Raw genomic sequence first — 52,500 nt, 5'->3', positions numbered from 1 at the left:
ACTGGTCACTTTTTACCAGATACCTATGTAATTATAATAGCCACAATGCCCTCTTAACTTCTCGAATTCTTCGCGCCTTTTGGATATGCTTGTCAGTACAAAGCCTTAAGATCCAAGTGCAAGAAATTGAAGTGGTTGTGATAGTCCGGTAGCGGGAAACGAACCCCTGTTACCATAATCACAAGTAGGTCACGTTGCCGACCTGACCACGAGAAGGATAAAAGTCTATTGCCTCTCATACATACATACCTGTACATACATTCTCTCTTCACCGAAGTAGGTTACGCAAAATTTTGTTTACCCTTACTATGAAAATTACCACCATGATTCTCTTGATTGTGCTCTAACTACATTTCCCCATTCATGAGAAGACTTTAACTTTATCTCAACATTCAAAACTCCACAGATTTTTCTCTGGTCATCATAAGCGAATCTACATTATATGATCAAATCATCTTATTGCGTAGTGTGTGGACAGCACCTTAACAAACTTCATCAGAAGCTTCTGGAATCCTGGATTCCTGCAGTTGATGTTTTAGGACTTTTACAGGATATGGCGCTTAAAGACTAGATCCTGGCACTATTCTTTATCCTTATTCATGCCATCAGTGTTTATAAATTTACTAGCAGCAGATGTTATCGTTAAAGATGAACCATCTACCTTTTTCGTACGTATAGTGATGTTCTTGTCGACCAGATCTCTTTCCCTAATATTCAGTCTTCGCACATCATCATATGGAAATCTCTCTCTCTCTCTCTCTCTCTCTCTCTCTCTCTCTCTCTCTCTCTCTCTCTCTCTCTCTCTCTCTCTCTCTCTCATATATAACTCATGCTTGGGCTTTCTTTATCTTGCTGATGCTAGACAGTACACACTGTTGTTCGGTGTTTTGAAAACAAACATTTCTGTTTTGAGAGCTGGAAATCCATTCCATAAGTACTGGAGAATCAGAATTAGAAAATGCCACAGCTATTGAAAGGTCGTGCCATGAATACTGCCAAATCTGTGTTGGAAGCTGCATACGATCTGCAGATTTTGCACCCTTTTCATTTCTGCGTACAGAGTACATTTTTAATATCAGAGAACGAGAGAGGTAACTTGAAAATGTAACTTTGTCAGAAAATACTTTGAATTTTAAAAAACTCTGTACTGATATTAGTGACTTACACAGTCATACCAGAAGTTAACAATTGCAACATACACATACAGAGAGAGAGAGAGAGAGAGAGAGAGAGAGAGAGAGAGAGAGAGAGAGAGAGAGAGAGAGAGATATCATAACTTGTTTTAATTCTTAAGATATTTTAAAGGAGTTGTAGATACCCACACCCAATCACACCTGGATGGTAATCCTCGTACCTGAATACATTATGAATGGTTTCACACCCCTGCGAATTGAGGCTTACCTCGTCGAGGCCATCCCGTTTTGATGGTTTCCCTTCTGACAAAGAAAGAATAATTCTCGTCAAGTTTTCTCTCTTCTATTTACTTTCTCTCAATTCACCCTAACTGCCACCCAAATTAGTCATCTAACAACTTGGTGCGTGATTCACTCTTTAGGGCAACAGCGGCACACTGGATTTTCATGGAACGTGCCCACCTGACCCTCCTTTCCCCGCTTTAGAATCGAACACGTGTCGTCCGTTTGTGGGCTAAATGGGCTATCTTCCAAGCGAGAGAGAGAGAGAGAGAGAGAGAGAGAGAGAGAGAGAGAGAGAGAGAGAGAGAGAGAGAGAGAGAGAGAGTGTTCTTGTTTTTATTACTAAAGAATTTAGTAATAAAAAAAGAGAGAGAGAGAGAGAGAGAGAGAGAGAGAGAGAGAGAGAGAGAGAGAGAGAGAGAGACATCAATACCTGGAAATTGTGTTTTTTGTTGACTTGAACGCAATTCTCAGAGTCCAATCCTTTGTAATTCACGTCGACCGATCCACAAGGTTTTGCTCACAGATCGGGATGAAAGCTCGTTCTTTGCGTGCAAATGGAAGGGATGAAAAAGAAGGCGAAAAACGAAAGCATTAAAAGGACTCGCAAAAATCTCTTTCAACCTTTGAAAGAGAGAGAAAGCAAATGCTGGTTCCACGGTGCTCTCTCTTTCCTACTGGATTTCATGTTTACACAAACATGCGTGTTTGTTTGCCTGCCGATGTTTTTGTTTTCTGCACAGGTTTAGCTTTAATCGTGGTGGAATCATCTCTGTAGAAAACAACTGTTTGTTTTTGCCTGTCAGTAAAACGGTTTTTATTTTAATATTTAGTTTTCATCTTTATAGAATGATTTGTGAAGTCTTGAAGCGCCTCTGTTATTTTTTGCTGAATTCTTCTTGGCTTGTTATGTAAACGCGTTTGTAAACAAGAGTAAAAGCTTAAAGGCGTCAGTGATGTTTCGTTTTTAAAGTGGGAGGACCTTGAACTGAAGGAAGCAATATTTGTGGGGTGACTGAAATTTAACCTTTTTGTTATTGTGTGGGTGTGTGTGGACTGCGTCAAATTTTAATATATTATAATCTTCTAGCTCTTCAAACTTTCATTTCTCGTCTTGTTGGGTAAATGAATGATGCTTGAATTGAATTTTTAAAGTTGTGGTATTGTGCTGTCCTGCGGCTAAGTAAATTTCCTTCATATTGCTATTTTAACTTACCTTTTTATCGTGATTATGAACATGATAAAGTCTCCTTGAAAAGACCAGTTTGTTAAACACTTTTCAGTAATTCTTCTTGGTTATCTACACGTGTAAGCATCATTTGTATAAAATTACTGTCTCCCGCCACAGTCAGTGCTTGAATTTTCGTTATGGAGCATTTTCACTTTTGTCTTGCTTGGTTTGTAGAAAGGCTAATCCATATGTAGAAGAGTACTCACAAGAACGCGAGAACGTCCACAGTCGCCAAGAGACCGAACGAGAGTTGAGTCGCTTGTCGCTGAAATAATGAGAATCTGGTATGTAAATCTGTGCATGGTTTATACGCCAGTGCTTGGATACTAATAACTGCTTGCGAATATATTCGGTCGATGCAAGGTTACAGTAGGTACCACTTTCACCCTTTCAGTCTGTGAGTCAAGGATGAAACCAGTGTGAAGATGACATCCATAACTGCTAGCCACTTCATACAACTACGAGGATTGTTCATCAGTAATATGATAACCTTCATGTACGCACACTGCACCACTCACCAGCGGCCGTCAGACTTTCTCGTTTTATTGTACATCAGCAAACCCGTGATTTTCTAGCCTCCCTCTTTTCCTCCTAACACCTAAATAGATAGATAAATAGGTCATTTTATAGACCACTAACCTTGGCACAGTGAGATTTACATTAAATATCATTTGGTCCGAAATACAGTAACTTCAAACACTGAGTATACAACAATAAGTGCAATTCTTTAGCAGTACTGATCCAATTTGAAAATCGTCAGGTTATTTAGTTAGTTTACATGCAAGGCTTTGGGCAGGTCCGGGTGACACTCTTCACAGACGCCAATTAACAACTTTTATGCACTTCTTTCCTCTGGTAGTAAACTGGAGTGACATTAAAGGCAAAGGTATACGGTATTTTCGACGGGATGGCACTCAACCGCGAAATGAACTGAACGCCGATTGGCCGAAGAGGCTGGTCCCGATGTTACCAGTTAACAGCAGAGGAAATGTTTGTTAGCGCACTCAGCGGAACAAGTTCATCGCGTGATTTTCTGGCCGGATCTCAAAGGCTGGGAAGCCGTGATCGCTTGGGACCGCGGAGGATAATTACTCAATTAGAGGTTGGCAAAAGTTGAGGTTTCGAGTTGCACGCTTCTGATCTCTCCCAAGTGCGAAATGATGTAATGGCTGTGAGACGCGACTCTTGGGAGAGCAATTATTAAACAAACCGACCTAGCTTTCTCTCTCTCTCTCTCTCTCTCTCTCTCTCTCTCAGACTTCAGCGACCTCTTTAGCTCTGGAAAGAGACTGATTAACACTTGGAATAACAGAACAAGACTGGTCTAAATATAGCCAACTTTTTCTGGAACTGGAGATTTTGTCCAGGGCTTAATTCCAGAATCTAGATGTGTATCTCAGTGTTCAGGATATTATAATAATAATAATAATAATAATAATAATAATAATAATAATAATAATAATAATAATAATAATAATAATAATAATAATAATATTTTAAGGCGTGAGAGGGGTCGAAGTGTTTAATATACTCCAAGGTAATATCGGTTCTCCCCATTATTTATTTGCATGTTTCTCTATGTAAGGGAGGATGCTTCGTTATTCACAGTAACTGACGGAAAAGGGAAATCGTATAACGTGTAACCCCGTTCCCAGTCCATTTCTCTGTCAGATTTTGGCCTTTACGTAGTATTCGGCGGATGTAATATTCAACACGGTGATGCCAATTTTCCCCTCACAGAGGGAAAAGAGAAAAGGGTAGAAGTGAGAGAAGACTGTGGGAATTATCATTGCTATATGGTCATTGTCACTGCTGATGATGATGATGTTGCTGTCATTATCAGGTAAAATAACAGAGAGAACCATTTTGCATTAGGTATTTTTTACCTTTTTCATCTGTTCACTTTTATCACCTCCCACACAGATATCCACTTCCTGGATTAGACTTGGCCCAAATTTCCCTTCTCATTTGACCGAGCCTTATGAATCTAGAAGTGTATATCAAAGCTTTTATCAAAATACTTGGCAGTAATAATGTGATAATAATAATGATAAAGACAAAACTCCTCTTTGAGATCTGGACTGTTGACCAGTGATTTGCCAGGCCAATACAACATCCACTCAGCCGTAGAGGGAACGGAATAAGGGGAACCAGTATGCTACTGCATATACTTCGGAATCATAGTGGGCCTACTGAAGCTATATCTGTGGCCTAAGTGCTCCCCGCCATACCAGAAGTGAGTACAAATGCAATTCCCCTCCTCGAGATCAGTGAGGTGAATTATGCGTTAGAAGCAGGTAACTTCGACTAGAAACAGATGATAAAGACAGTCTTCGTCTTTGAAGAGCAGAGTGATTATGTTGTTGGCCTGGCAAATCACAGGTCATGGTTTAAATATTCAAAGAGGAGGTTTGTCTTCAACCACTGTCCAGTGATTTACCAGGCCAGCAGTATATTTACTCAGCTCCCAATGATTTTTTTTTTGTCTAAAGTTTAAAAAATCTTTCGAATGCCTTATAACGATGGGGAGAGTAAGAGGCAGAGTCAAGATGTATTCTAATATACTGATAAAAAATCTCTGATAGGTCAAGAACTCTTGCGAGCGGAAAAGTAGAATTTGACATTAGAAGAAAACGGAGGGACGTCTATATACAGTCATATGTGTTTTCTCACACCTGAAAAATGTTTAGCAATTCTATATACAAATTAGGAAGAGATTTCAAATACATATGGTTAGAAAGCTTGTAATGCCTCACATAAATCAGTAATTACAGTTCTGACAAAGTCGAAAAGTGCCTTCTGAAAAATGCATAAAAGATCGCTTGAATCAGGAGCGCTGGATCCGTGTTTCCTGAGAGTCCCGGTGCCTCATGTAGATCTTTGTTTTGAAGCGAGGATCACCTGAGGGTCCCGGTGCCTCATGTAGATCTTTGTTTTGAAGCGAGGATCACCTGAGGGTCCCGGTGCCTCATGTAGATCTTTGTTTTGAAGCGAGGATCACCTGAGGGTCCCGGTGCCTCATGTAGATTTTTGTTTTGAAGCGAGGATGGCCTGAGGCTCCCGGCGACAGCTCTGGACCTCACAGCCTCTCCAGCTTTCATTATCACTTATGATTCTCCTACAAATAAAGGGTGGGGACTATACATTTTTTCCTCCATTAGTCCTTCTCTCTGTCTGTCAGTGTCTGTCACACTTACCTTGTTATCAGAAATACTCCTGCACACATAAGGTTTTTCAGTCTGACTTAGTGCAGAGGTAGACCATCATGCATAGAAGTTGAGGAAGAGGGATCGTCTATCTGATCCATGCATCTGTCAGTGAGCATTTTCCGTTCATATACATTGTGTGAGAACTTTGCCGAAAAATGAATTATGGCTTTAGTCTCTATGCATTCAGTACTCAACTTTAACTTTCGCAATATACTTTGAGATGTAAGAGATAGAGACTTCAGTTACACCAATGAAGCCCTTTTCCAGATGACAGCGAGATTAGTAGCTTTGCAATCCTGACCATGACCATGGGTGTCGTACTAGAAATAGTTGCTGTCTGGGGTATTTGTGTTTCACAAAGGTGCCTTTTGAAGACAATGCCTGAAGTATAGACCTCCTCGAGGGCGGTAATGGTGTCTTCTCCCCCTTTCATCATTTAGAACTGTCTAAGAGAGGATTGGATTGGGGGTCAGTATAAGCCGTTTATTGCTTTAGAAATTCCCCCAAATCAAAGAAACTAGAAAGTAGAGCATTCCCACATCCGCCTGGGATTTACCCTGTTACTTTGGGTAGGCTAAGGAAAAACAAAACAGTCATGGATCCATTAGATATTTACAAACACCTGAGTGTTCGTGATTGAGTAGGCAAGCTAGCAAAGACGGTTACTGAAGAATACTCAGTAGACTGCTATGTACTCGCAGTTTACAAAATTCTTTATTTCGTTAGTTTTTTCACAGTCACCCTTTACAGTCTTTTTAAAAGAAAGTTTTACTGTGCATGGATTGACACTGTGATTTTAAGGCTGTTGGTATCATAATTGCCATGGTTTATTACTGAAAGAAATCATCCCCTATAACACATGGCTGGCTTCACTTTAAAGGTGATGCTTTGCAGCGTGGTCCTGTCAGCGTGAAATGAATTCCAGGTTATTCCCTTCACGTTTTTCTGCTTGCTCAGAAGTTGGTTCGTTGGACTCACTGAGTAACATTTGTAAAACCAGAAGCCACTGCTGTATACAGTTCCGCAGTGCCGAGAATCTGTGGTGGAAGAAGAAGAGGATCGTAAGACTAAAATCGGGAAATACCAAATTTTTATGACTTGGGAAAATAAGTTGCATTACTGGCTGAAGTTAAGATGTAATTTGCATGAGCAAAGAAAAATTTAAGTTGTGAAAAACGAAAAATCAGGTTGGCCTGAGGTGTAGGAATGAAGAAAAAATATGGTGTATAAGAGTAAATGAAATGGAAATAAGGTTTATAAGAAGGAAAATATGAATTACTAAATGGCTATATCGAGCATTACTGCTCACAGTGTGTGCCCAACTCTTACATCTCTGCTGGATCGCTTGGTTGCATATGGATAATTTTCACAAATCACTAACTGTCACACCGAATCTTTTAGCCCAATCAAACGCACAGACATACAAACAAACACACACACACACATCCCAAGCTGGAGCCATCACCTTTAGTGGCAAGATAAATCCTCACTCACGCTGTGTACTGTAGGCATTACCTAAAATTCTTTGCAGCGTCCCTTCGGCCCCCAGCTGCAGCCCCCTTTTATTTCTTTTACTGTAACTCCGTTCATATTCGCTTTCTTCCATCTTACTTTCCACCCTCTCCTAACAATTGTTTCATAGTGCAACTGCGAGGTTTTCCTACTGTTAAACTTTTCAAACCTTTTTACTCTCAATTTCCCTTTCAGCGCTGAATGACCTCATAGGTGAAAGCGCTTGGCCTTTGGTCTAAATTTTAATATCCATTCCATTCCAAGATAAATCCCACTTACTGTATGGCCAACCCTTGTGCACCTTCTTAAAAGAACTCACTGAGCTTTCTTTGTCACAGCATGAAAAAGATCCTTACGATACACAAATATCATTTACAACATAAGTAGGAAAAGACTACATTAGATGGCATTTTTAAAAGAATGGATGACAGTCCAGTTCCAAAGAAATTATGGCATAAAGACCTCTTCTGGGCTAAATCGACCCTAGTCATATCTGTGGCAGTGGAAAACAAATGATTGAGAATCAAGTACCCAGAACTGAAGTCTCTGGAGACGGAGTGTAAGAGAGGTTCATTAAATTTGTGAAGAGCAGTAATGCTCAAGGGAACCATTATACTGAGGTCAAGGGAAATGGCATGGGGCTAGTAATGTAATCCCTGAAGACTTCCTGAGAAACTCGACTTCAGTACCATATAATATACAGTATAGGATGTATATATATATATATATATATATATATATATATATATATATATATTTATATATATATATATATATATATATATATATATATATTTATATATATATATATATATATATATATATATATATATTTATATATATATATATTATATATATATATATATATATATATATATATATATATATATATATATATATATATATATATATATATATTCTTACAGGTGTCGGCCAGGGAAAATGGTTACTAGCTTTTTGCTTAAACCCTAACGAACACTTGGGCCTACATTTGTCTGCAGTGCTTAAGAGGAAGTTGGAACTGCGCTATCACCTGTCTCATTAGCAATGCAAAGTGTCCTTCCCTCGGGCTACCATTTTCCCTCCACAGGAAAAATGTTTTTCGTGAGTGTGTATAGGCCTAGGTATGTTACAAGTGTTGCCTTGACAAAATCTAAAGGTATCCCTGCCAGAGGGAAGCATAGTGGATATTATATTCGAATAGAATTCTTTAAGATCTCTCCTGTGGTGGTCATTTCTACATTCTGGGTTAGTGCAAAGTAATGCGTCTGCTGGGTGAACTATTGACAGCAACCTATTTTTTGTGGTCATCCTAAAGGATCTGATTTTCTGGTGGTTTTTAGAATCCCAGTTAATATGTAAAGTAATCCCTCAATTATCTGGATTGCCATTATCCAAAACTTGACATTATCTGACACACCCGGACCAGCGATCAAGGCCCCAAGGATATATATCAATTTTTAAAAATTTGAAAAAACTGCCCTCCCATGGTTTGAAATTTTGTTCAGCCTCAAGAAAATGTTGGTAACACTGCCTACACTTAGGCTGACTGGGAAAGGGTTTTGGGGGTCGGGGAGGCCTTGAGAGGTTTCCATGGTGGTGGGGAAGTGGTTGGTCGGATGGCTTGGTGCCATCAGAGAGGAGGGGCAGTAAGGCAGGGAAGAGGAAGGCTCAGAGCTGTTGTTTTGGAAGGTGGGTGGAGCTGGTGAGCAGTTTCTGTGGCTGGGAGGGAGAGGGAATGCAGTTTTAGATGGTGAAGAGCTAGGTAGACCTGACTTGATACAGGTTATTTGGTTTCGTGTTTTTATGTTTATGATAACAGTAATTCGCATTTTATTTAAAGACGTACAACATTAATTGAGGTATCTTTACATCAAAGTCTAAGTACAGTAACACGCACACACTCCATTTTTTATTTATATTTTATGCTACAGAGTTCTTGTTTATATCTTCCTGCATTTTCTCATTTTTTGTTCTTTCATGCCAAAATATAAATGCAATCATGTCAATAGGGTATAAGAGAGAGAAAGGAATAAAAAGGAAAGTGGCAACCCGTGTACACACTAATTCTGTAGCCTGGGTAAACTTGCTACAGCCTGTTGATTTTGTGTTGCCTATGTATGAAATTCTGATTTGAAATATTTTTATGATGATTAGAGATGAAACATCAACAGTAATAAAATATTTTCTTGTGTACTGTTATAATATGTTTGATAATCATACTTAGAGTCAACTAAACTTGTAATGAAAAATGATACAGTAAATCAGGCAAAGCAAAAAATAAATTAACATGTACCTACGTATGCATGCACTCATTTGATAGTTTCGTGAACTTCCTGGAGTTTGTGCAGTTTCGTGTTTTTATGTTTATGGCACAGTAATTGATATTTCATTAAATTATATTTACAGTACTAATACACAGGAGAGAGAGAGAGAGAGAGAGAGAGAGAGAGAGAGAGAGAGAGAAAAGGGGTCAGTAAGTGTAGCATTAAGACGAGAGAGAGAGAGAACTGGTCAGTAACCGTAACGTAAAGAGAGAGAGAGAGAGAGAGGGAGAGAGAGAAAAGGGGTCAGTAAGTGTAGCATTAAGACGAGAGAGAGAGAACTGGTCAGTAACCGTAACGTAAAGAGAGAGAGAGAGAGAGAGATTAGAGAAAAGGGGTCAATAAGAGCATTAAGAGAGAGAGAGAACTGGTCAGGTAACGTAAAGAGAGAGAGAGAGAGAGAGAGAGAGAGAGAGAGAGAGAGAGAGAGAGAGAGAGAAAATGGGTCAATAAGTGTAGCATTAAGACGAGAGAGAGAACTGGTCAGTAAACCAAAGTAGAGAGAGAAGAGAGAGAGAGAGAGAGAGAGAGAGAGAGAGAGAGAAATGGGATCAGTAAGTGTAGCATTAAGACGAGAGAGAGAGAACTGGTCAGTAACCGTAACGTAAAGAGAGAGAGAGAGAGAGAGAGAGAGAGAGAGAGAGAGAGAGAGAGAGAGAGAGAAAAGGGGTCAATAAGTGTAGCATTAAGACGAGAGAGAGAGAACTGGTCAGTAACCATAACGTAAAGAGAGAGAGAGAGAGAGAGAGAGAGAGAGAGAGAGAGAGAGAGAGAGGGAGAGAGAGAAAACGAGGTATGTTTATGTTAAAGCCTGTGAGAGAGGTGCAAAATAATGAGCAGGAAGACAAGTGCAGCTGGTTTACTGATTTTTTTTTTATTAAGCTGGCCTTATGCCAGCACGGGCTCTTGCTCATAGAGCAGCCCGTAAGTGGTTTATTGATGAAAGCGAGCTGCTTATAAAGCGGGATGCGGATGTCTGCATAGTTCGCAGAGACTGCTGGTACAAAGATTTACAAGTGACCTGAGGTCAAACTAATTTCTTACAAAAACAGGACAGGTTCATACAGGAAACATAGTGATCAATAATGTCTGACCCATAACATAAATAACTCGTTACTTGTACATGAAGCATGATTGTTTAGAAAGACAACATATACAGTTTACAATTATGATGATAAATATATATTCCGATCAACCTTAGGTCGATGTGAAGTCACCACAGAAAACGGGATGGTCTCTACAGAGAACGCGTTGAACGGGGACTTTACAAGCCTAATACAGTGACACACAGTTTTGCACTATTTTGTTTATATGTAAAGCTACAGTATTCTCGTTAGATTTTCGCTGTATTTTCTTATTTTTAAAATTTTTGTTTTAAAACCAACGGATAACAATTGCATGTATAGGGTACGTGCGTATGCACACACTCATTCCATGCCGTCGGTGAACTTGACATAGCCTGTTTGGTTTTGTCTTGCCTACATATGAAACTCTTGTTTTGAACATTTTTATGGTGATTAGAGATGAAATATCAACAGTGGTAAAATATTCTCTTGTTTACTGTTACAGTATGTGTGATAGTCAACTAAACTTGCAACAAAAAACGGTACAGTAAATCAAGCAAAGAAAAAAAAAAATGATAACACATATGTAAGTATGTACACACTCTCATTTGATGGCATCGTGAACTTCATGGAGTTTTATTTTCGTGTTTTAAAGGATATCTACAGTACTGAGAGAGAGAGAGAGAGAAGGGGGGAACTGAGATATGTTTACATCGGTAAACAAACGAATCTGGAAATAGCTGTTGTGTGATTTTGAGGGATTTTACTTCAACATAAAGTATGTTAGTTTACCTTTGTATATCCATTTTACATTTGTGTACAAAAATAAAAATAATAATCCCATTAATACATTAGTTTCTTTTATCAAGTAAAAACTACTTTCCTTATTCTTTTAGTAGTAGGCTCAATCTGCTGATTCTGAATGTAAACATTACAAATAGTGGGGCACTCTTTTTTATTTTATATAATACAAAGATAAGATGTGAGTATAATAATACAGTATAAATGGATTATGTAAGTAAAATAACAGTTTCATTACAATTACCTTTATCTTAAATACAGTCGTATTAGCCATTTTTTACTTTTGCAAATGGATGCCGTGAGTGTGTAAAGTCCCCGCTAAATGGGTTTTCTGTGAAGAACCTCCCATTTTCTACGGTGCCTTTTCGCCTGACCCTAGGTCAGGATAATCAGCCTTAATTTTACTATATGTAATTGTACATTCATTACCTATCCATTTTTGTCTTTGTATATTGTGTATGTGGCATAGTATCTCTGCATTTAATCTGCTGTTTTTATTGTCACGTTATCTGTATGTACCTGTCTTATTTTGCATATTGAATGGTTGATCTCGGGTCACTTGTATGTCTTTGTATGTCTTCGTAATGACGTCTGCACAAAGAACACCTGTGGCACATCCGGAAGGTCCTACAGCGCCTGCAGGAGAACGGCCTCGTTGTCAGGTTCGACAAGTTCACCTTCGGCGTCCAAAGAGTCGACTTCCTTGGCCATGAGATATCCCTGGGAGGCGTCCGCCCACTTGCATCGAAGGTTGAGGCCGTTATCCGGTTCCCCACCCCTACCTCCGTCAGGGGCGTACAAGAATTCCTTGGGATGGTCAACTACTACAGGAGGTTCATCCCTGGGGTCGCGCACACCATGGCCCCCATGACGGACATCCTGAAGGGCCATCCGAAGTCCTTAGTGTGGGGCCCCAACCAGCAGCGGGCCTTCTCCCTGACGAAGGCTGCCCTCGTCAAGGCAACAGCCTTGGCCCACCAGGACCCCAACGCCCCCCTCCAGCTAACAACGGACGCCAGCAACGTCGCCTGTGGGGCTGTCCTGGAGCAGGTCGTCAACGGAGCCCCTCAGCCCATCGCCTTCTTCAGCAGGAAGCTCAACCCCACCGAGTCCCGCTACAGCACCTTCGACAGGGAACTCTTCGTGGTGTACCAGGCGGTATGCCACTTCAAGTTCCTCCTGGAGGGTACGCCCTTCACAGTTTGGATGGGCCACCATATGCTGGTCCACGCCTTCACCAAGATGGGGAATGCATGGTCCTCCAGGCAGCAGCGGCACCTCGCGGCCATCACAGGAGTTCACCTGCACCATCAAATACCTCCCTGGCAGGAAGAACCCTGTAGCGGATGCCCTCTCGAGAATTAAACTCAACGCGGTGCAGCTCGGGATCGACTACGAGGACCTCACCCACGGAACAGGCCACCGACCCAGAGATTCCAGCTTACCGCACTGCCATCACGTCGCTGAAGTGGAAGGACGTGCCCCTCACCCCTGGAGGGCCAACACTGCTGAGCGACGTAAGCACTGGCCAGCCCTGCCCACTGGTGCCCGCCTCCCGCTGACGTCTGGTTTTCAACATCATCCATGGACTGTCCCACCCCTCCGGCAGGACGACAGCCAAGCTGCTGGCAGAGAAGTTCGTCTGGCACGACATACGGAAGGACGCAACGGCCTGGGCGAGGCTGTGCATTCAGTACCAGACCAGCAAAGTGGAGCGTCACACCGAGTCGGGGGTGGGCGACTTTCCTCAGCCAGGAGGATGGTTTGGGCACATCCACGTCGACGTTGTGGGTCCTCTTCCCCCATCAGGAGGAGCCAGATACCTTCTGACAGTCGTCAACCGCTCCACCATGTTGCCCGAGGCGACTCCCATGGAAGAAGCCACCCCCAGTGCATGTGCCAAGGCCTTCCTCTCCAGCTGGCTCAGCCGGTTCGGTGTCACGGACAACATAACTACGGACAGGGGCCCAGCTTTCCTGTCCGAGCTGTGGACCGCCCTGGCACGCCTGCTGGGGACCACTCACCACAGCACCACCGTCTATAACCCCGCAGCCAACAGATTGGTGGAAAGGTTTCACGGGTCCCTGAAGGCGTTCCTCATGGCTCGTTGCACCGCCGACAATTGGAAGTACCAGCTGCCCTGGGTCCTCCTCAGGTTGAGGACCGCCCCCAGAGCCAACGGCGACCCGTCTGCAGCATAAAAAGTCTACTGGGAGTCCCTCGTTGTCCAGGGCGAACTCATCACGCAGGACTGGGACAACCTAACAGCACAGAGGCTCCGCGACAGGGTCGAAAAGTTCGCCCCCCACCAGCGGACGTATACCAACAGGACGTCCCCCTTCATGCCTCCCAGTCTGTCCTCCACCACCTACGTCTTTGTCAGGAACGACGCCGTCTGCCCGCCCTTAACCAGGCCCTACAGGGGGCCTTTCCTCGTGCTGGAGAGAAACAAAAAGGCATTCTGGGTGGCCATCCACGGGAAGGACGACTGGGTGTCGATAGACCGCCTCAAGCCCGCAATCCTGGAGGAGGACATTGGTGGCACTCGCCAGAGCCCCCCACAGGAGACGTCGCCCCCTCAGTCCACCCTGCCCACAAGAAAGTTGTGTGGGCGCCCCTGGAAGGACCTGGGCCCAGGCAGGGGAACAACCAACCACTCCCACACGCAACACACCGGAGTCGAACGCACCCCTCAGCTTGACGTCAGGAAGCCGCGGCCCTCTCCGCCACCCCAGCAGATACTTACCTTGATCAGACATTACCTATGTCTTGAGGGGGGAGGGGAGTATTGTAAAGCCCCCGCTAAATGGGTTTTCTGTGAAGAACCTCCCGTTTTCTACGGTGCCTTTTCGCCTGACCCTAGATCAGGATAATCAGCCCTATTTTTACTATGTAATTGTACATTCATTACCTATCCATTTTTGTCTGCGTATATTGTGTATGTGGCAGAGTATCCTTGTATTTAATCTACTGTTTTTAGTGTCACATTGCCTGTATGTACCTGTCTTATTTTGCATATTGAATGATTGACCTCGGGTCACTTGTATGTCACTTGAATGTCTTTGTGTTTTCATACTGACGTCCGGACACAGCTTTATAAGTGGGATGCTTCCTCAATAAACTAGCAGTACTCATCTACCTGCTCTTTCTTTCGCACCCTCTCACAAGTGTACTTCTGGGCTAGCCTAGGTCTGTAGCTCACACATAACCACACATTTTTATCTCAAATATGGTAATACAACATGGTAACAACTGATGAAGAAGTTACTGTATAAAGATACTTAAAAGGTCATAAAACCATGGTAAGATGCAGGTAAGCGCAGGTAGGTTTGCCCACAGCCTACCTTGGTTTTATGACCTTTAATTTCTTTTTATACAGTAACTTCCTTATCAGTTGTTACCATGTTGTATTACCATATTTGAGATAAAAATGTGCAATTATGTGTGAACTATAGACCTAGGCTAGCCCACATGTACACTCACAGCATCCATTTGCAAAAGTCAAAAATGGCTGTTACGACTGTATTTAAGATCAAGATAATGGTAATGAAGCTGTTATTTTACCTACATAAACCATTTATACTGTGTCATTTACTAGGGAGAGAAAATGGAGATGCATGTATTTCAAAGTATATTTATGCAATATATTTTGTTACATATATGGGAAAAAATGGTAGATAATTGCCTTTGGCATAAAGTTATCAGTTTAAAGCATGATGGTTGTTGTTTATAAGCATGCTGAGTATTTACAGTTATGTGGTGTTACCAAGGTTAGGTGAGGAAGGGTACAGAATCGCCCTTGAATACCCCTAGAATTTTTTACTTGCCGTTATTTGGATTTTGCCCTTATCCGACGGACCCTTGGCTCTATTAATCCGGATAATTGAAGGATTACTGTCGATTATTAAAAAAAACAAGGAGAATTGTACAGTATTAGGGTAGTAATGCATTGCACCTGGGCTTGAACTTCTCATGTTCCAGTTGCACAACATCCTCAGACAGTCTGTTCCACAGTCCACTGTCTAATGGTGGGAGGAATAAAGGACCCCTGGAACTGGGAAGTTTGACGGCAAAGTGCATTCACTGCATACTGATGCTGCTCTCTGAAGGAAAAGTTTCACATTCAAAGTTCACAACATCAGCTGCTTTTTTACCAGCCAAGAAAGCTCATGAGTTGCATGTTGAACTCCCCTTCCCATCTATATATACACTGCGCCATGCACGATTCCATCACTATACTGTCATTCTCCATTTTCTCCGCAAGACCAAACCACCTTGAAACCTTCAGAAACTTCAACATGGGGAAGGTTTTAACTCACCATCAATATCGTTATCTCTGTCGGGAGTGGAGAAGAGCATGTTATCATGATTCTTGAGGGAGTCTCCAGCAGTCCCGGATACTGTTCCCAGTCGGAGGCTGTACTCGTGGTCTCTGTCGGCGACATGGAAGGAGCTGTACTCAGCGTACCTGGACTCCCCGTCCCAGTCGGTCATGTCCACCCGGAGCACTTGGGTTGCTCCATTCGTGAGGGCATGGAGCACGTCGTTACCTGTCGATAGAAGCTTGCTTATGATATACTTATATCTGTTTATTTATTTACCTTTTGTTTTTATGAATTTATATATATACCCGTTATTATATCTATGCTTTCAATATATGTTTCTTTCTTCAGGTTAGTTCATTTCTATACCTATTATTAATTATGCCTTAATATAGTACATTTCTATTTGGGCTCTGCTTTTCTACAGTATTTTATACAGATATGAGGTTTCTATCCAACTGAAGCCTGCTTTGAAACTGACGATCTCTTTTAGCTTGTACTACAATGTATGAGCACAATGATAATAATATGAATAATGATAATGTATTCTGGTATTGGGTATCATTGGACTTTGAACTGAGCATGTTATCAATTAAAATGGAATTAAATTTTTTTTTTGGTGATGGGTCTCATGGTAACTCGGTTCACCTCGAAATAAATACATTAATATATTTCTGGTGATAAATGAATATCTGCATTTATGTTTACGGGTAAAAAGCTGTATTTGGAAATAATATGAGCAAACCATAAAATGGTAGCTTTCGACTATAGGCACTGTGGATGCTGAGTCTTCTTCGTGCATCCCATTACAGGTCGAGGTGGCACTTGTCACAGAAATAACAGTTGGAGGACATTTGCCATATCTGAATCGCCTGATCAAATTATGCAGTAACTTAGCGAACGTGAGACAACAGCCAATACAAGACCGCCAGTTCACAGTTGATTTCTATTTGATGAGTTTTATGAGACGCTGTACAACATTACATAATAATTTTATTTTTACCTACATACATATTTCGTCCTTTCCTATGAAAACAATAAAATGAAGCAAGAACGTAAAGGAGTGGGAGTTAATCCACAAAGCATCTTTGAAGGCCTGGTTACTGGAGTAAGGCAAGGAGAAGCAAGGAAACATTTCCAAAGCTTAACAGACAAGGAAAAAATGAGTCTTTCCAGCTGTCTCTTAAGAGTGAGAAGTTTGTAGGAACCAAGGAGGACAAAATGAAAGAAAATTCTAAGTTGTTCATCATTAAAAATAGACAAATATTTCCAGTAAAACCTTGCCTATTGATTATTTAAAACAAAAGAGTGTAGGAACTTAGAAAAGCCTCACCTATCCAGTACTCTGTGTCTGGACTGCCAAATCCAATTCTGTAATCGCGCCATCCTCTGTTGAAGTTCACCTGGGTATCAAGAGGTCTTCGAAGAAGGACAACGGTCCATCCGCCATCGTCGACTTCTTTCTCGCCCATGTCACACCAGACATCGACCCCTTCGCCTGCAATTCCACATCTGGCATAAAAAAGCAAATTTTATTTTATATATACATATGTATAACTGAATCACGAAAATATGGAACGTGATGAATATATAAACAAAGATAAAATCCACGAAGGAAAGGGAAACACTAGAGTGCTACGAGACCTTTCGACTGTCTGTCGTCCTTTACTTAGTCGACTGCTAAGTAAAGGACGACAGACAGTCGAAAGGCCTCGCAGCACTCCAGTGTTTCCCTTTCCTTCGTGGACTTTTTCTTTATTTATTTTATTTATTTATACATACATACATACATACATATATATATGTATATGTATACACACACATACATACACACATACATACTTACAGAAGCTCCTCTACTTATGAACTTTCAAGTTACGAACTTTCAGAGATACGAACAACCTTGATTGTAAATTAAAATTTGTTCAGAGGCTCCGTCTGCCATCCTTAAGTTAATTGCCCGCCACGGTCTTTTACAGTCTTTGCCGCTGAACAGCGCTGTAGCTGATGCTAATACGCCAGTACTCCATCCTAGACTCTTGATCCTATACAAGTGGGTAAGACGTCATCTCTTGTGCTCCGATTAATTCTTGTGATTTTATCGTGAAATACAAAGTCCATCCTTTATCTATCATGGCTAATGGCAAGCGTAAAATAAGAGAAGATATTGGCGGTGGTAAAAGGCAGCAAGCTATCCCAATGGAAACAAAAGTGGCAATTATAAAGAAATTAGAAAGTGGTGAAAAATGGGTTCAGGTAGCTCGCCATTATATTATGAATATCTTGACTATAGGCACAATTTTTAACAACAAAGATATAATCATGGAACACGTGAAAAGTGCCGTGCCAATGCAGTCAACAATTATAAGTAAAGAGTAGGTGGAGGGATGCTAGAAGAAATGGAAAAACTTTTGGGTATCTGGATGGAACGCCGGAGACAAAGCCCTTCAAGCTGATTGAGGAAAAAGGCTAAAAGCTTTTCAGTTATTTGAAGGCTAAGGCTGGCAAAGGCGCTGCAGATAAAACATTTACTGCAATTCATGGACGGTTTCATTGCTTCAAAAAATGCGCCAATTTCCATCAAGTGTCCGTTACTTGTGAGGCAGCGAGCGCCGACAAAAGAGCAGCCGAAAAATGTTCCAAGATACTCAAGGAAATCATTGATAAGGAAGGTTATACCCCTCAGCAAATTTTTCATACTGACGAGAGAGGCCTTTTCTGGAAAAAATCTAGAAAAACGTACATCAGCGGTGAAGAGAAGAGAAAGCCAGGCTTTAAGGTGGCGAAGGATATTCTAACTTTACTCTTCTTCTTCTTTTAACATGCTTCTTTTATGGGGTGAGCACGATGCCTTCTTTGAAGGACTTTGATTTGGCTTTGGGGTAACCAGTGCATCGAGAGACTTGAAGTTAAAACCTCTTCTCGTGTGTTGCGCTGTATTTCTATCATAATTTACTCTATATTTAGGTTTTATGTATCATTCGTATTAGTAAACTACTGTACTTAAGGACTTTCCGAACGTCAAATTGTAATTACCAACAAATCAAGATGTGAAGAGCCGTTCGGAATGTAACTAGTTCATAAGTGTGGGAGCGTCATATATATATATATATATATATATATATATATATATATATATATATATTATATATATATATATATATATATATATATATATATATATACATATACATATACACATACATACATACATACATACATACATACATACATATATATATATATATATATATATATATATATATATATATATTATATATAATTATATATACATATATATATATACTATATATATATGTATATATATATATACATTATATAATATATATATATATATATATATATATACATAGTATATATATGTTATATATATACATATATATGCAACAAACTGTATATAAGACATTGTCTGCTTAATTATATATATATATATATATATATATATATATATATATATATGTAATTATACATATATATACACATATATATAATGTATATGTATATAGGCCTATGTTATATATATATATATATATATATTATATATGCAGCAAACTTTTGTAAGACATTGGTCTGCTTAAGTTATTTGCTAACGCTAAACTTATGTTATCCATGGCATCTATGTATCACAAACACACACACACATACACATACACGCACACACACATGTATGTATTTATATATGTATATAGATATGCACATATACATAATATAACTTCTCTGGTGCATGATTTGATATTTTTCATAACCACTAGGAAAATTAAAGAATAGGTGTAAGTACTAACGGATTTCTACTTTATTTCTAAGCCTTGATGCCTTTGTTAATGACTTAGAAATAGAATAGACAAGCTGTCAGGACTTTCAACCAGATTTTAATTTTTATAGTAGTTATGATTATATATATATATATATATATATATATATATATATATATATATATATATATATATATATATATATACTGTATATGTCTCATTCAAGTTAGTTTCCTACATGCAGGTAAAACGTGGCTAATTTAGTACTCGAGTTTTACTTCGTTCTTGTAATTTTAAATTTTTTATTGATTTTTACAGTATAAAAACGGAAAAAAAGAATTTCTTGTCCTACTCACGTTTGAGGATAAATTGTGTAGATTCCACTTTCGTTTCTTCCCGATCGGAGGAGGTCGTAGCAATCCCGAGGCCTTTTGGTGAGAAAAACGAAATAGAGAGAGAATGTTATTAGCTGAATGTTTGCCAAAATGCAATAATTTTTCTAAACTTCTTTAAATTGTTGATGTTTCCTCTAAAAAATGATGGTTCTAGCGTTTCGCTATATTTCTCTCGGTCTCTGCTCTTATATAAAATAAATAGTATTAAATTTCATCGGATGGTGACATCTTCGTATTCTTTATTTGATATATCTATTGAAAAACATTTGTGCAGTTATTTCATCATAAGATTGTAGAAACTAACATCAGCCATTCTTAAGCCTGATAAAGCTTCAAGGGAATTGTTCCTATAACCTCTCCTTCCTCAAGAGACGATTCACAGCCTCCTCCTCGGTAATGCACCGAACTGTATCCAGTTCTTTCCTTTCCTATTTTTCCTTCAGACTTCTGCTACTCTGTCAGTCCTGGTTAGTTAAGCTCAGTCACTTGGACTTTTTATTTTTTGTTTATCTGTGCTGGATAAGACCATTTACTATGAGTTTTTGGTCTTCTCCCTCAAGTTTTCCGTATTAAAAAGCTTGAGTTAGGAAAGGGTTTTCAGCTGAACTTTTCATTCTTCCCCTGTTTTCACATTCACCAAGGAGGCAACGATTTTGGTGAGGTTTGTTTGTTTGTCAACTGAATGAAGCAAAACGTTACATAGAAATTTTTAGGAAAACTTTCACTCAAAATGGGTCATATGTTTCCAACTAGTGATTCGATATTTGGAGAGATACGAGTGTGTTTTTCAGGGAGAGGAACTATAGGGTGTCTTAGCTAAGCCTTTTGTGGAGCGTTCCAGGCCAAGAAACTAAACCTTACGCATCCTTTTCTAAATTTAGTTACCCAGTCTAGTAATTACAGTAATCGTGATTGTCAACAAGTGATTAGATTTTGAGAGAGGAATGTAACCATTTGGGAGCAGGGGCCTTTTTGGGGGATGGCAGAGATTTGCACTTCTTCTCTGCTCCTTGTAAAGCCATTTTCCGAAATCTGTTTTTCTTCCTTGTTTTCGTATTTACCCTTTGACCTGGTATGAGTGAGGCCATTCTCTTACCCTTGTTTTCGCGTCAGCAGAGAAGAAGAAGCAGAAGAAAAACATCCGTAGCCATACCTGGTATCGAGGTCTCCCCGTGTTTCCAGCCCTCTTCCGGACGTAGCCACTGGGACTTCGAAGGGCCTGGGTGACCTGTTGCGACAGATTGGCAGCTGGTTCTTCACCTCTTCCTGAAGCTGCTGCATCTGAGCTGACAGCTGATCTTTCACCTGTCTGGTTTCTTCCTGAAGCAGCTGCACCTGATCTGCCACGCTACTGTTAATCTCCTGCTGGTGGGAAGTGGACGAACTATTTTCTTGGCCTTCCTTCATCTGGGAAATTTCTGCCTCTAAACTGAGCACTTTTCTCCTCAGCTCCGTCAGTTCGCTCTCAATTCTGCGCAGGGCTGATTCTGCGCAAGATAGAGGTTGATTGAGTCTGATTATGAGGAAAAAGATGATGTCACGTGAATGATGGATGAGGGCAGAATGGCCCTAGCTTTGAAAGTTACGTAGCAACTATATATTTTTTATATACGGTGTTTTTTTTTTTGTATATTTTTGGCTCTCCATATTTCGAAATTCTTACTGTGGGATCTTCGCCGCATGTTATGATTGGAAGACTATACAAGATGGATTAAAACTCGATTGTAAAATTAAAATTTTGAGTTTTATGTTCTAATCTGTAAATGGTTAATCGTAAGCTTTCATTACTCGGGTCTGTTTTGGGTATGGCAGGGTATTTCGGTATGAGACAGATGTGGGAGGAACAGTGTTTTGCTTTTTCCCTGTTGCAGGTGTGATACAGCAAGACTGGGTTGAAAATGTGTGAGAAGGTGAGGAGAACACACATCACGTATGCTGGGGAGAGGTCAGCAAAATTCATACCAAACGCACAAAAGAATGGAAGCGACAGATTATGAATCTGATTTGTGACTTTCTTTGGAAACAAAATGTGTTGTAATAATTGCCTCCTTTTTTTTAAGATTTCTCTTTTTTTATGAAAGCGTGGGAATGCTAACATGCAACGCCTGTTTGAGATTGCCAGGGGATATTTGATAAATCTGTTAACGAATAGTGTGAAGTATAAAAAAAAAAAGCCTTAAACGCGAAAGAATGGAATGGAATGTAAAATTTCGGCCACGGCCAAGCGCTGGGACCTATGAGGTCATTTAGCTCTGAAAGGGAATTTGAGAGCAAAAAGCTTTTAAAGGTGCAACAGGAGGAAAATCTCGCAGTTGCTCTATACAACAATTGTTAGGAGGGGGGGGGGAGTAAGATGGATGGCAGAGAATATGAATGGAGATACAGTAAAAGGAATGAGAGGGGTAGCAGCCAAGGGCCGAAGGGACGCTGCAAAAGGACTTAAGTATTGCCTACAGCGCACTGCGTGAGGTGTACTGCCGGCACCGCCCCCTTACGGGTTAAACACGAAAGAATTTTGTTCATTGATGGATTTTGATCTAGTGGTAAAGGATTTAGGGTGGAAATAGTACAAGACATCCAATTCGAAGTGTTTGTGACTTAATAATTAACTTTATAGGCGCAAGCACCAGGCACTTCAAAATTTTCGATCTGTGAGAATGGGAATTTTAACTGGAGATAAACGTTTCCATTCATCTGTCATAACTTTTACTATATCTTATTTACCGGCTTATATATATATATGTGTCTATATGTGTATATGTATGTATATATAATATATATATGTATATATATAATATATATATATGTATATATATATAATATATATATGTATATATATATTATATATAATATATATATATATAATATATATATGTATATATATATATATATATATATATATATATATATATATATATATATATATATAATATATTTTTTTTATCTCTCATTATTTGTTATTGTCGTCAGTGTTTTACGGTACTTGAGGAAGAACAGTAACTACTGATGAAAATAAAAGGTAAACAAGATAATAATAATAATAATAATGATGATAATAATAATAATAATAATAATAATACCATTAAGGACTACTGGCTATATTTTCAGCGTGCACAGGTCCTATTCCCAATTTGCTAACAACAGTTTATTGTGGAAATTTTGGGATATTAATACTTTTAATATTTATATTGAAAGAAAAAATATTTACTTTCTATTGGAAACATTAATTACCTTCAAAATGACACGGAAGATAAATAACGGATTTGAATTCCTTTTATTCAAAGGCCAGAATCTTGGTGTAGGGTGTTTTTTGTCTTCTGAAAGTAGTGGGGTTGGGTGTTTTTCGTTTTTTCAGGGCAGTGGGGTTTGGTGTTTTATCCTAAAGTTGGTGGTGTTGGGTGTTTTTTGTCCTCTCAAAGGAATGGGGTTGGGTGTTTTTCGTTTTCTGAAGGCAGTGGGGTTGGGTGTTTTATCCTAAAAGCAGTGGTGTTGGGTGTTTTTTGTTTTCTCAAAGTAGTGGGGTTGGGTGTTTTTTGTCTTCTCAAAGTAGTGGGGTTGGGGGTTTTTCGTTTTCTCAGGGCAGTGGGGTTGGGTGTTTTATCCTAAAAGCAGTGGAGTTGGGTGTTTTTTGTTTTCTCAAAGTAGTGGGGTTGGGTGTTTAACCTGGCACTCAACCCTCCTCCAGGCTTGAGCAAAAGTTACTTATTTTTAATTTCGATTCCTTAACACGTCAAACATCGTCTGAAGCTAGATCGCCCTCTTTTATCCCGGCTAAATTGAAGGACTCCCACTCTCAGTTACAATTCCTTACCATCTAGAGCAGCGTCGGACGATCCTGCCTCGGGTTGGGCCGTCGTTCCTAAGCCGGAGTTCTTCAGGATGACCTCAGCGCTGGTGATCAGCTGTTGCAGGACCTCGATCGGCAAAGTATGCACTACGCAGTCGTTTTCCGTCTGGCGAGGCATGGCGGTGGTGGAACCTCCCGCTAGCGTCGCCTTCGTCAGGAATAACAAGATACTGACCGTCGCAGCTCTTCCACACGCAGCCATATCTGTAGGACTACTGACTGCCTCGAGATGAGCTGTACTGTTCTTCACAATTAACCACGCCCCTTCGTCTCTTGCAACAAAACTGAGAGAAGAAGCCACATTAATTGTGCATAAGATTTACAGTGAAATAATTTGTCAAATGAGGTTAAATGAATGGATGAAGTACGTTTGATTTTATTGGGACACGATAAAAAAAATTCCTATTTAAATGAGTAACAGAGAACTCACGGACAGTGGGGGCTATACAAGATGTTTACGCGATCGTGTGACACCCGACACTTGAGCGTGTAACAAGTTATCCTAAATAAGTCTAAATTGATAATGGCGGCTCATGTAAATTGTAGATCTCTCTCTCTCTACTCTCTACACACACACACACACACAAACATATATATATATATATATATATATATATATATATATATATATATATGTATTTATATATATATATATAGTGAGTACGTATGTAAGTAGAGCCTTCACACACATCACATCGTGGAGAGACACATAACGAACTTCACTGAATTCGCTAATTTTTGAAAAACAACGGCTGTGCAGATCAAATAAGTGAAACGGCAATAAGAAAGAAAATGGATGACTTTAACCAACCCAACGCGACGACGAACAAGGAGGAAAGCAGGGTATCCTGGAGGAGAGTCTGATTATTTACCGTGGCTTACAATAATATGATGGGTCTGCACACAAAGAGGAATGCCGCACACTACGTGGGATAGTAAACAGAGGCGTAACCCCAAAAGCCCCTGACCACAAAATAAGCCTCAGAATATATAGTAAGCCTAGCCTTGCAGCGGCCCTAATAATGAAAAGCAACACCGCTCGGGAAAGACCGAAGGAGATGTGCACGAACGCAGTTTACAAATTCACTTGTCCAGAGATGTGTAAATCTCACAGCCAAAACTACATCGGCCACACTGCAACGACCCTTCGGGGACGTATGATGATGGCTCATAGAAATCAAGGGGCCATTCATCAACATTATATACATAGATGTTCACGACAGGAAGCCATCTCTAAAAAGAGCTGATAGTAGGCACCCAGGTCGTACACAGAGAGGATAACTATGGTCGCCTCTTGACAGCCGAAGCCGTAAGCCTCGCTATTCAGAAACCGACCCTGAATATTCAACAAGAGTCGGATCATATACTTCCCTCCAGCAGGAGAAGGAATGCGCTGGCCAACAGGGACCAGATAGCACCGTGGCCACAGAGACCTCATTCTCGGTGGCCGCTATAGCACGCCCCTTATAGGGGATACAAGAGCGCCCAGCAAAGGTCAAGTAACATGCTTACTTAAGTCGCTGAGGCCCCTGCCTAACACGAACCTCGAGCCGTTAATTAGCGAAGAGCATTCGGACACATTTATGTATACATAGACATTTGTTTATTTGTACCTTATACATATCCGTTATAAAAATGTTTATTTGTTTTTGTACCGTATTTTCTGCATTTGTAAACTAAATTGTAAGATTTTACTGAATTTCAAACACAAATTTAAGGACACACTAAGCATATGATATTGTATTTTGAATATTTATTTAACCACATGTTTAAAGTTTTGCTTTTGTTATCATACATGCTCTTTGTACCGAAAACAACGCCAACGCCCTGAAAATGATTAAGTTATAATCCCTTGACCAACCAGTACCCAGACCTCAAGGTCATTCTCCCCACACGATGATATAAACAGGTCGAAAGGCCAGAATTCAGGAGTCTAGATTTATATCTCAGTGGTCAGGTTACAATAATAATAATAATAATAATAATAATAATAATAATAATAATAATAATAATAATAATGTCTGGAGGTGTGAGAGAGGTCGAAGTGTCTAATCTACTTCTAGGTAATATCGGTTCTCCCCATTATTTATTTGCATCTTTCTCTTAGTAAGGGAGGATACTTCGTTATTCACAGTAACTGAGGGAAAAGGGAAATCTTATAGCGCGTAATCCCGTTCCCAGTCCATTTCTCTGTCAGATTTTGACTTTTACGTAGTATTCGGTGGATGTAATATTCAACAAGGTGATGCCAATTTTCTCTCGTTGTGAGAGAAGACTGAGGAAATTATCATTGCTATATCGTCACTGTCACTGCTGCTGATGATGATATTGCTGTCATTATCAGGTAAAATAACAGAGGCAGCCATTTTGCATTAGGTATTTTTTTACCTTTTTCATCTGTTCACTTTTATCACCTCCCACACAAATATCCACTTCTTAGATTAGACTTGGCCCAGATTTCCCTTCTCATTCGACCGAGCCCTATGAATCTAGAAGTGTATATCAAAGCTCTTATCAAAATAACTGAGAATAATAATGATAATAATAATGATAAAGACAAAACTCCTCTTTTGACATTTGGACTGTTGACCAATGATTTGCCAGGCCAACATAACGCCCACTCAGTCAGAGGGAACAGAATAAGGGGAACCAGTATACTACTGCATATACTTCGGAATCATAGCGGCCCTACTGAAGCCATATCTGTGGCTTAACTGCTCCCTGCCATACCAGAAGTGAGTACAAATTTAATGCCCCTCTTCGAGGCTCGAGATCAGTGAGGGGGGCAGTATGTGTTAGAAGCCGGTAGCCTCGACTAGAAGCATGATAAAGACAACCTTCGTCTTTGAAGAGCAGAGTAAATATGTTGTTTGCGTGGCAAAAGACAGGTCAGTGGTTTAAGTAAACCACTGACCAGAGATTTATCAGGCCCGCACTATATCTACTCAGCTCCCGAATGATTTCTTTTTCTAAAATTCAAAAAATATTTCGAATGCTTCTTTAGTTTTAATTATCACTTATTATTTCCCCTATCATTAGCCCTTCTGTCTGTCTGTCAGAGTCTGTCACACTCACCTTGTCATCAGAAATACGCTTGCGCACACAAGTCTTTTCAGTCAAGCTTGGTGCAGAGGTAGACCACTATGCATAGAAATTCGGGAAGAGGGATCGTCCATCTGCTCCATCTGTCTGTCAGAGAGCATTGTCATTTTTTCATATATTGTGTGAGAACTTTGCCGAAAAACGAAATTATGGCTTCATTGGCTATACATGTAGTACTCAACATTAACTTTCGCAATATATTTTGATCTGTAAGAGATAGGGACTTCAGTTAAACTAATGAAGCCCTTTTTCTGATGACATCAAGGTCGGTAACTTTGTAACTTCGAAAGATAATGTTGGGGCTATAGACCTCCTCGAGGGCCTTAATGGTGTCTTCTCCCCCTTTCATTATTTAGAATTGTCTTAGAGAGGAGTGGGTAAGGGGGATGGGGGCAGTATAAGCCGTTTTTTGCTTTAGAAATTCTCCCAAATCAAAGAAACTTGGTATAAAATAGAGCATTCCCACATCCTCCTGGCATTTACCCTGTTACTTTGAGTAGGCTAAGGAAAAGCAGAACAGTGATGGATCCATTAGATATTTGCATAACACCAGAGTGCTCATGATTGAGTAGGCAAGCCAGCGAGGGCTCTTGCTCAAGAATACCCAGTAGACTACTATGTGCTCGCAGTTTACAAAATTCTTTATTTTGTTAGTGTTCTATCAGGTTCCCTTTACAGTCTTTTGAAACAAGTTTTGTTACGTACAGATTGACACTGTTTTTAAGGCTGTTGGTATCATAATTGCCATGCTTTATTACTGAAAGAAATTATCCCGTATGACACATAGCTGGCTTCACTTTAAAGGTGATGCTTTTCAGCGTGGTCCAGTCATCGTGGAACGACTTCCAGGTTATCCCCTTCACGCTTTTCTGCTTGCTCAGAAGTGGGTTCGTTGGACTCGCGTAGATACATTTTTCAAACCAAACCACTGTTGAAATAATCAGCGCAGTTACTAGAATCTGCGGTGGAAGAAAAAGAGGGTATTAAGACTAAAATCGGGAAATACCAAATTTTTTTGACTTGGGAAAATAAGGTGTATTACTGGCTGAAGTTAAGATGTAGTTTGTATGACCAGGGAAAAATTTAAGGTGTGAAAAACGAAAAATCAGGATGAATGAAGAAAAAAATGGTGTATAAGACTAAAATGAAATGGAAATAGGTTTATAACAGAGAAAATATGAATTACTGAATAACTACGTCGAGCATTACTGCTCACAGTGTGTACCCAACTTTTACATCTCTGCTGCATTTCTTGGTTGCTTATGCATGCTTTTTCTAAATCACTGACCGTCACATTGAGTCTTTTGGCACAATCAAGTGCACAGACAGACATACAAACACACACACACGCACGCACACTTCAGCAAGATTAAGAACTCCCATGGGCATTCCAGTCCATCTCAAGTTGGAACCACCACCTTCAGTGGCAAGATAAGTTCTTACCTTAAGCGTTGCACTGTAGGCATTACCTAAGATTCTTTGCAGTGTCCCTTCGGCCCCTAGCTACAACCCCTTTCATTTCTTTTACTGCACCTTCGTTCATATTCTCTTTCTTCCGTCATCCTATCCACCCTCTCCTAAAAAATTGTTTCATAGTGCAGCTCTTCGTTGGGTGAGTTGGTAGAGCTGCGGACTGTCACTCGATGGGCCCGAGTTCAATTCCCCGGCCGGCTGATGAAGAGTTAGAGGAATTTATTTCTGGTGATAGAAATTCATTTCTCGCTATAAGGTGGTTCAGATTCCCACAATAAGCTGTAGGTCCCGTTGCTAAGCAACCAATTAATTCTTAGCCACGTAAAATGTTCATCCTTCGGCCAGCCCTAGGAGAGCTGTTAATCAGCTCAGTGGTCTGGTAAAACTAAGCTATACTTACTTTGTTTCATAGTGCAACTGCGAGGTTTTCCCCCCGTTACACCTTCATGACGTTTCTACTGTCAATTTGCGTTTCATCGCTGAATGGCCTCATAAGTGCTAATGCTTCGCCTGTGGCCTACATTTTAATATCCATTCCATTCCAAGATAAATCCTACTTACTATTTGGCCCATCTTTGTCACCAGCTCAAAAGAACTCGCTAAGCTTTCTTTGTCACAGCTTGAAAAAAAATCCCTACGGTACACAAACATCATTAAGTGGAAAATGTGGAGGTCCTGAATAGTGCAAAGACTGATTCCATTTACAACATAAGTAGGAAAAGACTACATTAGATGGCATTTTTAAAAGAATGGATGACGGTCCAGTTCCAAAGAAAATATGGCATCAAGAAGACCTCTTTTGGGCTAATTTGACTCTAGTCATATCTGTAGCAGTGGAAAACAAATAATTAAGATTAAAGTACCCAGACACAAGAAACACAGCATACGTCACGCATCTTTTATACATATGTCTCCAGTCATATTATCGTCTTGTTAAATGTATCTTTAATACCATACACATTACAATGTCAGCATTTCAGCCATATGCACCAAAGCTTCAGTCTTGTCTTGTATATCAAGTTATATGTATAAATTCCTTTGTTAACAAACACAAATGATTGTGTGGTGACATCTGTTTTCGTTCACCTATATCTTTGCTCGCAAGAGTTATTGAGCTGTCTGTTTGTTGTCTGAATAAATCAGCAAGTTTGTAGACGCTGACTCTTACTCATGCCTTCGCTACACCCATTTTACATTTATGTACAAAAATGAAAATAATTCCATTATTACATTCATTTCTTTTAGCAATAAAAATTCTTTTCCTAATTGTCTCGGTAGTGGGCTCAATCAGCTGAATCTGAGCACGGAAACATTACAAATGGTGGGGCGATCGTTTTTTTTTTTTTATATAATATGGTGAAATCAGTATAAAATACAGTATGAATAGATTCTGTAGGTAAAATAAGTTTCATTACCATTACCTTTATCTTAACCATTTAACCGTTTAGTACGTATATATACGTAGTGCGCCAAACCTACCTGAGCTGTTTAGTACGTATATATACGGAGAGCAGATGTTTTGACTGTGGCATTTGGTACATATATATATATGATTGATTTTTCCTCCCTTCCTTTCAAGGTTCATCCACTAAAATATGTTTTCTCTAGGTCCCAGGAAGTCTTGTTGACCATATCCAAACAACAACACTTCCTCCTGATCCACTTTTATCCTAATTTTCCTGATTTTCCTAATCTGATGCGGGAATCCGCCAATCGCGGCTACATCGCAAGCTATAGTGAGACACTACTCTGCTGGACTGGTTCGTTCTCTGACGGGTTCGTTCTCTTACTGGGAACTTTGGACTTTCAATGCAGGGGGTGGAAGGGCTGTAATCCTATGTAATCCAGCTTAGTATGGGTCGTGTGTTACTTTCATCCTCCGTTAAACTTTTCCAGCTCTGGTGCAAATGAAAAACGATAATTAATTGTAATGCATTGACATTTATTCTGACTGAAATATAAAAATATCTCACTTGACAAATTTTATTATTTTGCGACATGTTCAGGGCATGTGACTGAACTCCAGATACACTTCATTCTGAATAACGACCGCAAATTGTTTTGTTTGTTTATTCTAAAATTGCTAAAATTGGCAATAATTGTAAATTATTTCATTAATTCAATTTTATCATTTCATGAAAATTACTTCAAAAGCTGTGTACGTTATGCTTATATCGCTATATACACGTACACACACACGTAGATATATATATATATATATATATATATATATATATATATATATATATATATATATATATATAATATATATATATATATATAAATATAATTCGAATTAGTAATTGTCGTTACTTATCAATAAATTCTGGAACGTCACAGAACAAAGGGTAGGATACAGAACGAACAAACTTATACATGAAACAATGCGCATGTGCAATAAACCATATGAAAGTTATGTACAAAACCCTTACAGAAGAGGCAATGGTGAAAATTCATCCGACAACGACAATGACGAAAATCTGTCACTTACAAACGAAAGCAGACGGACACGGACAGACAGCAAGGCCAAGACAGCCAAGAGAGGTCTGTCTGTCTATGATGACTGTGAACGGGTTGCCGGTGATTTCCGGGAAACAGATTTCGTAATTGACTACAGTGTAGTGGCATTGCATCGATACAAGAAATTTGTCAAAAGTAAATGATGAAATTAGTCGGTATCGTCATTTTCTTCATTGAATTGTGCCTTTAATCGTAGAGAGAGAGAGAGAGAGAGAGAGAGAGAGAGAGAGCGATAACTATTTTCTTTGTGTTGTTCTTTACCTTCCTTTGAACACTGGAAGTCGTATACAGTAATACAAACCTAAAAACTTTAGCATTGATAATTCATAATGGTAGAGAATTCTGACAACGGTATTAAAAATACAATTAGCATACGGATCAGAGAACGGAGACAATATGATGTTTACACACACACACGCACACATATATATATGCATGTGTGTGTATTTATGTATAGATTTACAGTGCACATAAAAACACTGTCCATGCAACATGGCATTCATTAGCTACGTTACCAAACGTCTTCCTGACTTACTATCTGACTAAAGTTCATCTGCATTCAGTTCGGGATTAATCCGGTCCTAAAATCCGACTTATCCCCCCCGCCGCCCACGGGCTGTCCACAAGAAATACCATTCCGGGACAAGGCCGAGGTAATTTACAAACTGCCATTACTTGAGGAGTCAATAACCGGTTTTTTTTTTTATCGCATTGTATCATTTACTTTCATTTGTGAGTCTGGGCTAGATATTGGACATTTTTATAATATTGATAACTGGCGAATATGGAAATTCGTAAGGTGGCGACGTAGGTGGTATTTTAGATGTAGGTGTCCTTTGACTGAAATTATCGGTCGCTGTTTACAGCTCTAGTTACCTCCCACCCGCGGTGAATTTGGTGGGCTTGACATTAGGGCCCGGAATTATACCGAGTCCTTTTGAAAGATTCCAGTTCCTTGTTTCTTTGATTTAAAACTTCTTTATTTAAAAAACAGACATGCAGCGCGGATGATGTAGAATTCATAACCTGAGTCTAGTTTTAGCTCAAAGACGGGATTATACGGATTACTTTATGCAAGATCTTTTGGAAACAACTTGAATATGAGCCATTATATGGCCTGTCAAAGAAAAATCTGATAATTAGTACCAATTTTGTTTCGAATGACCAATTGTTGTAACCTAGTATTTATAAATTCTAGAACGTCAAAAAAGGGTAGGTTTTAAGAGAATTATTTTCCAAATGTCGCCACGCTGATAATCTTACAGCCAAGGGATAAATTATCATTAGTATCATGGCTGGAAAGAGAAGACGCATAAATACGAGATAGTGATGAAAGGGAACGGCCGTATATATCTTAGTCTTATATTGGTTAAAATATATGGAACAAGATACAGAAACTGATAAAAAAAAGCACTCAAAACATAGCACACCGGGTAGAGTAGTTGCCATGTTGTGTTTTTTACTTTTTGCTGACAGTCTGGGTAGCCTAAATGTTTGCTGCCCGCGCTCTTCGCTGACAGCTGGGGGCACGGAAGCTGCTTCCCACAGAAAACGGTTATTGGGTTAAGTACAGTTGTAATAGCCAGATTGACTTTTGCAAATTAAAGGTCATAAAACCATGGTAGGCTGTGGACTGTCAATTAGTAGGGAGAGAAAATGAAGGGGGCTGCATTTTTTTTCAATGTGTATTTATGCAGCATATTTTGTTACAGATATGGGGAGAAAAGGTAGATAATTGCCTTTTGCATAAACTTTTCAGTTCAAAGCATGATGGTTGTTGTTTATAAGCATACTGAGTGTTTACAGTTATGTGGTATTGACAGGGTTAGGTGAGGAGGGGTACAGAGTTGCCCTTAGATACCGCTAGATTTATTTTACTTGCCATTATTCGGAATTTACCATTATCTGACGGACCCTTGTCTCTATTAATCCATATAATAGAAGGATTACTTTAGTTTATTAAAAGTGACAACGAGAATTGTACTGGGGTCGTTATGCATTGCACCTTTGCTTGAACTTCTCAAGTTCCAGTTGCACAACATCCTCTGAAGGGAGGCTGTTCCACAGTCCAGTGATGTGAGGAATAAAGGGCCTCTGGAACGGGGGAAGTTCAACAGCAAAGCACATTCACTGCACACTGGTGCTGCTGTTCAGGAAATCTGCTTGCTCTCAGTAAGAAAAGTTTCACATTCAAAGTTTCACAGCATCAGCTGTTTCTTTTACCAGCAAAGAAAGCTCATGAACTGCATTTCGGCCGCCCCCCTCCCATCTACACATGCAAAGCGCTACACCTCAAAAGCTATTAACTCACCGTGAATATCATTATCTCTGTCGGGAGTGGAGAAGAGCATGTTATCATGCTTTCTGAGGGCATCCCCAGCTGTCCCGGAGACCGTCCCTACTCGGAGTCGGTAATCGTGATCTCTGTCGGCGACGTGGAAGGAGCTGTACTGGGCGTACCGGGACTCCCTGTCCCAGTCGGTCATGTCCACCCGGAGCACTTGGGTTGCTCCATTCGTGAGGGCGTGGAGCGCTTCGTTTCCTGTTGATCAAGGGGCACTGTCACCAATGTGAAAGCTTGGCTTGCTTATGTTATGCTTATATCTGTTTATTTATTTACCTTTTGTTTTGATTGATTTTTGTACCTGTTATTTATTATCTATGCTTTCAAAATACGTTTCTTTCTTTGGGTTAGTTTATTTTTATAACTATGATTAATTATGCTTTGATGTATATTTCTATTTGGGCTCTGCTTTTCTACAGTATTTTATACAAATATGAGGTTTCTATCTTACTGAACCTGCTTTGAAATCGATGATGTCTCGTAGCTTGTTCTACAATGCATGAGTAAAATGATAATAATATGAATAATGATATTCTGGTACTGCGCATCAATGGGCTTGAGCCGAGTGTGTTATTGATTAAAACGGAATTAGATTTTGTTCGGTGATTGGTTTTTACGGAAACTCGGTTCACCTCGAAATAAATACATAAATATACTTCTGGTTATAAATGAATATCCGCATTTATGTTTGTGGGTAAAAAACTGTATTTTGAAACACCACGGATGCTGAGTCTTCTTCGTGCAGCCCCTTACAGGTCGAGGTGGCACTTGTCACAGAAGCAACAGTTGGAGGACATTTGCCATTTCTGAATCACCTGATCACCAAATTTTGTAACAACTTCGACGATCTTAGCGTTTGGTAAATAAATGCGAGACCAAGCCAATGCAGGGCCACTAGTTAAATTGATAACTGTTTAATATTTTATGAGACGTTGTACAGCATTCCATCATAGTTTTAATAATGAAATATTTCGTCCTTTCCTGTGAAAACAATAAAATGAAGCAAGAAAGGAAAGGAGTGGGAGTTAATCCACAAAGCATCTTTGAAGGCCGGGTTATTGGAGTAAGGCAGCAGATGCAAGAAAACAACACCAAAGCTTAAATGACAAGGAAAGACAAGTTTATAGGAACCAACAAAAAGACAAAAAGGAATGAGATAATTTAGTTGTTCACTATTAAAAACAGAAAAATATTTCCAGTAAAACCTGCCTCTATTGATGTTTCATTTCAAACAAAGAGCCTGTGGAAACTGGAAGAGCCTCACCTATCCAGTACTCTGTGTCTGGACTGCCAAATCCAATTGCTGTAATCGCGCCATCCTCTGTCGAAGTTCACCTGGGTATCAAGAGGTCTTCGGAGAAGGACAACGGTCCATCCGCCATCGTCGGCTCCTTTTCTTCGTCCATGTCACACCAGACATCGACCCTTCGCCCGCAATTCCACAACTGGAATAAAAAGCAAATTTTATTTTTATATATACATATATATAACTGAATCACGAAAAAATATGGAAACGATGAATATATAAACAATATATATATATATATACGATATAATATTATACATATACATATACATATACATAATATATATATAACATTGATCTGCTTACTGTTTCGTCCTTTACTTATGTCGACTTTGTAGGCAAAGGACGACACACAGTCGACACACGCCTCGCAGCACTGAATACGATGTTATATATATATTCGTATATATTTTTATATATTTATTTTATTTATTTATATATACATACATACATATATATATGTATATGTATACACACACATACATACACATATATATATTATATATACAAAGTTGTAAAGGCATGTGTTCTTATGAACTTTCATCATGATTATTCGAACTTTCAGAGATACGAACAACCTTGATTGTAAATTAAAATTTGTTCAGAGGTTCCAAGTCTGAGAGAACATCCTTAGAGTTAAAGTGACCAAAAAGTCACGGAAAAAATAAACAGACGAATTTGCCGCTGAACAGCGGTGAGTAACAAACAGATGCCAATACGCCAGTACTCCATCCTAGACTCTTGATCCTATACAAGTGGGTAAGACGTCATCTCTTGTGCTCAGATTAATTTTAAATCATTTTATCAGAAATACAAGTCCATCCTTTATCTATCATGGCTAACCTGGCCTGCTGTAAAATAAGAGAAGATATTGGCGGTGGTAAAAGGCAGCAAGACTACGTCCACAGGTGGAAACAAAAGTGGCAATTATAAAGAAATTAGAAAGTGGTGAAAAAATGGGTCCAGGTAGCTTAAATTCGCCATTATATTATAAACATCTTGTCTATAGGCACAATTTTTAACAACAAAGATATAATCATGGGACAAGTGAAAAGGTTTCGTCCTTTTGATTAGCAGTCAAACAATTTAAGTGGAAAGAGTAGGTGGAAAACAATTGCTGCGAAGAAATTAGCCAAGAAAACTTTTTACGAAAGCTGACCAGCTGGATGGAACGTCGGAGAGCAAAGAGGAGAATTTATCCCTAGCCTCACGAGCTGAAAAATTGGTGTCCAAGGCTAAAAGCTTTTTCAGAATTGGTTTAAGACTATTATCTTTTCCTAGTGATACAAACGAAATGGTAGATACGCTTTCCCTAATAAAACATTTACTGCAAATTCTAAACAGGAATCAGCATTAATTGCTTTAAACAAAATGTCGCCAATCTTTGATAAAGTAAGTGTCCGGTTACTTGTCAAATACTGCTCCCTCCAGGGAGTTCGATAAAAGAGCAGCCGAAAAAGGGCTTCCAAGCCATCCCCTCCACCTGGAACAAGAATCATTATAAAGAAGGTTATAATCCTCAGCAAATTTTAAAAGGTGACAAGAAAGGTCTATTAAAACTTAAAAAGAAATCAGGAAATGAAAAATTTGTACATCATCTCTGATCGAACAGGAAGGAGATCAGCCTGACTGACCATTAAGGTCAAGGATATCCTTAACTTAAGAACATCCTCTTGAAATAAGCATTTTACATTTTAACATGGGTGAGCACGAACAATGCCTTGTTTGAATCCCACTTTGATTTGGCTTAATAAGCTCCTAACATCAAAAATGAAAAAAAACCTCTTCCCATACGATCCAAATGAAGTATTTATGCTGTATTTCTACATGGCATAATTTTAAAAAGAAATCTATATTTAGGTTTCATGTAAATCATCGATCCCGTAAATTAAATATACGTTCTTTTTACTTCAAGGACTTTCCCCCTGAACCAACGTTATTTATAAAAATTACCAACAAAATCAACCTACGATGTGAAGGAGGCTTCCAAGTTCCTGAAATGTAACTAGTTCATAAGTGTCAGCCTGGGACGGGCTGTCATATTATCATATAACTATCCAATGTTCGATATTGGATATATTTTAAAACTATTGGATATATATATATACGAGTTGATGGTATAGTAAAACACCCCATACCAACACCAAACACCCATATCCACACAAACATACATACATACATTTATCACCACATTCTCCTATTACATTTTATCACTTTTTAGCTCTTACCTTTGGTAGGTGTCTATATATTGTTTTAATTGTATTTGTAAATGTTGGAAAATTTTTAAAGATTTTCCGTTGTACAAGTGACGTTTTTATATTTATTGTCCGTAATTTAGCCTTGATATGCATCATGTGATAAACATACGTAAACTTGATAGCTGTTACAAACATACACGCCTTTACTACTGCAGCAAACTGTATATATGTTTGGTCTCTCCCCAGTTAAATTATATATATATATATATATATATATATATATATATATATATATATATATATATATGTATATATATATATATATACACATATATATAATGTATATATATATAGTATTATGTTTTATATATATATATATATATATATATATATATATATATATAAACTATGGAATGACAGCATAAATATGCAGCAAACTTTTTGTAAGACATTGGTCTGTTAAGTTATTTGCTAACGCTAAACTTATGTTATCCATGCATCTAGCCTTTTGACAAATATCTCATCCCAATCACCCCCACATCCTTATCGGGGCTGAACTTAGACTTAAATGTGGATTGTATTTATCTAATGATCTCAAAGACTATGGATTAGACATAATATCATAATTTTGCATAACCCCCTTCCCACCCTACTCTTTGGTGATGCCTTTGATTTTTTCCCAGTAGTAAGTCAGGATGTATGTACCAAGTTTGGCTGAAATTGCTCAGTGTGTTTCGGAGTTATGCTGAACACACACAAGCCTTGACAAACACACGTGTTACATTACATCCATTAGAATATAGAATAGACAAGCTGTCATAATTATAACCATATATTCAAAGGTATGTATATACTTATAGTAGTTATGATTATATATATATATATATATATATATATATATATATACATGTATACATTACATATATATATATATATATATATATATATATATATATATATATATATATATATATATATATATATATATATATGTATATGTATATATTGTTTGTGCTAGTAACGATCCCAATTAAGTTATGTTTATATTATTTATGCTTCAAGTGGTAATATCTAGTTCATGTTAGTTTTACTTGCCACTAAAACGTAGCTAATTTTATTTGATTTTTATTGATTTTGTGAATTTTAAAGTGTTTTTTCTGATAAAACGGAAAAAAGAATTTCTTGTCCTACTCACGTTTGAGGATAAATTGTGTAGATTCCACTTTGTTTCTTCCTGATCGGAGGAGGTCGCAATCCTGAGGCCTTTGTTGAGAAAAAAAAACGGAATAGAGAGAGAATGTTATTAGCTTTCATGTTTACCAAAATGCAATAATTTTTCTAAACTTTTTTAAACTGTTGATATTTCTCATAAAAATGATGGTTTTAGCGTTTTGCTATATTCTCTGGTCTCTGCTTTATATAAAATAAATGTATTAAATTTCATTTGGATCTAATTCTGTTTAATATATTTGTTATTATGATATAAGATTGAAACATTTGTCATTCTTAAACATAAGATTTCAAGGAAAGAAACCAACATGTTTTGTTCAGCCATTCTTAATCCTGACTAAAGCTTCCTGGGAATTTCTCCTGTTCCTATAACCCTCCTTCCTCAAGAGACGATTCACAGCTCCCTCGGTAATGCAATCAAACTGTGTCCAAATCTTTCCATTACTATTTTCCCTTCAGACCTTTTGGTAGATTCTGTCAGTCCTGGTTAGTTAAGTCCAGTCACTTGACTTTATTTTTTGTCCATCTTAACGGTTTTTTTTCTCTGTGCTGGATAAGACCATTTACTATGAGTTTTGTTCTTGTCAAGTTTTCCTTATTAAAAGCTTGAGTTAGGAAGGGGTTTTCAGCTGAACTTTTATTCTTCCCTGTTTTTACATTCACCAAGGAGTAAATGATTTTGGTGAGGTTTGTATTTGTCAACTGAATGAAGCAAACGTTTATATATGAAATTTTTAGGAAAACTTCACTCAAATGGGTCATTTGTTTCCAACTGGTGATTCGGTTTTGGAGAGACGGGAGTGTGTTTTTCAGGGAGAGGAACTATAGTGTCTAGCAAGCCTTGTGGAATGTTCCAGGCCAAGAAACCAAACCTAAATTTGCCAGCCTTTTCAGTAAATTTAGTTAGAGTTTGAGTAACTTTTGGGAATAGTAGATGGCAGAGGTTTGCATTTTTCCTTTGTTCATCAAAACGTGATTACCTGAAATTTTGAGATTCAGAGGTAAGACTGTAAACCATTATCTGAATTCCTGGATTTACCCTTTGACCTTGGTGGTAGAGGGCCTTTTTTCTATCACTTAGGGGATGGCAGGCTGCAACCCCTGATTTGCACCTTTTCTTTCATCCTCCATTGTAATAATTTCACAGCCATTTTTCCCTGATACCTTAAAACCTTGTTCAATTTCTTGATCTCTTGGTCCCAGCGCTTGGCATCAGGCATTTACCAATACCCTTTTGAACACTGGAAGCTTGAATGAAGGGAGGCCATTACTCTAATAACTGGCTTGTTTTCTCGCGTTAGCAGAGAAGAAGAAGCAGAAGAAAAACATCCGTAGCCATACCTGGTATCGAGGTCTCCCCGTGTTTCCAGCCCTCTTCCGGACGTAGCCACTGGGACTTGAAGGGCCTGGGTGACCTGCTGCGACAGACCCAGCAGCTGGTTCTTCACCTCTTCCTGAAGCTGCTGCATCTGAGCTGACAGCTGATCTTTCACCTGTCTGGTTTCTTCCTGAAGCAGCTGGCACACGAACTGACAGCTGATCTCTGGCTCCTGAAACGCTGAACTGTTAGCTGATCTCACCCGCTGGTTTCTCTTTTCCTGAAACTGGCACATGAACTGGTTGCCCGATTTTCACCTTCTGGCCTTCCTTCAACTCTGCACATGGAAATTTTCACCTGCTGGCTAAACTGAGCATCTCACCTGTCTGGTTTCCTCAAGCAGCCCGTCACCTGGGATTTGCCACGCTCTCAATTCTGCTGGTGGGAAGGGCTGATCCTTCAACCTTTCGATAAAGGTTGATTGAGTCTGATTCTGAGGAAAGAGATGGGCATGATCCTGCGGAAGATGGATGAGTGCAGAATGAGGCTGTAGCTTTAAAGTTACGTAGCAACTTTCTTATATTTTTTATTCTTATTACTACCCCTAAACAGTTCTTTTTTTTTATTTATTTTTTTTACATTTATGAATTTGTTAAATTTTTTCTACTGTGGGTATCTTCGCCTTCTGTTATTATTGGAAGAACATATGAACACTGATGGATTAAAATCCAGTCGATTGTAAAATTAAAATTTTGAGTTTTAATAATAATAATAATAATAGTAAATGGTTAATCGTAAATGTTTATTACTCGGGTCTGTTTTGGTATGGCAGGGTATTTAAAAGAATAGACAGATAAAAGAATAAACAGTGTTAATTGCATTTTTTTTCTGTTGCACTGTGAGGATAACTTGCAAGATTTGGTTGGCAATGTGTGAGACAGATTAGGAGAATACACATCACGTTCTGCTGGCACGAGGTCAGCAAGACGAAGCGTTGAATATACAGGCGTGCTAAACGCAAATAAAAACCCACAATCGAATGGAAGCGACAGAGCTTGAATCTGATTTGTGACTCCCTTTGGAAACAAAAATGTGTTGTAATAACTGCCTGCTGTTTTTTTAGATTTTTTTTTATTTTTTTTTTTTTTTTTTTTGAAAGCGTGGGAATGCTAACATGCAACGCCTATTTGAGATTGTCAGGGGATATTTGATAAATCTGTTAACGAATAGTGAAGAAGACAGCAAAAAGCCTTAAACGCGAAAGAATGGAATGTTAAATTTAGGGCACGGCCAAGCGAGCTGGGACCTATGAGGTCATTTAGCTTGAAAGGGAATTGGAGAGTAAAAACTTTTTGATGGTGTAACAGAGGAAACCTCGCAGTTGCGCTATGAAAGCAGTTGTCAGGAGGTGGAAAGTATGGTGGATGACAGAGAATATGAAGGAGACAGTAAAGGGAATGAGAGGGGTAGCAGCAAGGGCCGAAGGACGCTGCATAGGACCCTAAGTATTGCTCTACAGCGCACTGCGAGGTGCACTGGCGGCACCGCCCTCTACCGGTTAAACACGGTATTTTGTTCATTGATGGATTTTGATCTAGTGGTAAAGGATTTAGGTTGGAAATAGTACAAGACATCCAATTCGAAGTGTTTGTGACTTAATAATTAACTTTATAGGCGCAAGCACCAGGCACTTCAAAATTTTCGATCTGTGAGAATGGGAATTTTAAACTGAGATAAATTTTCCATTCATCTTCATAACTTTTTTACTATATCTTGTTTATTAACTTATATATATAGTACATTTGTATTGTTTCTCCCAATATATATTGTATATATATAGTGTATATATGTATATATATATAGGAAGATATGTATAATATACTGATGAAAATATTTTTTTTAAACATTATTTGTTATTGTCGAGTGTTTTACGGTACTTGAGGAAGAACAGTAACGCTGATGAAAATAACAGTAAACCAAGATAATAATAATAATAATAAATGATAATAATAATAATAATAACCCTTATTAAGGACTATATTTTCAGCGTGCAGGTCCTTGTCCCAAATTGCAACAACAGTTTATAGTGGAAAATTTTGGGGAGATATTGATACTTTTAATATTTATATTGAAAGAAAAAATATTTACTTTCTATTGGAAACATTAATTACCTTCAAAATGACACGGAAGATAAATAACGGATTTGAATTTCTTTATTCAAAGGTCAGACTCTTGTACTGTTTTTTGTCCCTGAAAGTGTGAATCAAGATTTCCCAATGCAGGCTGTGGGGTTTGGTTTTTTATCCACAGTTACACAGTGGTGTTGGCGTCGTTTTTGGTCCCCATTGCCGCTCGCAAGGAATTTAAGGGTTTCTGGCGTGTTTTTCTGTTTGTTTTCTTAAAGGGGTGGGGAGTGGGGGTGTGGGTGTTTTATCATAAAAGCAGTGTTTTTCCAGGCTTGAGTAAAAGTTTTTGTTTTTAATTTCGAAACGTAGTCAAACATCGTTGACGTGATCCTTTTTGTCTTCAAATTAGCGACTTGGGGGGGTTTCAGTTACAATCAGGCATCTGGGGTTGGGTGACGATCCTGCAGTGGAGTTGGGTGTTTTTGTTCCAAAGTAGTTCTTCAGGTGACCTAACGCTGGCGATCAGCCCTTGCAGGCCTGAGCAAAGTTACTTATTTTTAATTTCGGCCGAACTTCCCGCTTAGTGTCACTTTCGTCAGAATAACAGATACTGAAGCAGTCGCAGCTCTTTATCCACGGGCTAAATTGACGGTTCGCCCACGTCTGCTGAATTACAACTACCGTTGAACATCTCGAGATGGGCGTCGACGATCCTCACGATTAACCACGCCCCGTACCCTTCCTAAGCCGGAGTTCTTCAAGAATCATTTAAGCGCTTTACAACGATCAGCTTTGCAGGACCTCGATGGCAAAGTATGATTTTATTGGAGTCGATCGAAAAAATCCGTTTTAAATGAGTAACGGCACGACAGTGATGGTGGAACCTCCCGACGTGATTGTCACCACTTATGTCAGAATAACAAGATACTTCGACAGTCGCAGCTATATGTCCACGCGGCCATGTTGACGGCTATATATATCTGTTGATTTGAACCTATAGATGGGCTGTATATACGTTTTATGTGTAACAGTATATATATCGTACCCCGTTATATATATGAGAGAACAAACCACATTAATAATGCATATATAGATTTAAAACGGATATATATTAAATGAGGTAGAATGAATGGATAAAGTACATTTGATTTTATATATATAATCGAACAAAACGAAACAAAACAAAATTACTGCATATTATATATATGAGTATATATAAACTTATTTAGACAGTGGAGGCTATATATATATATTGACGTGATCATATATATACCCGACACTATATAAATTGTATATCCTCTATATATATATTCTATATATCTCTATATATATATATATTTGTATGTGTATATATATAAAATATATATATGCATATTGTTGCAAACATATATGTATATTCGGATATAATATATTTATACTGTATATATATATGTATATACTTACTCGAATCTCTGTCTGTCGCCCAACGGCGGTGTGTAAAGACGTCCCTGTAGTCCTGAGTTCTTTGGTTTCTAGATCGAGCCCACGACGACGAACCATTATCAACTAAAATATTTGGTAAATATATGAAAATATATTATTTCAGAGAGAGAATTGGAGAAAGGACTTTATAGCTTAATGCTTGTATATGAATCACGGAGAGTATAAAAAGACATATGCACAATATATATATATATATATATATATATATATATATATATATATATATATATATATATATATATATATATATATGGGGTAAACATCGAGGACACTTGAAAGCATGTCATAACTGAAAAAGATTAATTTTTCCACAGATATAACTGGTTATGGGGGCTGGCAGGTGTGGAGGCTTAACTCTTAAGGGAAGTTCATCCGTGGGCAAATTTAGATAATATGAAATTTTGGTTCTGTAAATTTGAAAGACTTAAGTCTTTAGCTGAGACTCGCACTTAGGTTATTGTGTTCTTCTCTTGTACCCAAGTCGTGCTGTACAAGGTTAAGATTTGTCTGGGCATGTTTTTGGGTCCACAGCATTTCCGACGCCGTTACAAAAAAGTTTTGGTTTTGAATCACAACTGAAATATTTTTGTAATCAAAACTAAAATGTCAGTTTTGTTTCAAAATCCGAATAGATGGGCCCTCCTCCCTCCCCTCCTATATTGAATCTACGTTATATTGCAATCAATATTCTATGGTCAAAACTGAAATTTTAGTTTTATTAAAACCCGATGAGATTGGTCCTCCCACCCCCTCAACAACCTTCTTAGATTGAATCAGCATTCTATCCAATCAATATGCTATCGACCACCTTGGCTTCTTGTTTTGAAGTGTAATTATTATTACTGAAATCACGTTAATATCCATCCAGAAGATAATTGCATTGCAAGCTTGCCAAAATTCTATTGTCCACATGGAAAAAGAGACAATAACAAATGTGTAATTATAAAGTAAACCTTTTCGCAAATGCATTTTATGTATTTTTAAATTTTATATTTTATCAAGGAAAAGTTTTGTGCTCAGTTGGATGGACACGTCAGAAAGCTTTACACATCACAGGCTGGATTTTGTGGTTGGCTTGAATGTAATGAATGTTTTTTTTTTATTTAAATGCTTTGTCATCCTCGGTTATACGGTATTTAAGGTATGGGTTACACAAATTCAGCTCATTATTTTGTAAATACACATGAATAATCAAAGACATTCATTTAGAATGCAGTTTCCATTATTACAGATGTTATTGTTTTCTGCAGCAAAAATTTCTGAGATGGCATGCACGCTAAACACATCTTCACTAATGCTGTAGAAAATAAGATTCTGGGAAATTCAATATCATAAAAAGGAAACAGCCGTTATTTTGTAAATTGTTGTAAACATTTTCAGTTCATGAATTTACAAGGGGAACTATGCTCAGTTACATTAGAAAGTGAGAGAATTTATGTATCAAGGACCGCATATAACACCAGAAAATTCGCTTACTGAAGAACACCAGTGGGGAGGGAGAGAGAGAGAGAGAGAGAGAGCCTAGATGCCGTTTCTCGCAGATCCTGATTTGCCGTCCTTGGCTTTCCCCACGGTTGAGCTATATAGCTCAACCGTGGGTTTTCTAATCTGTATTGGCCTTGGTACTATGTAAATGAATATATATCAAGCAGTGCATCCTCCTCCTCCTCTCTCTCTCTCTCTCTCTCTCTCTCTCTCTCTCTCTCTCTCTCTCTCTCTCAAGAAAAGTCTTCAAAATTAGTTCCTCCTCCTATCTCTCCATCTCTCACACACATACAAACACACGGACAATCTTCTGTCGTCCTGAAATATGAAACAGTTACCAAAAGTAAAAGAGATGGGGAAGTTTTGCACTGACAAAAAGAAGAAAAGTCGTCGAAATTAGTTCCCCTATCCCCCTTCTCTGTCTCTCCCTCTCTCTCTCTCTCTCTCTATCACACACACACACACACACACACACAAACACAAACACACATACAATCTTCTGTTGTCCTGTATATGACGCAGTTGCCAAAAATAAAAGAGATGGGGAAGTTTTGTACCCACAAAGAAGACGAGAGAGAGAGAGAGAGAGAGAGAGAGAGAGAGAGAGAGAGAGAGGGGCGGGGTCTAGTTCACACTGTCTTTACTTTGATCATTTGTCCTTGAACTTTTTTATGAAAACTCCAAGCTGAAGGGTTGGGATATGATTTTCGTGCTCTCGTGTACGTTCATCCTTAGGTCTCATTTTTCTCATTTTCTTTTTGTCTTATCAGTTTTCTTTCTAGGTAGAGCAAATACTGAAGCAGAAGCTGCCTGCTCATATTTGTATTTACTATTTTTATAATTTTTATTAATGTAAATTTTTTGGTGAATATAAATTTCATGCTTGTTTATTGTACACACACGTGTGTAGGCGTGTTTGTAAAGTGAAAATATGATATGAAATTTATTCGGTAAAACACAAGCAACAACAAGCTATGTTGATAAATAAATAAATAAATAAATAAATGCTCATTATTCACAGCTTCGATTTTGGAGTGCAAGCACTAAGAACGCAAGGAGGCTGTGTCCTTGGGTTATCCCAGAAGTTAGATCAAATGTCATTCTTGGTACTTGCTGCCACCAGATAAAATGTCTAGTGTACTGCATGAGATATCGTTTAACTCTCTCTCTCTCTCTCTCTCTCTCTCTCTCTGCAAAAATAGTACTATGTTTGATGTGCAAGCAGCCTCTTCGTGTGAGGGGGCCTTGGGGAAGAGGTTGTCTGTTCTTCTTCTCAGTACTGACTCCTTTTTCTGTCCTGATCACTGACAGATTCACTTGTCCAAGGTTCCTTAATATTCAAACAAAAACCTTTGGGTTTAATCAGTTATTCTTTATATAATTTTTTCCTCGCGTGTTGTAAATGATTTACATTGCATTTTTTCTTGAAATTTTAGAAAAGAAGCAAATTTTTCCATATCGACTCAGGTTTGGCAGTCGTTAATGAGGGTCGTTTGATCCGTAAAAGAGGCAAATTTCTTTCGGGTCCAGGTAATCAATCATGCGATGCACTGTAGGCATTACGCAAGGTTCTTTGCAGCGTCCTTTCGGCCCCCAGCTGCAACCTCTTTCATTTCTTGTATTGTACCCACGTTCATATTCTATTTATTCCATCTTACTTTTCACCCCCTCCTGACAATTGATTCATAGCTCAACCGCGAGGTATTCCTCCTTTTACACCTTTCAAACCTTTCTACTCTCAATTTCCTTTTCATCACTGAATGACCTCATAGGTCCAAGCGCTTGGCCTTTGGCCTAAATTCTATATTCTATTGCAAGTAATAAAGGTTCGGTGAAGACTCCAGGGTCGAGATATCAAGAAGTTTTATGCGACCTCGGGATCTGTGATAGGAAAGGCAAGTTGAAACTGATGTAATAAGCTTGCTCCTCGCGAACCGCCTTTTATTATTTTTTTGGTGGGGGTGGGGGGGCGGATTTGTCGTAGTGGTCTATTGCCGCGCCCACCCTGCTCCTACGGTCTGTCGCAATTCTTCGTTTTTTAGGGATTCAGTGATGACTGCTTGTGGAATGCATTAGGGGTCACCCATCCAAATACTGACAAACCCATTGTCGTTCACATGTCATAACAGAGAAATGAAAAGTGGAAAAAAAGATAAAGGATTAGATATGCTCATAGAAGTAATAATATAAAAATTCTGATGCATAGAATTATTAGCAAATAACACCAAACCATTTTTTTTGTCTTGAATGTGATTAAAAGTTATGGATAAATGCCTATATCTGGTTTATTATTATTAAATATTCATACGCTTTAAAGAGATGTAAGCAAATATTAGTCGGCAACTTTACACTTTTAAGAATTTACCACTTCTCATCTCCGTCTTCTTAAGCATTGCCGCTCATGCGAAGATGTAAAATGCACACACGACAAGAGACTGAATTCTGAATAATTCAGGAGTACTTTCTCTCTCTCTCTCTCTCTCTTTTGTTTGAGAGTCAAGCTTTATCTTGCCTTATGTACAGTACGATTCATCTTTCTTGCTTAGAGACTGCTCATGGAAATCCTTCCTTTTTGAGAAATGTTTCATACTTTCCTATAGCATTTTTATTTTCTTCGGTGGGTTTCTGATTTATTTATCTGAGAATATGCTTACTTGTGGTATATGATTATTTTGGCTATCATGTCGAGTGACTGTTTAACATATTTTTATTATTCTTATTTATTTATCTGAGAAAAAAAATATATAGAATCTACTGGTCACTTTTTACCAGATATGTCTATGTGCAGTATATGTTTATTTTGGCTATCATGTCCAGTGACTCTTTAGCATATTATTATTATTATATCATTATTATTATTATTATTATTATTATTATTATTATTATTATTGCTGCAGTTTTCAGAAATCAATTTTCTGGCGGTTTATGAATTAAGAACATGTAAGAATATATGTATATATATATATATATATATATATATATGTATGTATATATATATATATATGTAGATATATATATATATATATATATATATATATATCTGGTAAAAAACTGACCAGGAGATTCTATATATATTTTTTTCTCAGATAGATAAATAAGAATAATAATAATATGTTAACAGTCACTTGCATGATAGCCAAAATAATTATATACTGCAAATAAACACATTCTCAGATGAATCAATAAGAAACCACCGAAGAAAATAAAATGCAACAGGAAAAATGAACATTTCTCAATATATATATATATATATATATATATATATATATATATATATTCACATATATATACTGTATGTATGTATGTATGTATGCGTATGTGTGTGTTTGTGTGCATATGTATATCATATATATGCATGATTATATATATATATATATATATATATATATATATAATATATATATATATATATATATATATAATCCACACTCGAGGGCACTTATAGTAGGCAGGAGAAGGGCGGAACACATACAGAACCAGTACATACATTTATCGTCTACGCGTTTCTTGGACCCGTGGTCACATCATCAGGACATCATCTACAGGCAAAATTAAAAGGGGACATTCAGCATAAATAGTTAAAAATAAATATACACAAACATAAAAAAACTTAAAATAGAAAAATCAGTTGAACTTAAACAATCACACTTAAATACATTTACACAATAAAGAACCAATAAAAGAACACTTAAAAATGTAAACTTAAAATGAACTTAATAAAAACTGAACTTAATAAAAAGGAACTTAAAATAAACTTAAAAGGTAGAGCAGAAGGCGCACCTCTCAGGATGAAAGAGGAAAACACACTAAAAGAAAACAGCATAAAAACAGGGAGGAGGAGGCGGACAAGTGTAAACAAACAATCTGCATCATGCTATGAACAGGGAACAGCCGATGATTGGCAATTTAGTGCCGGTACAATTCTTGATGTTGAGACTTTCCAAGAGAAGTGTTCTCCAGGTTCTTAACTTGGCCAATTATTCCTGAAGTTGTTGTATTTTATTGGCGTCTTGCAAACTCTAGCGTGGGATCTCATATTTGAAAGTTCGGGATTAGACAATCTGCAACCCGTACGATAACTCACGCTCATGTGAGAATCGGCCCTGACTCGAGGAGACGCCGAGTCGAACCAACGTAATTCCCGCAACTACATCCGGGACACTTGTACTATATACGACGCCCGACGTCATCAAGGGACACAGCCGATCCTGAAGGGGGAACAAAGAACCAATGGTTTTAGGATTTTTGGTATTAATTTAATGTCAAGAGCACCAATATGTTTTGGAATAATTTTAGAAAGCTCTTAGTAAAATTTTGAGTGTTAGGTAAAAACAGAGGCTTGCATATATAGTAAGTTTAGTACATTACATTTAGGCATTAAGGGTGCAAGTTTTTATCAAGAACTCTTTCTAATAACCTCAAATACTAGACGGGCAGGGAAACAGTTGTTATGAAAGTACTGCTTTAAGGAAGAGACGTAGTGTTGCAAAGACTCTGGGTGAATCGATTCTGTTAGGGATCTGTTAATGGAAGGCATCAGTTGCAACATCAAGGCGGTCAGTTGCATTGCTGTGGCATACCTTTCGCAGGTGTAATGGAGGTGCCGCAAGGCTTAGTTAGGTCTGCTGCTTGAGAGAGAGAGAGAGAGAGAGAGAGAGAGAGAGAAGTTAATGAACATTTAAGCAGGTATAGAATAAAAGGTGACAGTAAAAGAAAAACTGTGGGAAGGAGAGTGAATAATAGCAGTTTTGCAAACATTATCCTTATTATAAGACAGAATGTTATATATATATATATATATATATATATATATATATATATATATATATATATATATGTATATATCAGTCGCCGTACGGCATTTTTTTGTGGCCTAAAATGACTTGAGATTTTGAAAAATTGAGTGGATATATATTCATGCAGGTTTCCATTGTTGCTGTCCATTACCGTAATGTGCGTACAATCATCGAGCACAATTAATGCTCAGAGAAGAGGAATAAGTTAAAAAAGGGCTCTACCTTTTCTCATTCAGTGCTTTATTTTGTGACCTCTTCCTAGTGTGTGTCGAGTCTTGCTTGTTACTAGCAGTCAAAAGAAAAGCCTCTTATCATCAATGATTATGGTGTTTCGTTGTTGCATCCAACGTAATACATTTCCTTTGTGGAAGTCACCACTTTCTGTCGTCGTTATATGGAGTTCCGTAGATGTTACTTAGATGATTGTTGCAATGTTTGCTCCTTTTTAGTTCTCTGTAAAGGAAAACTATTGAGATGTCTATTTGTCTGTCTGTCCGCTCTTTTCCTGTCCCGCCCTCAGATCTTAAAACTACTGAGGCTAGAGGCTGCAATTGCTGCGTTGGTCATCCACCCCAATCATCAAACATACCAAATTGCAGCCCTCTAGCCTCAGTAGCTTTATTTGATTTAAGGTTAAAGTTAGCCATGATCGTGCGTCTGGCACCGCTATAGGCGCCAACAATACAGGCCACCACCGGGCCATGGGTGAAAGTTTCTTGGGCCGTGGCTGCTGGTTTCATACGCTGTACAGAAAACTCGATCGCGCCGAAGAAACTTCTGCGCATGTTTTTTACTCGTTTTAAGGAAACCGAAATTGTTGTAGCTCCCAAACCAAAAGGTATAAAGGGGCATTCTTTATTTACATGACAGATCCACCCTTCAGACCAGCCCCCAACAAAAAAAAAGATTTAAGGACTCAGAAAAATGAATGTAAGACAGGAATTTCCATATTCTGGAAGGGAATTCTGTGGTTTAACTATTATGGAATTCTGTGGTTTAACCATTACTAGAACGTACATAAATTGTGAGAAGTACGGTTCATTGTTCTTCAAACTCCTTGGCGCTAAATTATGAAAATGTCCTTCCCAGAATCCCAGATTCTGTGACTTTCTGCTGCTTAGGAAGAGAGCCGGTGATGATTCGAAGCGATAAGCCCGTTCACAGGATTATTCCTTATTCAGAAGTTAATTTCGAATGAATTTACGTTTATCATTTTTATATGATCTGTCGTACAAATTATTATTATTATTATTATTATTATTATTATTATTATTATTATTATTATTATTATTATTATTTGACATACTAATAAACACAAAAAGAAATTATATCTAAACCTACCTCTTTTAATGCTTTTGGTCGTACGATGTTACGAAAAATAGGCAGAGTTTAATTGAAGAAGTTTTTTTTATCATCCTTTTAGCCAGAGAGAAAAATATATAGCCAGAGAGAGAGAGAGAGAGAGAGAGAGAGAGAGAGAGAGAGAGAACCATTATCTGATGCCATATACACCACATTCAGTTGATCCAAATCTGTAAGTATAACCATCAATATATACTGGCAGATATTTTTATTATGTAAAGTTTTTTTTAAAGTCCCCAGCTATTGTCCCAGAAAGTAAAGATATCATCTTTACTGGGACAATAGCTGGGGGGGACTTTAAGGAATTTTTTTAATAGGCTAAATTCGCTAGTTCCGACCATAAAATTTAAAACAGAATGGGAAAAGGACGGAAAACTCCTGTTCCTAGATGTACTGATCATAAGAAAACAGAACAGGTATGCATTTACAGTATATAGAAAACCCACCTTCGCTGTCTCCTACATTCATTTCTTAAGCTACCACGACGTTCCCGTAAAAATCATGGTAGGGTGCAACCTATTCCTCAGAGGACTTGGGATATGTTCAAATGAGTACCTGGATCAAGAATTTAACACAATCCGCAACACCTAACGCAACTGCTCTATCCACCACACATTATCGAGAGGGCTATTAATAAAGCAAATAAAATATACTACAGAGGTCCCACCACAACAGACAAATAGATTTCAACAACAAAATAAAGCTTCCATACGATGAAAACATCAAAAGGGCCACCGAGCAACTCAGTTCTAATAATCCTTTCATTTTCCATTATCCCAAATCCATCGGGAGTTCGCTCGTTAACGTATACTTAAATAACAAAAGGGAAGAAGCCGGAGTTTACAAGATACCATGTAGTAATTGTCATGACATTTATGTAGGCGAGACAGGTAGATCGCTCTCGCAAAGAATAACAGAGCACAAAAGATCAGTACGTTACGCTTCGAGAGTTCGGGAATTTTCCTACATATTAGAAATACAGGGCATGTCATTAACTGGAGTGGGGCGGAGTTGGTTTTTCAAGAGGTAGCTGTCCGTACAAAAGAAAGATGCTGGAATCTGCTATCATCAATCAAAACCAACAATATGAACCTGTCAGGAGGACATTGAAATCGGACGCCATTGACACCTTAATCCTCGGACCCCTTGAGGAAGATGACCCAAGAAACGCGACCGCCAGATCCATCGCCAAACGGGAGCTAATGAGGCCAAACCACTAGGGAATTTGGTCAATCTCCTCCTTCTTAAGAAACGCCACCTCCTTAACATCGGAGGCCTAAGGCCACACCTTCATGTTTTTGTATATATACCATTGTAACTTTCCACCTGTCCATATTCTACAGGTGAACAGGGCACAGAAACAAGTGCCTGAAATATATGGTTTCAACGTTTAAATAGTGTTTTATGGGCCTTCTTATTTTTCATATTACACTGTAGTATTACAGGAAAAGACAGTCATATATATATATATATATATATATATATATAAATATATATATATATATATATATATATATATATATATAATCTGTCATATGAAAAGACATCTTAATTAAGCAGAAAAAATTAACACTGGATATGTATGGTATATAAATTCGCACTGATGAGGCTATATACAGTAGTCTCATCCAAGCCTTTGCCTATCAGGTAGCAAGTGAATAAGCAGATATTACTGAAAAATGCCACTTCATTTTTCCGGAGACATAACATTTATTCTGTGGCAAAAAGAATATCAAGTTACTTCTAGAATTTAATAGCTAAGCAGAAAAAAAACTGAATTACGGAATTATTAGTCTTCATTCTGTTAGCCAACATCTTTTTTAAAAAAATTATGTTATGTCAGAATAATTTAGATTTACCAGAAA

The 52,500-nt window shown here is 38.2% G+C and overlaps 2 protein-coding genes across 2 annotated transcripts; both read right to left on the bottom strand.

Annotated features, from left to right (window-relative positions):
* Positions 1-6,445: 6,445 nt before the first annotated feature.
* On the bottom strand, positions 6,446-24,176 carry LOC136836500 (techylectin-5A-like). Its single transcript, XM_067100847.1, has 6 exons — positions 23,858-24,176; positions 21,200-21,533; positions 20,008-20,079; positions 17,212-17,390; positions 15,876-16,106; positions 6,446-6,892 (listed from the first exon to the last, which is right to left on the bottom strand). Exons 1-6 carry the CDS (start codon positions 24,093-24,095, stop codon positions 6,699-6,701), a joined length of 1,248 nt encoding a protein of 415 aa, XP_066956948.1. The 5' UTR covers positions 24,096-24,176; the 3' UTR covers positions 6,446-6,698.
* A 3,596-nt stretch (positions 24,177-27,772) lies between these two features.
* On the bottom strand, positions 27,773-43,049 carry LOC136836647 (fibrinogen-like protein 1). Its single transcript, XM_067101116.1, is given in 8 exon segments — positions 27,773-27,954; positions 33,300-33,530; positions 34,597-34,630; positions 34,632-34,724; positions 34,727-34,757; positions 39,408-39,682; positions 39,767-39,901; positions 42,954-43,049. Coding segments are annotated over 8 exon segments (939 nt in total). The 3' UTR covers positions 27,773-27,910.
* Between the last annotated feature and the right edge of the window lie 9,451 nt (positions 43,050-52,500).

This window comes from Macrobrachium rosenbergii, chromosome 56 (assembly GCF_040412425.1).
Source record: "Macrobrachium rosenbergii isolate ZJJX-2024 chromosome 56, ASM4041242v1, whole genome shotgun sequence".
Taxonomy (NCBI): domain Eukaryota; kingdom Metazoa; phylum Arthropoda; class Malacostraca; order Decapoda; family Palaemonidae; genus Macrobrachium; species Macrobrachium rosenbergii.
Note: the sequence above shows the minus strand (reverse complement) of the source record. Positions and strands in the feature narration are given on the sequence as shown.

Coding starts and splice junctions, on each gene's coding strand:
- LOC136836500 (XM_067100847.1), bottom strand. CDS start 24,095: ATGGCTGCGTGTGGAAGAGCTGCGACGGTCAGTATCTTGTTATTCCTG. Junction 20,080..21,199: donor CGGGGAGACCTCGATACCAG/GTATGGCTACGG, acceptor TCTCACCAAAAG/GCCTCGGGATTGCTACGACC. Junction 6,893..15,875: donor CAGAGATAACGATATTGATG/GTGAGTTAAAAC, acceptor CTTCCACCACAG/ATTCTCGGCACTGCGGAACT.